Source organism: Anolis sagrei, chromosome 2, assembly GCF_037176765.1.
Source record: "Anolis sagrei isolate rAnoSag1 chromosome 2, rAnoSag1.mat, whole genome shotgun sequence".
In the NCBI taxonomy this organism is placed as follows: Eukaryota; Metazoa; Chordata; class Lepidosauria; order Squamata; family Dactyloidae; genus Anolis; species Anolis sagrei.
The window spans coordinates 281,124,341-281,196,429 of NC_090022.1; the positions used below are offsets into that span (position 1 = coordinate 281,124,341).

The 72,089-nt window shown below is 41.1% G+C and overlaps 2 protein-coding genes and 1 long non-coding RNA gene across 5 annotated transcripts in view; all 3 read left to right on the forward strand.

Annotated features, from left to right (window-relative positions):
• Positions 1-1,119: 1,119 nt before the first annotated feature.
• GOLPH3 (golgi phosphoprotein 3) lies at positions 1,120-31,167 on the forward strand. Of its 2 annotated transcripts, XM_060761349.2 has the most exons (4): positions 1,123-1,546; positions 18,430-18,561; positions 23,792-23,906; positions 29,109-31,167. In XM_060761349.2, the coding sequence occupies exons 1-4, from the start codon at positions 1,292-1,294 to the stop codon at positions 29,531-29,533; spliced, it is 927 nt and encodes a 308-aa protein (XP_060617332.2). In that variant the 5' UTR covers positions 1,123-1,291; the 3' UTR covers positions 29,534-31,167. The 2 variants fall into 2 exon arrangements, with proteins under 2 accessions (XP_060617333.2, XP_060617332.2); XM_060761350.2 differs by lacking the exon at positions 18,430-18,561 and having other exon boundaries at positions 1,120-1,546.
• Positions 31,168-37,470: 6,303 nt separating this feature from the next.
• Positions 37,471-42,816, forward strand: LOC137096440 (uncharacterized). Its single transcript, XR_010909477.1, has 3 exons — positions 37,471-38,079; positions 40,285-40,338; positions 42,451-42,816. It is a non-coding gene; the product is annotated as an uncharacterized lncRNA (long non-coding RNA).
• Positions 42,817-69,071: 26,255 nt separating this feature from the next.
• PDZD2 (PDZ domain containing 2) overlaps positions 69,072-72,089 on the forward strand; it is a 342,438-nt gene continuing 339,420 nt past the window's right edge. For both annotated transcript variants that reach the window (XM_060761354.2, XM_060761356.2), the window contains exon 1: positions 69,072-69,203. The gene's annotated coding sequence lies outside the window, so the exon portion shown is untranslated. The remainder of the gene's footprint in view (positions 69,204-72,089) is intronic.

Sequence of the window (72,089 nt, forward strand, 5' to 3'; positions counted from 1 at the left end):
TTGGGAATGACTGAATGAATGAACAATAACAAAACGCGTGTCAGTGGATGGCTAGTACATAGACAGATGTAGATATAGACCTTGAAGGAGCTGGGGGTGGTGACAGCCGAAAGGGAGCTCTGGCGTGGACTGGTCCAGGAGGTCATGAAGAGTCGGAGACGACTGAACGAATGAACAACAACAAGAAATAGACCTTGAAGGAGCGGGGGGTGGTGACGGCCGACAGGGAGCTCTGGCGTGGGATGGTCCATGAGGTCACAAAGAGTCGGGAACGACTGAACGGATGAACAATAACAAAACGTGTGGCAGGGGACGGCTAGTATATAGATAGATGTAGATATAGACCTTGAAGGAGCTGGGGGTGGTGGCGGCCGACAGGGATCTCTGGCGTGGGCTGGTCCATGAGGTCACGAAGAGTCTGGAACGAATGAACAATAACAAAACGCATGGTAAGGGATGGCTAGTATATAGATAGATGTAGATATAAACCTTGAAGGAGCTGGGGGTGGTGGCGGCCGACAGGGATCTCTGGCGTGGGCTGGTCCATGAGGTCACGAAGAGTCTGGAACGAATGAACAATAACAGAACGCATGGCAGGGGATGGCTAGTATATAGATAAATGGAGATACAGACCTTGAAGGAGCTGGGGGTGGTGACGGCCGACAGGGAGCTCTGGCGTGGGCTGGTCCATGAGGTCACGAAGAGTCGGAGACGACTGAATGAATGAACAATAACAAAACGTGTGGCAGGGGACGGCTAGTATATAGATAGATGTAGATATAGACCTTGAAGGAGTTGGGGGTGGTGACGGCCGACAGGGAGCTCTGTCGTGGAGAGTCGGGAACGAATGAACGAATGAACAACAACAAAAGATGTAGTCAAACACATACAGAGTTTGTGTGCATCTGTGTTTGTTTGTACTTCTTTAAATGCAACACCATCTTGCAGGAGGAAAGGGAAGGCGTCTAGCTTACCTCAGCTTGGCTTGGGCAGAACCTGAGGGGAAGACCTGGGGGCGTGTTGTGTTGTGGTTGCTGCCTGAGAGGCCTGTGAAGCCGGCCTTCCTCCTCCTCCTCCTCCTCCTCCTCCAGCTCCCCCTCCCTGCTGCCACATCCTCCTCCTCCTCCTCCTCCTCTTCTGGCGTCAGCGGAGGGAAGCCTGGTCCGCCATATTGGAAGAGAAGCCTTCGCTGCCGCCGCCGTCGCTTGGCTCCTGAGGAGAGCGCGGGCCGGGCCTCTGCCTCAGCCTCCCTCTCTCCTTCCTTCTTCTCCCCTTCCCTCTCCCCTCCGCCATGACTTCGCTGACCCAGCGCAACTCGGGCCTAGTCCAGCGCCGCACCGAGGCCTCCCGCAGCGCCGCCGACAAGGACCGGGTGGCCGGGGGAGGCCTGGGCGGAGGAGGAGGCGGCGGGGGGCCCGGCTCCGGAGGAGGCCCCGAGGAGGACGGGCGGAGGGACGACGCCGGCGACGAGGAGAAGGGCGACTCCAAGGAAACGCGGCTGACGCTCATGGAGGAGGTGCTGCTCCTGGGCCTCAAGGACCGAGAGGTGCGCCCACCAACACCACCACCACCACGACGCCGGGCTCGCCTGGACAAGCAGGCCGCATTGCGGGGGGGGGGGGGGGCTTGACTCCAGAGCAGGCCTGGGCCAACTTCGGCCCTCCCTACAGGGGGTTTGGACTCCAACTCCCACAATTCCTAGGAATTGTGGGAGTTGGAGTCCAAACCCCCTGGAGGGAAGGCCGAAGTTGGCCCAGGCCTGGATGCATTGACACCATACAATTAAGGCACTTTTCACATGTTATGGAATTATGGGAGTTGTAGTTTGGTGAGGCACTAGCACTCTTTGGCACAGCTTTTTTGGGGGGGGGGGACTCAAGAACAGGCCTGGGCCAACTTCGGCCCTCCCTCCAAGGGTTTTGGACTTCAACTCCCACAATTGTGGGAGTTGAAGTCCAAAACCCCTGGAGGGAGGGCTGAAGTTGGCCCAGACCTAGATGCATTGACAACATACAATGAAGGCACTGTATTGTCGAAGGCTTTCATGGCTGGAATCACTAGGTTCTTGTAGGTTTTTTCGGGCTATAGGGCCATGTTCTAGAGGCATTTCTCCTGACGTTTCGCCTGCATCTATGGCAAGCATCCTCAGAGGGAGTGAGGTCTCAGAGGCAGTGAGGACCTCACTGCCTCTGAGGATGCTTGCAATAGATGAAGGCGAAATGTCAGGAGAAATGCCTCTAGAACATGGCCCTATAGCCCGAAAAAACCTACAAGAACCTAATGAAGGCACTTTTGACATGACTTTAACTGTTACGGAATTCTGGGACTTGTAGTTTGGTGAGGCACCAGCACTCTTTGCAGATAAGGCCGCATTTGGAGGGCTTTTTGGGGGACAAGACTCCAGAGCAGGCCTGGGCCAACTTCGGCCCTCACTCTAGGTTTTGGACTTCAACTCCCACAATTCCTAACAGCCTATCGGCTGTTAGGAATTGTGGGAGTTGAAGTCCAAAACCCCTGGAGGGAGGGCCGAAGTTGGCCCAGACCTGGATGCATTGACACCATACAATTAAGGCACTGGGTTGTTGTAGGTTTTTTTGGGCTTTATGGCCATGGTCTAGAGGCATTCTCTCCTGATGTTTCGCCTGCATCTATGGCAAGCATCCTCAGAGGTGAGGTCTAATGTGTCATGCCATCTCATGATGCTTGCCATAGATGCAGGCGAAACGTCAGGAGAGAATGCCTCTAGACCATGGCCATATAGCCCAAAAAAACCTACAACAACCCAGTGATTCCGGCCATGAAGGCCTTCGACAATAAAGGCACTTTTGACATGACTTTAACTATTATGGAATTCTGGGAGTTGTAGTTTGGTGAGGCTGAGTTTTCCAGGTTGCATGGTTATGTGGCAGGAACATTCTGTCCTGATGTTTTGCCTACATCTGTGGCAAACATCCACAGAGGTGTGTTCAGGGGTCTGTGGGAATGAGGCAAGTGGAGTGTCTATCTATCTATAGATATAGATATGGGAGGGTCCTCAAGTGGTGCAGTGGGTTAAATTGCTGAGCTGCTGAACTTGCTAACTGAAAGGTCGATTGTTTGTTTATTTATTTATTTGCAGTATTTATATTCCACCCTTCTTCGCTTCTCTTCACTTCACTTTATTTCTTAATTAGTCGCTCTCCACCAAGGTGCTCTGAGCGACTTACAATCTAAAATAGCATTTACACAATATAAAAACATTCAACATAAAAACATTCCATAGTGACTATTTGGCAAATTAGGTCTGATTACTTAAATGCACAGCCAAACAGCCAAACAGCCTTCTCACCCTGCAGGGGACTCAGGGCGGATTACAATGTACATATGCATGGCAAACATTCAATGCCATAGACACACAACATATATAGACAGACACACAGAGACTACTTAACATTCCAGCTTTGATGAGAGTATTCTGGCCACCAGGGGAGCTGTCACTTCACCGTCCATTTGTGACACTGATGAAGTACTTTCTCATTCTTTGCATGCTTACTGAAGATTTTTATGGTGTCGTAAATTAGTTAAATTAACCTCCCTGCTTACATGGTACCTAAATTTCCTACTTGACCTATGCAACTGTCTTTCGGGCTGCAAAGGTCGACCGCAAGCCACACAAATTGGTCAGAAGCTCACTCCGACCTGGGCTAACTCTGAACTCATGACCTTTCGATCGGTAGTGATCTTAATGCAGCTGACTCCGCAGCCAGCTGCGCCACAGTACCAGTGCAAATCTGGAGAAGTGGGTGAGCTCCTATTGTTAGCCCCAGCTTCTGCCAACCTAGCAGTTCAAAAACATGCAAATGTGAGTAGATCAATAGGCACCGTTTCGGCGGGAAGGTAATGGTGCTCTATGCAGTCATACTGGCCACATAACCTAGGAGGTGTCTATGGACCATGCTGATTCTTCGGCTCAGAAATGGGAGATGAGCACCATCCCCCAGAGAAGGACATGACTAGATTTAATGTCCAGGGAAAACTTTTACCTGGACATTAAATTTATATTTGGGAGCGGACAATGTCCATGTTACGGCAGCTCCACTGGCTACCGGTTCGCTTCTGGGCTAAATACAAAGTCCTGGTTCTTACCTATAAAGCCCTAAATAGGTACCAGACTATTTAACAAACCTCATCCCTGCTTACAAACCCACCTGGATACTGCGAACTATGGAGGAGGCCCTCCTCTCAGTCCCACCCTGTCTCAAGTGCAGCTAGTGGGAAGGGGGGGGGGGCTTCTCCATGGTTACCCCTTCCCTCTGGAACTCTCTCCCTAAAGAAATCAGAAGAGCCTGTTCTCTCCTTTCCTTCAAGAAACAACTAAATAACTTACTTTTGTATGTTAGCTTACGGAGAGGAAGATTATTAGTTTTTACCTCCGATTCTAACGCATCTGACAATGTTGGCAAGATTTCTTAACTTATTGAAAAGCTATATATATATGTTATATTTTTATATTTTATACAGATTTTAACAGCTTCACTACTAATTGGGGTTATTGATGAGGCCTGAGTTATATGTTATATCTTCTAGCCAAGGTTTTTCAATTGTTTAATTTTTAATTGTTTGCTTTAAGTGTTTTAAATTTGTTATTAGCACATGGCATTAAATCCTCGCCAATTTTTGTTTTTGGAAGCCGCCCTGAATCCCTCCAAGAAAGCGACGAGTTAAAAATTAAGTTTATTATTATTGTATCTATAGAGTGTTTCAGGTGGGAGAAAGAACTCTTGTCTGTCTCATTCCTACAGACCTCTGAACAAATCTCACCCACCTGAAATACTCCACAGCAAGGCTCCTCAAACTTTTTAAACAGAGGGCCAGGTCACAGTCCTTCAAACTGTGGGAGGGCCGGATTATAATATGAAAAAAATGAACAAATTCCTATGAAGCCTGCACATATCTTATTTGTAGTGCAAAAAACACTTAAAACAATAGAATAATTAAAATGAAGAACAATTTTAACAAATATAAACTTATTAGTATTTCAATGGGAAGTGTGGGTCTGCTTTTACCTGATGAGATAAGATTGTTGTTGTTGTTGTGTGCTTTCAAGTAATTTCAAACTTAGTTTGACCCTGATCGACGTCCGGATCATTAACCTTGGAGGGCCATATCTGGCCCCCGGGCCTTAGTTTGAGGACCCCTGCTCCACACACACACACACACACACACACACACACACACACACACACACACTTTCCTCATTACCACAGACTTCTGAATGGAACTCTCCCACTTGAAAGATGTTCAGAGGTCTGTGGGAATGAGGCAAGTGGTGTATGAACAAACCTGTGAGGATGCATACCGTAGAATCAGGTGAAACATCAGGAGAGAATGCTCCTGAAACATGGCCATACAGCCTGGAAAACTCACAGCAACCCAGTGATTCCGGCCATGAAAGCCTTTGACAACACAAATGTAATGGTTCTATGAAACTACTGCTCCCAGGATTCTGTAACATTGAGCTATAGTAGTTAAAGTGCTGCCAGACTGTATTCATTTTACAGTGTAGATCAGGCATGGGCCAACTTTGGTCCTCCAGGTGTTTGGATTTCAACTCCCACAATTCTTAACAGCTGGTAAACTGAGGTACTGTGGGAGTTGAAGTCCAAAACACCTGGAGGTGGGCCAAAGTTGGTCCATGCCTGTAGATGCACCCTGTTGAGGTTTGTTTCCAGGAGTATCACTCCTGTCGTAGAAACCAAAACGTGTGGATGCATTATATACAATGATTTAATAAAATGGTGTTCCTTGTATCAAATGGTAAAATCAAAATTTTATTTTGTGGATTTTAAAAAGTATTTTAAAGTTGTGAGTAGTGGAATCTGTGGCTACAGAATCCATGGTTGTGGCGGGCCGACTGTAAGCTGTTTGAGGAGGCAAAATAGAGAGGTTGGAGGATGGGAGCAAGTCTGTGATGATGGTGGTGGTCATTTATTTGTTGTGAGTAGTGAAATCTATGGATATAGAATCCATAGATGTGGTGGGCCAACTGTAAGATGTTTGAGGAGGCAAAACAGTGAGACTGGATTATGGGGTAGCAAGGCAGTGATGGTTATGGTCATTTATTTACCTAGCACCATCAGTGTACATGCAACTCTACAAGTAAAACAGCCCAAAATAGCGAGTCTTGCCAAAGATGTACAATCTGAAATATTTATGTGTGTGCATACACCACAGAGCGACAAAAGAAACAAATCTATACAATCTAATTGTAAAACAGTTATCCAGAAAAATACAGTGCCATATAATATAAAGCAAACTTGCCAATGTATGCAATAAAAATATACAAGATTATAAAACAATGAAGGTGAGAGACAGCTACAAAGGAAGGCTGTTAAGAGGAAAGGTTGGAGCTGGGATGGAGAGTGCTATTCCACAAGTTTTTCCAATCACCCAGGAACTCTGCGAAATAATCGTGATAATCATACAGGTCATGTTCTTCTATTCCTGTTGCCCTTTGGCCTCAAAGTGCTCTTCTGTTCTGTTGCAGATTGGGGTCATAATCATAAAAGGATGAGATTGTTGATCTAGTGTAGGTTAGAAGTAGAGCAGCAGCAACAGTAACCATAGGTCATTACCGTTAAATCAGATACGAGAAAACAGAACAAAAATACTTACAGCATCCTAATCACTGTTTTGGGACGAGGAGAAAGATTTCATGATAATAGGAACTGAAGGTAGCTGGGATCTTCTCTCTGCAGAATCTTTACAAGCGTGAATTAAGAGATGTGTTTGAGTTTCCATCCTGAATGATGTTTACCTTAGAACTAGTAGGAACATAAAAATAGCCAAGCCGGATCTTCAGTCTTTCTGTCCAAAAACTTGCACAGAGGCTACTGGTTGCCCAAAGAAAGCCTCTGCCATGTTTCCTTCTCCAGCAACTGAAATATAGAAGCATTGTGGTGTAGTGTTTTTACAATTGGGTTATGATTCTGTAGAACAGGGTTCAGATTCCCACTCTGCCATTGAAACCATTGAGTTACCTTAGGCAAATCAAACACTCACAGCCACAGAGGAAGATAAAGGCAAATTCAGTGACTCCTACCAAGACAACCCCATGATATGGCCATAAACAATTTAAAACCACTCAGTAACAACCACCATTCTTGGATGCTAGAGGCAGTGCATAGTAACTATTTGAGGTCCTGAAGTGATCACATATCTTGTGACGATGAAATCTAGAATATTAGTGTGTGTTGTGTGAAGAAGTATTATCCAGTATCTCTAATGATTCCGTTTCATAGGGAGATGTGGATTCTAGCATGAGAAGGAAGGACAATCTTTTCTTTTGATTTCTTCATATCATGCATAATTTTAGACAATGTTTCCCCCCTTGTTTAACGAATATTATTTATGTTTATTCCTCACAGCACAATTACTTTGTCCTCTTGTCCATTTTGGTCCCCTTTTTGAGTTGAACATAAATATAGTTTACAGGTGTAGTGGTGGTGCAGTGGATTAAACTTCTGAGCTGCTGAACTTTCTGACTGAAAGATCGGTGGTTCTAATCCGGGGAGCGGAGTGAGCTCCTGCTGTTAGGCCCAGCTTCTGCCAAACTAGCAGTTCGAAAACATGCAAGTGTTTGTAGATCAATAGGTACCGCTTCTGCAGGAAGGTAACGGCACTCCATGCAGTCATGCTGGCCACATGATCTTGGAGGTGTCTATGGATAATGCCGGCTCTTCGACTTAGAAATGGAGATGAACATCACCTCCCAGAGTCAGACACGACTAGACTTAATGTCCAGGGGAAACCTTAACATTTACTTATAATAACTCTAAACAGTATTCCAGATGCGGTTGGACTATAAGGTAATATGGTATTGCCAGATTTACTTTCAATTATTTTTCCAGATTGTGCCCAATATGAAATTTCTCTCTTTTATGGCACTTGCATAGGGACGTAACTTTTTTTGTTGAGCTATCTGCCATAATCCTTTCCTGATCACTCATTGTCAGTTGATGTCCCATCTGTAGTAAAGTTGGGATTTTTTTTACCATATATATGCCTGCTTATATTGAATGTAAGTTGCCATTTGATTGCCCATTCTCCCAGGTCGTGTCTTGAAATATGTTTTCGTTCTCTCTTCCCTAAATAATTTCAGGTTGTCACTACTCCCTTCACTGCTCCCATCAACTCTCAATTGTTTACGAACATATTTGAAAGTTATCAGTTAAATATGTGTGAATCTGAGAAACACAATAATCTAAGGGTGTAGATTATTGTATTTCTTATTTGTAGAGAATAGGTGAGGGACAAAGCTTTTTGGCCTTGTAATAGAACTAGACATGAGAAGAGAAACAATGTTGCAGGAGTCTCCCTTTTGAGGATGGTTTAATTTAATGCTTCTTGAAAACGGATCTTTGCTGGTGTATTTTTGAAAGATGGCAGCCGGTTCTATATTGTGTAAATGCCAATTTAAGTTATGATCTGTTAGAATGTGCTAGCGTAGTTGCTACTTTGCTTTCTAAATTCTTAGATAAATATTTAAAATTCACGTTCCAGCTTTTATTTGTAGTAGTTACGGTGCAACAGTTACAGTACTGACACCATTACAGAGCTCCTATTTTCCCCCACCCCTCTACCTGTAGTGGTTTCCATATGGAGTAGAAGATTGCAGATTTAGTTGTGCTGTCCCAGCGTTACTGGAAAACCTCGCTAAAAACTTACAAACTAGGTGAAAGAACCTCTGGGCATATCTAGTGTTGGACTGGGATGGATGTTGCCCTTGGGTCACCAGCCAGTGAGGGCCAACATGACTGGCTGAATGACATTTGAGGATGAGCCAGGTAGCACTTACCTTTTATGCACTTACGTGTATTGTTTACCGCATAGTGCTTAAGCAGGTGGTGCAAGGCATTGGAAACAAGATGCAGTACATAAACATGTACATATATACACATACATATGCATATACATATATAGTTTCTTGTACATTTGAAAACTGGCTGATCCTTGATGTTGTACAGTTTGGGAAGCATTGCTGTAGTCAGTGGAATGTGACTGTATTCTCATTCACTGTAGTTGCCATGTATGATGTATATTAAGTGTGTTTGGGAGCAGTATCCCAGTACCTCTCTGGCTTCTTTTAGAATTGCAGGAAGCTTTATTTCAAAAACCTCCTGTGTCAGAGAACAGCAGTGTTGCAAAATTGCCCTAATGACACCTAGAGGGAATATAAGTGGTCTATAAGCTCAGTTTTTGTGAATGTGCATGTACTCAGCAGGGTTAACTTGTTGCTGCAAAAGCAATAGAGTCTATCTTATCATGGCACGCAACTTCATGGATTACAGCTCACTTCATTAAATAATGAAACTGAAATCCATGAAAAGATATGCTGTAATAAAATAAGTTAGTGTTCAAGGTATCACAAGACTACTACAAAACAGTTGTGCCATCTTCATCTCATATATTTCAGTGTTTTATTGATGATAGTGGAATTTTGGCTTAATAAGGCACAATATGAACAAGCAGTGTACTCTGTATACACAGCCTTGATGTCATAAAAATATCGGGAAGGGAAGGGATGTCTTTGTGAGATGTTCATTGGAAAGGGAAACTAGTGTGAACAGGCTGCTTCTACTACCATACAGCACATTCATATTTGGCTTACTGTGCCAAAATGTTTGGCAAAACAGTACATTCATATATTATTACTAGCATTTGGATCATCTGAACAATACAGGGTCTAATACGTGTGGCCTGATTTTGATCACCAAACATTCAATTCATATTTCTGGCAAAAATGACGAACCCGTCTGCTTGACAAAGAAAAGAGGAGGTGATGGCAAGCAGATGGTACGATAGATAGGAAGAGAAATGTGAATGCAGACTAACAGAGAATTAAACAACATAGTTTAAACATTTAAGATTAATGTTTAAAACATGTTGTAAATTATGAATTCTTAGCTGTTACCTAGACATATAAGTATAGTGAGCCTCATGAGATAAATGAGCAAATAATTAAAACGTAAGAAAAATCCTATCCACATTCTCTAAGGTGCTATCATCTTATTTGGTTTCTCCCAATCTAACAAAAAATGTTTTAAAACAAGTAATACAGGTTGGATAGAACTTAGCTCAAATGCTTGGAACCAGAAGTGTTTGGTGTCTTTTTTATAAAAAGAAATTGAGTACAGTACCTTTTTGAAATAGCCTTATGTCATATTTGTTCACAACCTGTATTGTGTATGGGACAAGAGATTGGAAAGAGACTGAGAATCTGTGAAATGGCAGGAAATTGAAAAAATTGTCTGCTGCCTTCAAGAGTGGCTACTGTGGTACTTCTGTTTATTTGTCTCTCATATCCCCAGTCCTTCTCCACTCTTGTGTCTCAGAAATAGTGACTGAATGAGATGGAAGGCTCAAGAGAGACTGAGAATTTGAGAGACAAGAGTGTCACTGCTGCTGCCCTGAAGCTGGAAACAGGTGGGGTTTTTTTGGAGGTCTTTAGATTTCATTGTAAGAGAAAAGTCATCTGTCTTAGATGTTAGAGTACAGACAGCCATGTCTACCATGTCTACCTACTAGATTTATGAAATAGATAGTAGAAATAACAATTTAATTTCAAGAAGAAAAAATATATCCTTTCCAGGGAAATAAGAACAGCTTATGGTGTTTACTCAACTGCGGTTTGAGCAAATGGACACAGTGATCCAACAAGGAAGATTCCAGGGCAGCCTAGTATTAAATAGACTCTTTATATGTGGTGCAGCTGAGGTGGAAGATCTGGCTTACACACTGAAATGCTAGTTGTATTACAATCTTGGATAAAATTATTTATCTGTTTTTAGGTATATGGAGAATTGAGAATACATTGAATTTTTTTCTGTAAGGCTGTAGTTAGTGATGCAGAAAACTGCACTATTTGAGTAAAGTATTGCAGAATTTCTCTCCTTTTCTTTCAAATGTTTTCCATTCTGTTTGCTTTTTTATTTTTCATATATGTTGACTCATTCAATAAATCTTTTATGTACATAACATAGGTCTTGGGGAAGAAAATTTTGTTGCACATAGTAGTGCATTTGTTGAGGGACAGAAGTACTTTGAAAAATATCCAGTAACTGGATTATTTTTATATCAAGCAAGATGGACAAAACTAAGCATCTAGTAGGCTAACCTGTTCCAAGCATTTGAATGTCAAACAACTGAAATTTATCCAGTAAAGTTGAGCAATAAGTAGTTCTGCTATAAACTGTCTTTCATAGACTCAAAATTGGAACAGATCCCAGTCTACAAAGGACATGAAAAACTTTTGCTTGTAAAAATTATTATAAATTGTGACAATTTTATACTTTTTGTTGCTTGAGTATATTCTGCAAGAGAAAGTGCAGACATTGATGTGAGAAAAAAGATAGATCGCTTTGTGGAGATTAGTGATTTGAAATAGTAATTCAGATTGTTTCGAATCCATATTAATTTGAATTCAGTGAAACTGCTTCAGTTTTCCTCCTTGCTACTCAGTATTTGCAATTTATAATAAACAGAGGGAAGCTTGAGTTTTAGCTAATTAGAGAAAGTACTTGGCAACTGTTGTAGAAATTGACTTGATTTAAGCCTTCTGTCTGGGGCTCTTGAAGGTCTGTGATAGGATAATTGCCAGAATTAGCAAGAATAGTAATGACACGGGTCATCTGGGAAACATCTGGATTCATTAGCCTCTGGGGCCACGAAGAGTTGGAAGCGACTGAATGAATAAACAACAAAAAACAACCAACTTTAATCAGCTGGTAGTTGATATATGACAAATAAATAGTGAAAGATTCCCATTGATAAATAGTGTAAGTCCCATTTTATTGTTACTTGCCGTCAAGTCAGTTTCCACTTGTGGTGTCTCTGTGAATGAAAGGGCTTAGTCATCAACATTGCTACCAAATGAGAAATAAACCGGGCAGCCTGCTACACAGCTAGGATACACATTCAGATAGATCCTTGGTTGCTATGGCAGCTGTGAATTCTCAGGTACATTTATTGAGGCAGGTTTGTTCTGAAAATTATAGGTATCTAGGACACTCTATGCCATGTCCAAACCACATCAGGTCAATCCTAGATATTGCTAAGTAGCATGTGGTCAGTTGAGCAAAAGAATCTATCCCAAATGCTAAATCTGAGTATATACATTAAAACTAATCTGTGCCTTAAACCGGGCTCCTTATAAGAGGGGCTTATTGTATACAACTTCATTTGTCCACCCACTTGTCCCTAAAATCCTGTACAGAGGGCTTAACCAGGAAAGCATGGCACCCTTCTTCATCAAGCCAGAGATCCCTAAAACACAGGAAATTAGCCTTTACCTACAGGATCGCCTCCTCCTGTTCAGTCTGCCCCAAACACTTAGGTCTTGTGGGGTGGCTAGTCCAGCCTGCCAGAACCAGACTAGCTACTGTCACCCAGAGAACCTTTTCATCAGCTGCCCCATGATTGTCGAATGACCTGCAAGAAGAGCTCTGACAGCTAAATTTGCTGTCGGATTTTAAAAACTACAGTATCTAAATTATCTGGGTCTTGGGCCCACCCAGCCAATTTTAATCACAAATTTTAAACTTGTGTCTTACGTTTAATCTTGGTTCTGTGCATTTCAATATGCATTTTGTAGAAATATGTTTTAATATGTGTATTTTGTAGAATGTTTTTAGATTATTGTGTGTTTTTAGCAATGTTGTTACTTGCCTTGAGCCATGAGGTCAGGCAGATAAGAAACCCAATTATTATTATTAAATTGATCATTAATTACTTTTTATAATTCTGAACACTTAGTTAATACCTGATCTGAAATGGATAACAAGCAATCAATTTGCAGAAAGCTGGTTGAGCTCCCCAAAAGCACAGAAATAGTAAAAAAAAAAAAACTAAACTAAAAAATCCCTAGCCAAACAAAAATCCTAAAAACTTTACCATCTCTTTTATTTCTTCCTTTTCTGTACAGAATTAATGGTTAATATAATTTATTTCCTAATAACATTGATTCCTTTAAACATGGTTTTTAGTCAGATATCAAGAATAAGACATCAGTGTATTTGACTGTTTTTTTCTGTTCAGATATTTTTGTTTTCAGATATTTTTTCCTAAAAATACAGAATTTGCAGAAGTTGCATAGTCTTCAGAAGGTGATAGTTTCATGTTTCTCGTGGTGAGAATTGTTGGCCATTGTAAGAGCAGTAATTGTCCTCAAATATAACAAATTAAAAAAAAAAACATGCAGACCTCTTATAAATTGTTTCATACTCTTAGATTGATAGCAAAGCAATCATAGCAATTAAGCAGCCTCCCAGATGTATCATATGTGGAATATAGCCAATGTATAGCTTTGAAATGTTCGGATAGTAGTATATTGGTGTCTTTATTTCATGCTATAACAAAAAAAAAACCCCTTAAGTTGCAGAAGTTACACCATATGTTACTGAGGGGCTGCATAGCTTTTGGGGGAAAACTTCATATAACACATCTAGAAAACGAAGTATGGTTTTATGTGTTATATTTCATTTTTAATAAGTGTTTCCCTGTTGTCTTCCTGAATGCTCAAAGCACTTATCGGATGCTATCAGTAGTATAAAACAGGATGGTGCTGTTAATACTTGTCAATTAGCATTTATTCATATACCACATCACTGCATAGTGCTTTACAATCCAATTGTCATGAGGGATGAATGGTAAAAATGGTGTGGCTGATATGAAGGCATAAAGACAATTTTACAAAGCTGTCCTTTAATTGGAAAACTGTTGAAGAGAGACTGAAGTATCATCTAGATCTACTGATTTCAGAGAAGTTAATTAACAACTGAATTATAATAATGTGTGTGGAGTGTGTATGTGAAGTCTTTGCAAAGGGGGAGATTGTGGTCATTGTGTTTCTAGAAGTTCTTGTCCTGACTTTAAAAAATGTAGAGCACCACTATTGTGCCTCACTGGGTGCCTGCACTACATTACATCCAATATTTATAGAAAAAACACGCTCTTGCAGTGTGATTGGGAAATGTATATAGTAGTATATTTTGAAAAAAATTAGAATACCCTTCAAATGAGAGATTAAAATGCTCTTGTTAAATTTAAAGTCAATGCATTACTTTGTTTTGTAAATCAATATGAACTCGCTCAAGCTGGATCTACACTGCCATATAATCCAGTATCAGAATGCATATTAACTGCATTGAGCTGAATTATATGAGTCTACACAGTGATATAATTCAGTTCAATACAGTTAATCTGTATTGTGAAACTGGATTATGTGGCAGTGTAGATGGGGCCTCAGATTTAACTCACAAATGTTCAGACTAATGGAACATTTTGGCAAAAGCTAAGTTTTTTTGCAATTGAAACTAGAGGTAAGGGGGTTGTGAAAAAAACAAACAAAACTATTTTGAAAGCTTGCTTGGAAAGGCCAGAGCAAGGTGGGGGGGGGAGCTTTTTTGACAAGGGAAAAGAGTGGTGGAAAGAAATTTGGAAAGAGATGACCAAACATTAAAGTAAGAAGGAGTGCTAATATTTTCCTGCAAAGAACCTTGTAAAATGAATTTTAAGAAGACTGCAATGTAAATTGATGGCTTGATAGACTCTTGAAGAGTTAGTTTTTAGCAGTTTTGTGGACTGTAAAATTGCTTTTTAAAAGAAAACAGTGTGAAACCTCGGGTAATGATGCAAGCAATTAATTCTGTAATTTAGTCATTGGAGTGTTTTGGATTTTTCTGAATAGATGCTTTAATCATTATTGTTTCTTAAATGAGAATTTATATAAAAGTAAATAGTTCTGAGTGTATGTTATAGTTTGTCCTATGCATTCAGTTGTGGCAAGGAAGGAAGCAAAGGATTGAAAGTATTGTTTGTTTGTGTGTTTATTGTGCCACAATGCATCTAAAGTTGTGTGTGGGTATTTTTTCATTACTTAAATATTTCCTAAGAGTTACAAGCCTGGCTTTCCAAAAGGATTTAGAAGAAGAAGGCAGCCTTTTCTGGCAGTCCTCCGTCAGATTAAGAAGTTAACTCTATACTGTTAGAGTGCATCATTATGCCTGCTTTGTTTTAAATGTCAACATAGAGATTATCATAATTTAAAGTCAGACATTATGCAAGTTCTTATTGGAGAAGTTGTAATTATGTATCTACATAAAATTTCACACGTTGTTGACATTAGAAATTATGCTGTGCTAGCTGTCTGGGAATGCTGTTAACGCAAGCAAAGCCATTTGTGCTCCTTCTGTTGTGAACTGAAAATCTCCTCGAAATATAAGAATGAATGTATAAGTAACAAAAAATACACACTTAACTGTAGCTCTTGGTGAGATCATTCTTTGAGCAACACTGGACAATCAAATTTACAACAGTAGTATATTTCAGGCCAGGGTTGTTGATTCTTTTGAGGGCTAAATCTGAGAAAAAGACTGAAAAAGTGGTGTGGGAAAGCATAATGCAGCCTTGAGACACATGTGGCTTCCAAATATGGTTTTTGTGTCCTTCAACCCTACCAGACTCCCAAAACCGTCCTTTTTCAGCTCTCCTACAAAAGTGAACTGCTTCAATTTGAAGTCCCCTGGGTTGATGTGGGAGGCTATCTTAGAAGCCTCTACAGTGGTTCTCAACCTGGGGTCCCCATATGTTTTTGACCTACAACTCCCAGAAATCCCAGCCAGTTTACTATCTGTTAGGATTTCTGGGAGTTGAAGACCAAAAACATCTGGGGACCCCAGGTTGAGAACCACTGCGTTACAGGGCAGATAATTGGCCCTCGTTGCTTTATACTTGCAGAATCATGAATTTCTGGTAGGTTTCGAGGCAAGGTTTCAACTGGGAATGTCCTGCGATAGTGTCAAAGTAAAATGAAGCCTTGTCTTGTTCCTCATTTGCTTTATAATTTTTATTTGTTGGTTAATTCATATATTTATTTTAATTCAGTTTTAAATAGTTTTAATTTTTAGACAATTTAACACTATTTTATTTTATCAATTTTTCTGTTTTACATATAATTCTTTTTATTTTGTAAACTGTCTTAAATTTCACTTTTCGGAGGGAAATCCAGTTAAATCGAAAATTACCTTTTGTATGTTCTTATACATATTTGTTTTCATTTGTAATGATTTTGATGGCTGCCTTTAGGCCTTTTTCTGGGGGAAAGGCAATAAACAAATAGTTCCTAGACATGCATGTTCATTTGTGAACTTCTTAGCAAATTAATCTTTGAGAGAGTGGTGTAGGCCAGCTGTGCTGTGGTGAACTACAATTTATTTTCAATAATACAGTAGAACATCTTGGCAGTTTTTGTGTAGTTAGCTATGCTTTTTGTTTGTTGTGATTTCAGATTCAAAATTCTGCTTGTAACTGGTTCTGTTTATGTGGCAGAACAACTCAGAATATTTGGTATGTCTTCCATTGCTGGTTGTAGTTTCTCTTTCTTTGCTTATGACTCTGTATTTCAAGGAGCTACAGACCACTTATTCAGTCTTTGATTAAAATACCATTTGTTGATGTGAAATATATTTAAAAGGTAAACAGGCAAAAACATGTATAACTTTGTGTGTTAATGAGAATGTATATTCCTGTGTGCAAGTTCTACTCTTGACATTCTGTTTTCAAGCCAGAAGTTGTATACTTAATTTGATTTTAAATTTCTTAAGTTTTATTAAAACTGAACAATTGTGCAAGGAAAAACAAAGCACAACAAAAGCAACATTATTTGTAGAAGTTTTTTACACTGGAATTCTTGGTTCCAACTCTCTTGGGAGACAAAAAAGCTTTTTTAAACTGTGTTTCCCAAGAGGATGACCTTGCAGCGTCAAACAGGTAGCAGACAATAATACATATAACCTTGAAAAGTTATAGCAAAATGCATATCCTCCAAGGACTAATGAGCAGTATGTGAGGAAGATGAGACGGAGGTATTGCCTCATTCTGATAAAAAAGTAAGCCAGAAACAACCTGACAAACCAGGAATGGAGAAGATTACTGGTGTCTTTTGTGTGATTACCTTGCCAATTCGCTCTTTCTGCCAGCATTGGAAGCTGTTCATGCTCTTTGTTCATACTCCTTAGTTGTGAACTTTAAAGACTAAACAAAAATGGCCATTCTTGATTTTTGCTTTCCTAAGAAACCACAATTGCACCCTAAGAACAAACCATCCCATTGTATGATTCAAAATGTTTAAAACATGCCTGGTGTATTTACATAGTCACACACAGAACATACAGAGTGAAAACATTCAGTGGACTTTATTTTAGGAGGAAAGAAGGGTTCTGCTGAAATCTTGGACACCATTTTAAGGACAGAGCTATATTGGTTTTGAGAAAGGTTGGGGGAAGTTTCATTCAATTCAAGTTTCATCCTATCAGGATAGTTTTCCAGCACAAAATTTTTAACAGTTCATATATACTTTGTAAGTCTTAATAAGGAAGGAATGACTTGTGTTCCAAAGTGTTTGGGTTTTTTTGTGTTGGTTCAGTTTGTTTGCTTTACCAGATCCATGTTTTTATCACTATCTAGCCAAATCATAGACTGTAACAAACCACAATGTATTTATTTATTTCGGAAATTTATATCCCGTCCTATCTTGACCTCCGCAGAGGGACTCGGAGCGGCTGACAGCAAAAACATAAATATACATCTTAGGTAAAAACAGTATAAAACATTATAAAAACATCATAAAAACAGTAAAACATTAGAACAATTGACAGAATTAAATTGTCGTCCTACACACAGTCCATTTGAGCCCATCAGTCCATTAAAGCATAGCTCTACCATCACATCTGTCTAGTCCACAAAGGCCTGATCCCACAGCCAGGATTCCACCTTTTTCCGGAAGGTCAGGAGGGAAGGAGTGGTGTATTACCACTCCTTCCCTCCTGTGTATTGCTCCCCCGCCTTTATCTTTTGATACAGTAAAATGTGTCTTTTCTCCTAGTCTCAAGAAGGATTGCTTTTGCAATTTGAATAAATGAAAAATGTTAAGACCTGTAATATTACATAATTCTTAAGTAAGCTCTTTTCACTGCTCTTTGGGAACTCACCAAATAAGATTATATTAATGTTTGCACTTAAATATTCATCAGTATTTTTAATGCCATAGCTGCTTTGGATCATGTGAAGGCATGGTTTTGAGAGTTGGCAAGAGGTGTGGTTGTAAGAGTCATTTATTTAGAGACAAGAAGGTTATCAGTGGTTATACTATATATAGCCATGATTCTATATATTATATGCCCAATGCCAGCAGGCGTCAGTTACTGGACAATATAAGCAGGAGGATAGTGTTTAGCTGACATCTTCCTTGTAGATTTCTCATAGGCATCTTGATGACCATTTTGAATATGATGCAGTACATTGATGATTGAGCTGATCCTGCATGGCTTATCTTTTAATTTTAATTTTATGTATATATTTACTTAAAATTTATTGACACATTTTGCTTATTAGGGTTACACGTCGTTTTGGAATGATTGCATTTCCTCTGGGCTCCGTGGATGTATGTTAATTGAATTGGCACTGAGAGGGCGTCTTCAGCTGGAGGCATTTGGAATGAGACGCAAAAGCCTGCTAACTAGAAAGGTAAGAAGCAGAAGGTAGAATAGCGTGTGTGTTGTTCACGCAGTGTGTGACACAGGATGTCTCTTATAATTTGGTGACTCATACCAACTATTATGATCTTTAATCTTATTGAAAAAAATGCAAAAAGAAAAATAATTTAGAATTATAAGATGTGAAGGGTGTATACATTTTTGGAGGATACCCTGCACAGGTTTAGCTCTTTCTAATACACTGTGTATACCCATTTTAGCATTTGTCAAGAGTTTAATAGAATGCTAGTATGAATAATTTAAGTTCCTTAAGTAAACATGTGGGCAATGTTGTAAAAGATTTCTGCTTTTGGTGTTTGTTAATCCAATGCCTAGCTGAGCAGTAACTCAATGGTTTTTGGGTTGTTTTTTGTTTTGTTTTGTTTTTTTTACTCTGTGGTTGATGGTGTTGGCATTATATCAAGGTAGCCTTTTTCTTAGAAGTTTTTGTGAGGGGAAAATACTTCATTTTCTATTCCAAATTTACTTGCATGGGCAGTTTTCCTTTGTCAATATTATCTTTTACTCACCTACTTAAAAAGAAAGTCTGAAAAGTTTCCATTCTCTGTTCAGAATTGAGTCTTTGTGTAAGCAGTTATTACTTTTGTACAGCTTGCTAGATTTAGTTATGAATACTTTGAAATAGATATCTTACCATGTTCAAAAAGCTTCCAAGATTTTTTTTTGTTTATTAGAAACATCTCCTGAAATACCCATGTTATAACTGCTTACGTTAGAATACTTTAGGTATTTTAAAGGTAAATATGGAATATGTGAATATGCAAAAAATTGCATATTTTATGAATTTGTAGTATATTTTAAAATAAGGCTCAAATTAAGTAGAATCTGGATGATGGGAAAATAATGTCTCCCACATTCTGGTTTTTGAGATATAATTTTTGTGGACACAGCCCACAAGTACTTTTAGAATTTACAGTTATTCTCCAGATTTTCAAAGGTTTATGATTCCATGGATTGAGTATACCCTGATAATATTTCACACCTTGTGTAAACACTGTCTGATTGATTTACAGCACAAGAGCAGGCACCCTGTAATCCTGCTGTTCCACTGAATCTAGGTTCCACCGGATCTCTTGATGGAGATATGTATGAGCTGTCTTTCCCCCTTAATTGTGATCATACTGAGTTATTTCAATACTAGCTCAGAGGTGAATATTTTCACCATTCTGCACTCTAGGTCATCAATTGAAATGACCAGAACAGTTAAACCATATTGTATAGTCTTGAAAAAGAACAGCTAAATTTTTGGAATGAATTATTTTTTCTTGCTCTCTCTTAAAGGGAGAGTCCTTATTGGGTAGAATCAAAGAAACAATGACAGCTTGGAGGGGATAGCATGAAGGGTCAAGGTGTGTAGTTAACAAATAAAACAATTTTTGTCAGCTGTGGAACTACTCCACATGACTCAAAGCCCTCTGCTACAGACCCGTCAATAAATAGGAGGTCCTGTAGTCTATATTTCAGAGGAAGGAACTGGCAATACTACTTCTGAGGATTCATTGCCTAAGAGAATCCTATGAAATTCATGGGGTTGCTATAATTCAACAGGCAATTTGAAAGGACACACACATAGCCACTGGCACCCAAGAAGGGTGACTAATTTAAATACTGTATTTTGCCATTTGTGTATTGTTTATGAACAGAAATTTCAGACATCCATCTACCCAGCAAGTATTAATACATGCACATACAATATGAATGCATTTTTAATTGAGCTGGCCAGCAAGAGGTCTAAATGCAAAAAGAGCAATTTCCTACATCTTGGACAGAATCACCTTAATATTAGAATTGCATTTACTTTTTATCCACTGTGGGGTTTGAAGGATTTCTGAAAACAATCACTAACATATCAGTATCCTTTTAATAAAAAGGGTCACTGTGAAACAAATAGAATTTTGTATTATTCTTTTTAAGAATTTCAGTGCCAGATTTGATGTTCTGTCAGTGAAAATACCTTTCTACAGGGCGAGGCAGCATAACTTCCTTTTTAAAAATACGCACCATTCAGTCGGTTGAAGACGTAGCAGAGTGCTAGTGGTGTCGTTCGAGAGGCGGGAGTATAAAGTTTTGTCCTGACACAGTTCAGTTGCCATCATGCGTTTGAACAGTGAAAGGTGTGCTTTTGTCATTGAGGCCTACTTTTCAAGCAGATTTAGAGTGGCTGGTCCACTTGCGATTTTTTCTATGGTTTTTTTTTTAAATCCCGTGTTTATGTGAACCGTCCAAGGACCCTACAAGATTTGAAGACCAACATTCAGGAAGAAATTGCCAACATAATGCCTGCTATGCTGGCAAGAGTCATGACAAATGCCAGAAATCGGTTTACTCAGTGTATGGAGAATAGAGAATGGGCGATGTCACCTACCTAATTTGATCTTCAAAACTACGTAAAACAAAACTTTACAAACATTATATATAAAAAAATTCTGATTCATACAATGGGTTTTATTAAGTTTTGAAAAAAGGAAGTTATGCTGCTTCACTCTGTATCTACAGAAAATTATTCCTCTGGCACAGGAGTGGGAATCAGGAAGCCCTCCAGGTCTTTGTTGGATTGCATCTCCCAGCATTCCCCACCATTGACTGTTGGCTAGTGTACCCAAAGACATCTGGAAGGCCATATGATTCTCATCCCCAATTCAAGAGAAATATCCCACCATGAGAAGGAAAAAGCAACTTTCATCCATTCTTTCTTCACCCTGCAATAACATGGGCCCTCCAAAAATCTGCTCCAGAACGATTTCATATTACATTGGTAAAATTCACCTTGTTCTGTAGGTAGGAATGATATTTGGACCTAGCTCATTGAATTTAATTTAATGACAAATAGTGAAGTTGTTAATATACTATGACAGCTTTGTCTACTGTAGTAGAAACGACAATTTGACCTACATGGTGTATACAACCAACCAGAAATATTTAATAACTCTTTAATATTGTTTGTCTTCCCCAATAATTTTAAGATTTGATAGCTTTCTTTTACTCGGGAATTGAAGTTTTGTCTCTTTTGTAGGAAGTCTATACTTTTTGTGCATTCTCTCATTTTGATGTAATGTTAGGATCTTAATAATTATAACATGTCTATTAAATTTAGTCCAGTGTTTGTTCCACATGTTCCTGCTTCTCTACAGTCATCATCTAGTTACAGAGTCTAGAAAAAGATAGAAAGCAGTGCTAATTTTCTTATTAGAGATATTTACGTTTTTTAAAAAATTCCTTGCCACATGAAATAGGATCGTGAATTGAATGTGAAATTTAACAGGCACACAGGAGATGCATCAAAACTGGTTTCTGCTAGTGAAATTCAGTGATATAATGGATGTTACAGTGTGCTATTTATTGTTGTGATTATTGTATTAGTTTTTGTTGCTGGCTTTCGAGATATTCCTCTTCTGAGGTCCATGGCCTACTTCCTTGATTTACCTATTCTTCTCTCCAGCCCAGGTGTGGGAGTCATTCAGCTATCCAGAAGTTGTTACAGTGTAACTTTTGCCATTCTTCGCCATAACAATGCTGATTAGAATTGGTGGGACATTCAGTCCAACAACATCCAAAAGCCTACAGGATTTCCACTCCTGCTCTAACTTTTCTTCATTAACTGCACTAACATCTTAACATTATTCTAATGGAGATGAGCAACCTCAGCAGATTAAAGCGTAGTTCACATTTCCAAACTTGAATTGGACAGCAAAAGTGTGGAAAACTCTTCAAAACAAAATGTCATTTCTGTGGTTGGCTACTTGAATTTGGAGATGCAGTATTGAGGTGATTGGGAGGCTTAAAAACAGTTACGGATGCTATGTGTTGCCAATTCTCATTCTAGTGACTTCAGTTTGTCCTTCTTGCACTGAATCTCATACCCATATTTCTAGCTTCTCTAATCATCCTTTCAGTTGGTTTTTGACCCTCTAGCAGTTCTTTCTGTATGTCCTGCTTTTTATTTTATGTCAAAGGCATTGCATAAATCAAAATGTTGCAAAGCAGTGCTTTTGGGTTGGAAAGATTAGCCGTTTACAAGAAACTTTGTCCAGAGGAGAGCCTTCTAGGAGGCTCTTTCCATGTTTCCCATGTCCTGCTGATATGTTACATCAAACAGAGAAAGCTGGAAGGCTCACTACACCCCACCCCAATCCATTTGTCACTACTGCAGATACTACTGTCTTCCTTCTAGCAAAGAGCACTGTGGCATTTCTATCTGGAATTAAGGGAAGGGATCATTCTGTATTCTCTTTCCACAGACGAGCAGTTGCCAATTTGTGGATACTCCCTTAGAAAGCTGTATATTCACTTATTCTCATCTAGCACCACCTCCTGCCATTTGTTTCCCTCTCTCCTAATTTTTATTATTGCTCACTTTTCCTCCTCTTTTCTTTCTGATGATTTATTAAATCACACAATATTTTTTTCCTGGTCATCCTTTTCCTATGTCTCTTCATTGATAGTATTGCTTTTCTGTGGCTACTTCAAATGCTAACATTTATATTCAAAAACATATTTACTCTGGACTGTATTTGGAATTAATGTGATTTATTGATTGCACTGAGAGCCAGTGTGGGGTTTGACTAAAACTCTGGTGATTATGCTTCAGTTCATGCTCAGCTGTGGAAACCCATTGGGTAACCTTGGAACATGTCTTACTTCTCAAACTCAGGAGAAGGCAAAGGCAAACAATCTATGAACAAATCTTGCCAAGAAAACCCCATGATAGATTTTCTTTGGAGTCCCCTGACTCAAAGACATACAACAGTAAGAAAAACAACAGGTTGCACTGGGAGTTGTAGTCTAAATAATAATAATAAATGTTCCCTTGATTGGTCATGCTGGCTCACGATGCAATTAGAAAAAGAACATGATTAATTCACAGCATTGTTTATCATGAACACACTTTTTTACCTTCATAGCTAAATAAATAAGGAGACAAATATGCAGGAGATAGATTGGAATATTTCTTTCTTAGCTTTCATGAATGAGGTAATGCACACGATCCCTTCATCTTTTTTGTTGTATATTTTCATTGTGTTAAGAGTCGAGGGACATTTTTTTACAATGTGGTGTAGAATTATGACAATGGCCCCAAAAGGGAAAATATTTCAACATTAAATTTTGAGGTTAAACATAGACACACTTTTAATATCCTTGGTATTTAAAAACGCAAACGCAAAATTTGATGTGCCGGAGTAAACTTCTGCAATTCCCTTCAGGTAATCTGCAAATCAGATGCTCCTACAGGAGATGTTCTACTTGATGAAGCTCTGAAGCACATTAAAGAAACACAACCTCCAGAAACAGTGCAGAACTGGATAGAACTGCTTAGTGGTAAGATAATTCTATAAAAAAATCAGTATCTTTCAGTTCTTAACAAACTGTTTTGAACTGTCATGTGTGTCTGTTTTTAAGGGTAATTTTTCTAGTTTAGAAAATGACATATCCTTACTTGTGTGATGCCATCTTTCCTTATGATATGAAATATCTTTAGATACTCTAAAGGTTGGTTTTAAAACTATTACTGTGATGGTAGGAAGTGGTTAACCACCAGTCTGAGATCCTGTGATATATGGCAGGATATCAATATTTAAATGGATGAATTGCACTCTCAAAAGTACACCCATCAATAACATGTATTACTTACAGTGGACGTGTATGGAGGTGGGTGGAGTTACTTTGGCTTGCTTCTGATGTTGTTCACCTGCAAAGGGCTCCTCAAATCCCTTCTGTTCATTCATGGAGGTATCCTTATGATGATTTGCCTGTACTTTTCATCTGTTCAAATTTTAGCTACTTTTTCAGTCTCTGCTCTTTCATGCATGCCAACTGACCCTTGAAGCAGTGACTTAACAAACCTAGTCTTTCCAAGTTTGAAAGAGTAACAAGCTAGAAGTAGAAGGGATTGATGACTAAATTTCCTCTCAAATTCTATGATGTTATGGAATTCAACAAAATGTATATTCATAGCTCACTTATGAGAACCAGGGTGGTACAAAGGAGTAAGTGTTCGATGAAGACTATGAGATTAGGGTTTGAATTGCTGTCCAGCCATGGAAACTTACTGAATTATCTTGGGCAAATCACACACTCTCAGCTCTAGGGCAATGGCATATCATCTCTGAATTGCCAAGGAAACACTTATGAGTTTCCATAAATCCGAATTTACTTGGAAGCCAGAGACCACTTGATGTAACAGCATTAGTTGACTTAATAGAGTTTGGATATTCAAATTACCAGTTGTTATGGTACTTTTCAAAAAGGCAAGATGATGTGTTATCAGTTGATACTTAAGAATATAGAGTCTGCTTATTGCAAAGCCAAGATCTGAAACAGTATCAGATTGCATCAATAACTCAACTTTGTCTTTCTTTCCTCTGGATAGCTATCAGAAATGTAGCATAAACAAGTAGGCTAGATATTGAAAATGTCAGAACTGTTTTCACCAACTGAAAAACTGAGTTATTACAGAAGAACAACTGGATAGAAATTCTTGTGGTAATAACATATTTTTGAAGTGCACATAGTATTGCTGACTTAAGACTTCCAGACCAGGACTGACTAGATATCCACATCTCTTGAAATATTATTCTTTTTATTTCTTTAGTTTTTGCTATTAAAAGATGTGTTTCTCAGCAGAGAAGGGACTAATTTCCTATGCATAGGGGGGAAAGATGTCGGGATGTTAGTCCCCTATAAATAAAAAGATATTAATTATAAACATGCCCAAGGAAATTCAATTTGATCTAAAAGTAATGTCCAATTTATCAATTTATACATTAATTTATTCTTATAATCAATAAAAACTAAAATAATTGTCCACATTACAGTTATCATTATTTGGCAGACTAGCACTCGTCAAAGCTCACATTTTTCCCAAATTTCTTTTAATTTTTCAAGCCACCCCTATGTCAATATGAAAGGCAAAATTTTCAAACTGGCAAAATTTCTTGGAGAATTTCATAGCTAGAGAGAAATTCTTAAGATTTATTATTACCGTATTTCATCCAAAATTAGTCTTACAGTAATTTTTGCTCTAAAAGACGCATTAGGGCTTATTTTCAGGGGTTGTCTTATTTTTTTTATGTACAATAATCTACATGAATTCCTGTACAATGATCAAAATCTATTCAATATAGTCATGTCGTCATCTTCTGGAACATCATCATAACGCTCCAACCCCCAAATACTGGCCTGAATTTCTTGTGACTCCATTTCTTGTAGAACAATTGGCCCCAATCTCTCATGACCAGCAACAGAGCTCTCCTTAAGGGAGAAGGGCCATCCTTCTTGACCTTGTTGCCTGCTTGTAGTGCATTGGCAATACAGCTGTCAGTGATTTTATCTCGTGAATTCTTCCCCCAAGTCATGATCTCTTGCAGGCTAGACTTCACAAAGTTTCCACACTGACTTCTCTCCATTGTATAATCATTGATTTCCATGCACAAATTGTACTTGAATGGCTTGTTTATTACAGTATCAAGAGTCTGGAGATAGGCAGTCATTATTCGATCTATTCTTCTTTCTGCAAGGAAGTTCTTTATGTCTTCAGTGCATTGAGTGCTGGCTGAATCCCAGACCAGCAGACATCTTTGACAACCTCACAAAGCAAGTGGTAGCATTAAATCAACCCATTTTCTGCTTACGTTTACCAGGCTTCTTTGGTTTCAAGAACACATTCAATCTTATATTTTTTGCCCTTAGTGATGATTAGAGGTAGTGCTTTCTTTCCATCCAGATAAATTGCCAAAATACAGGCAACACATGTACTTTTGTAATGTAGAGTGTAGAATGTAAATTGACAAGGTGCCACTCTGATCAATTGTAATTTGAGATCCTTGGCCCATAAACACTGGAGTTTCATCTATAGCAATCATTTTGGAGAGTTCAAATAAGTCAATTCTATCAATAAAGGACTTGAATGCAAGTGCACGTTTAATAATTCCAGTATCTTCCAGCTTGAACGGTGTTGTCCATCTTCTTAGAGACAGTCCATATCGCTGAAGGAAGCCATCCAGCCAGTGTTCTGGTGCTGTGAATTCTTCTGGGAACGTTTCTAACTGTGATGCCATTGCAAAGGGCAAATGCTTGACTATCAGCCCTGCACACAGTGAAGCTTTAACTTGCCAATCTGTTCACAGATGATGTATTCCAGCTCAGGAAATAATTATTCCTTTCTCGTACTCAATGGAATAGTTCTTTCTTTTTGCACTCATCTTGACAGGGGGTCAAAATATTATTCCCTTGAAATCTACCATTAAATCAAGTGTGAATTGAAGGCTTACAAGACAGGAGTGGCAATAAAATAAAATGGTGACAATTAAGAATGGTGGCCCACACAAAAGTGATTAAAAATTGCAGACAGCAAAATTTAAACAAACTTTTATTTATTTCACATGAATGCATTAAGTAAATGGAAAAATGTAAAATGGAAATATCCTGGTTCTCACTGAAGCAACAACTTTATATTCAGGCTGGAACATTTTAAACATTTTAAATAGGAGATCACATGCTTCTCCCATATTTCCTCTACATTGCCCCCCCCCCCTTTTTCCCCTCATATGAAACAATATCACAGGGGAAAGATTTATTTGCTGCCCCCTTTCCTGATATGCTAGTTTTCTCTGTGTAAGGATTTTTAAAATATATATATTGGTATAGAAGAAGATTAAGTTGTATGACCTAGTCTTAAGTGGCTCAGGCCTTTTATAAATTTGTCTCTTTTGTTTTGTGCTATGCTTCTTAGCATGCTGAATACACCAAGGATGGAAAATGCTGAAGATTATAGGCATCCCTTGCATATTTGTTGGGTTAGAGGCAAGAGAACTGTCAAAAAGTGAAAATGGTTGAAATGCAGAATATGCACACACACACACACATGAAATCCAGTCTTACGAATATTGTATACTGTAATTATTACCATATATGTAATTTATTTTCTATATTTTATTATTTTGCATTGTATTATATTACTGTTTGTAAACACAAATACTGTACAGTACTGTATAAGAGACGTACCACTTCCAATCTAACATACTTCAGGTTGAAGCAAAAAGATGGTGCTGAATCAACAGAGAGGGGGGAAAGCAGTGTATGTTTGCAAAATGAGCACGCAAATGATGTTGAAAGGGTGGACCATGCATCAAATATATGGATTCTGGGTATAATTCAGGACAGTTGAAAGAGTTAGTCATGAAAACTCAGGGGATGGCTGTATTTGCCTTTCAGATTTAATTTGCTGTCTGCCCTGGTCTTACTTTATGCCATTAATTTTGACATAGTTCAGGCTCAGATTGGGACTGATACTTGTAACTGCAATAGGGTAACAACCATATTCCTTTACAACAAATTGACACTTTTTCAGGAGTTTGGCTAATTGAAATCTATCTTAAAAACAAGCAGGATGACATTTGATAAAGTATACATTTTATGCCCCATTTTTGGCATCATAAGAAGGTGAGTCATGTGAATTTTTTATTCATATCCTGAGCTGACTCAAATTTCTGAAAATTGTATAACATATTCTGAACCACTTATTTTTAGAATTTCTTGTAGTTAGTAAGTTTGGACACAAGGTGTCACCATGCTACTGAAAAAAGACAACAGGGATACAAAATGTTCAATGAAGGAGCAAAGGTTTTCTCCCATTAGCTGCTCATTTCAGATAGCTTTTAAGAGCATAAATTATGTGGAAAGGCTGTCAATTTCTTTCCAACAACTGACATTTTTGTTGATTGGTAAATACGATTTTATTAACAGAACAACCTTTCGTACTTTTCTCCACCAACATTTACTATAAGAGTCCGCCAGTAAGTTTGGTGGGTTTTATAAATAGCAGCTGTTGATTTTTCATTCTAAAAGGTTACCACATTTTGCTCTGTCCATAGCTGCTGATAGATCCAGAATGATAATGTCATTTTTAGTATTGGGACTAGGACTTTAGAAGACAAAGCTTTAAATCCCCACTCAGCCATGGAAACCCATTGAGTATCATTGGGCACACATCTCAGCCTACGAGAAGAGCAATGGGAGACTCTTATGAAGAAATCTTGCCTATATTTACCAAAGGGTCTCCATAGGTCTGAGTTGACTTCAAGGTACATAAGAACAACAAATAGCCATTTATAGAGAAAGCAAGCGTGGGAAGCTATACAGATATTTTTCCTTGTTGTTAGAAGATGTGCAGGATTTCTCATTCTACTGAAATTATATTGAAAATTGCATTTCAACTTTACCTTTGGAATATTTTTGAAGTTTACTTGGAGAGATGTTCAGGGAATTACCATATTTTAAAGAAATCTGCCAGCATGGCACTCCCTGTCTAGAGTATTTTTGTGTAGATGGTCATTAAAGGACATCTTTCTTCTATATCAGAAGTGACAATGACTTCTATATCCTTACCATGCATTAATACAGCAGTGTGTTCATTCTATTGCTGTATTAATGCATGGTATTCTGTTTCATTTTCCCCTTGTAATTATCAAAATATCAGCCATTCTGGGGACTTTTTTATTGTTTTGTCTTTTTCTTTTTTAGGTGAGACGTGGAATCCCTTAAAATTGCACTACCAGCTAAGAAATGTACGTGAACGGTTAGCTAAAAACCTAGTGGAAAAAGGGGTTTTGACTACAGAGAAACAGAACTTTCTCCTCTTTGACATGACCACGCACCCTCTCACCAACAACAACATTAAGCAGCGCCTCATCAAGAAAGTTCAAGAAGCCGTTCTTGACAGATGGGTGAATGACCCCCACCGCATGGACAAGCGCTTGCTGGCTCTCATTTATTTAGCCCATGCCTCCGATGTCCTTGAGAACGCTTTTGCCCCCCTTTTGGATGAGCAGTATGACCTAGCCACAAAGAGGGTACGGCAGCTCCTGGATTTAGATCCTGAGGTCGAATGTATGAAGGCCAATACAAACGAGGTCCTGTGGGCTGTGGTAGCAGCCTTCACAAAATAACTGCAATCAAATTGCTCAAGTGTTCTTTTCTCCCATTTCATGTAAATCAGTTTATCTTCAATTGACGATCCATGTTTTTGTCATCTGTACCTCTTCTCATATGATGAAAATCTGCTCTTGTTCATGGGAATGGTAGGTGATGTGTTCTGTTTTTTCGTGTATGTGTGTCTGCTGAAGGATTTGGCTGGTATAAGAGAGTTTCCTGTTCTTAAACATGCTCAACTGTCCCATTGGCACTCTGTTTCTTATCATGTTTAAGTTACTTTATCTGAAATTGTATTGTACTCCTCTTTCTTCCACCAGAATAGTTTCATGCAGAAAGCATCTCCTAGGAGAGAAGAAGCACCTGGTTTCTAGTTGATCCAGCTGTGTGATCTGCCTCAGCACTGTGTGGCAGCACAATTGGGGCCCAAATCATGAAAGCATCTTTAAATCATCAAAAGTAGTTCTGGAGAAGCCTCAAAGAACAGTTTGACAGGCTCTGTTAAATCACCAAGCATTTGAAGCAGAAAGTTATTAAAATGGAGCAGAGAGTAGCACAATAGCAGCACCTGGTAGGCCGTGCTCTTTCTTTCTAGATATTGGTTTGGAAGTACTTAAACATAAAAAAAAATAGAAATAACACCCGATTCATTTAAAAAATACTTTTGTCATTTCATGCATTGTGCTAGTTGTGTTAAATCCTTGCTGTCTATTTGTTTTCATTTTTTTAAAAGAAATAGCTCTGAATCCTAAGGTCCAGTTGTTTCACAAAGTTGTTTCAGGATGGGATACATTCCAGTGTAGTTGTACATGGTAAGATTTGTGTAATCAGCGTACAAATACATCTCACTAATTTTAGTAAATTTCCAAATTTGAACTAATTGTACACCTAGTGGCCCATTATTTACTTCCGGCCACTTTCTCTTAGTGGTAAGATGGGCCTCCTATAAAATAAGTGTGTAAGTGTGTGTGCGTGACACCTCTCTTATCTTGTGTCTCTGGGGTGCGCCTTTCAGGTGCAATCTGCCCATGCATTGCCTTTATAAAATGTGTTGTATGATGAGACCATTTTATCATTGCTCCTTTATTTTCCTTTGGAAGAGTACAGTTCTTGTACCAGTACAATTCTTGGGTGCAGTTTTCAATTTTTGTATACAAGTTATTATTGTGTCTCATGTCATTAATCTACCTAACACTTCAGAAAACAACAGGAGTTGTCCACCTTAGCAAGTGTTGCATGTAAATTGTTGGCAGGTGATGACTACAGTTCAGCCAATTAAGACTTCTGTAGTAGGAAGCTCTACTATGTTTTAATTTTTATATACAATTATGCTGATTAGCACATTATTGTAAAATATATAAACCAGCTTTTTAAAGATTATTACCTCTTTTACCATTGCTTGTTCTGGCTTCATTCACAATGTAAATATTATGTATCGAACAAATTAAAGACTGCCTTTTTTCTCTTTTTTGTTTTCAAATAACAGAACACACTAATAGTGGGGCCGGTGTCTAGAAATGTTGGGTTAACACTGAAAGCGGAAAATGCTAAATGACATATATAACTGTAGCTGAAAGTTAAAGGGATCCCCAACCTGTATACTAGCTTTTTACCTACAGTAAATAAACTATGATCTTGAAAGTGCCTGAAACAGAGCAAGCATGTGCTTTTGTGCTTTGTGTTCCTCACTCTAAAGACCACCATCATATATGAATGAGAGAACAGCAAATTCTGATCAGTGTACTTGAGAAATGATTCTCTCATAACTGGGATAACATAATGTTGTGAATAGTATGATACTTGCTTATATTTGGAACAGTCTCTTCTTTGTGAAGAGAGGGGAGGAAACAAAATATTTGCTCTTGATCTGACTTGTTGAGCCCTCTCTGATTTTGTTGTGCGAAGGAGAGAATTTAAAGGGATGGCATGGGCTAATTTAACCAGTTGGAACATGAGTTCTCATGCTTTCATACATACTGGAGCATAGAAAGTTAGACTGTATGGGCCTTCCTTTTAGGGAATGAATACATCAGTCCTATCTAGAATGTTTTCTTCTCTTCTATATTCAATCTTGTTTGGAGAGTGTGTTTGGAAGACTCTGACAAAAAGATGAAGGATATGTGAATCCTCCAGGTATTTTTAAAATATTAAGCTTTTGGCTGCGCTGGTTAGGGCTAATGGGAATTGTCGTTTCAGAACTTGGAAGGAGCCACTTTTTCTAACATCTTGTACTCTTGATTTAAGAAAATGTATGTTTGATTCAGCTTCACCTAGTTTTAGATGTACAGTTTTGTTTGGCTATTGGTTTATTTAAAGTATTTATATCCTGCTTTTCAGTTCTAAAGGATATCAGGAATGCTTAAAAATAGTTAATTTGACAGTTCCCTGCTCTCAGATTTCATGAGATACACACATGAGGAAAAGGGAATGGCAGCAGAGGAAAGTACTTCTCCCTCTTTGATGCTGTAACAGTAACAGTTGAGATGGAGGGAAGGTATTCTTCTGCTGCCAGAATTCTGCCACAGCTGTGGCAGTCAGGATGGATTTTAAGCTCTCATTCTTGAGCTCTCACTTTGGACAAAATATTGTTTCAGACAGAATGCCAGGCTGGTGATAATAAGCATGTTAATGGCTCTTTTAAAAAATATTACATGTATTCTAGACTTACTAGTACAACATTACATATTTTGTACACTTCTCATTTCAACCACTCGTTTACTATACAGTCGCTAGATCAGAACTTTCCAAACTTGTCATGTTGGTCACACGTTTTTTAGACATACATTCTTTCGTGACACAGTCATTCAGTTTTTTTTGGCAAACCAGAGGTTAAACCAACCTCTTATAAGAGTTTCACACTGTATATAAGTTTCATGTAATCTTTACTATATAAATGAGATTTAGATTTTTTTTCCTTTACACTTCTTACGTACTACAGCTGATTCTTCTGTAGTTTCTTCCAGAGCCGTTTCATGTGGTTCATCACAAACATCATTGTGAACAGATTTTCTTTTCTTAATTAGAAATGTATCCATTTACTGGAACTCAGTTATAAACGTTTAATAGTACCTACACTTGAAAAACATTAATAATCAACTTCTGTAGTGATTTAACCTCTATGGAGGTTTTTAAACAGAGGCTGGATGGCCATCTGAGAGTTCTTTATATTCCTGCCTGGCTGGTTGTACTAGATGCTCTTTGGGGGTTTCTTCCAACCCTAGTGAAGTTTAGACTGCCTGGGAGTCCAGTAGAGTCTCTGCTGGAGGTTTTTGAACTGAGGCTAGATGGCTGTCTGTTGAGGGGGCTTTGACTGTGTCTTCCTAAAGGGGTTAGGCTGGGTGGGTACCCCTTTGAGGGTCTCTTCTTCCACCTCACTCTCCTCCTCCTGGTGTGGCTGCTGCCACTGTTTGGACGGCCTTCATTAGGGGTGAGGCAGAGAGCTGAGGATGACGAGAAGTAGGATCGTGGGGCTTTGGACTTGGCGTGGCTAACACCCTCCCTCATCAGGCAGCCTTTGTTTATGAGGGCAGGAGCAGGGGTGGGCAGCATTTTCTATGCGACACACCTGCGGAATACAAGCAACACTTTAATGTATTGCGACACACAGTTTAGAAAACTCTGCTCCAGGTGTTTCTCCAAATAATAGCCCCGATCAACATAATATGCCATGGGTTTTTAGGATGCAATGCTAAGCCATAGCTTTTCCAACTATATTTTCAGATCCTGTTTGTAAGTCATACATTATAATTTGTTAATTACTGTTTATTTAGACATTATAACAAACCATTGTTTTGCATTACGTATGAAGAACCATGTTAAAGCTATGTGAACTATTTGTGCCAAAGGAATGCTATCATGGAGTGGAAAATGTGTTTCATGACAAGTTACCCACACTGATATCTGAAAGCTCTTCTGGCTTCTTCTAATCTTGCAGCAATTAGCATACATGATGTTCATGTGTTAATGGTAATCTGTGAAACCATGAAGGAAAAAGTCTTATCCTTCCTTAAAATAGCAAATATCTGAGAAAAGTGCTGCGTTTTACATTAAGACACCAACTTTTATCATTACTAATGTCATAGCAGCCATGTACCTTGTTCTGGTAAGATAACTGAAGGATTTATTTGGAAAACATTTTTCAGAGAGAAATGAAAGCTACGAAATAGATACAGGAGTCATTGCTTCTAGTTGTTTTTCATACTGTGGACAAGACTTGGAGGAAAGTTTGGAAGTGTGTTATAATACCCTAAAGTAATAATACATTACTTCCAAGCTCTACGAATGCAACATAAAATGCATAGCTGCAAGTATCAGGTACATGAGACACCATCATTCCATTATTGATGTAACTAAAAAATGGAAACCATGATTTCACAGTGTCAGTAGTTTTTAAAACCATGATTGCAGCAAGGAGGAAATACTTTTGAGAAGAAGATTGGTATTTTTTCTCCTTAGTAGAACCTTTCTTTTACCATGACCACCTCCCTTTCATTGAATAGATTGTTTAGATGCCTTCTTAGATATTTTAAAACTGTAGCATTGATGCTTCATTTAAATCCTTTTACCTACTCATTGGTCATTGTTTCTTCCCTTAACTTTTTCTGAACTTTTGGTTACAAGCAGATGTTTAAAGGCATTGGCATTATTAAAAATGAATGGTTGTACATATATTACCCACCTTTTTCAATGGGACAGCCAACAATTCTTTTGGAGGTTGTAAGCTGAATAATAGCCATCCCAATATCCTAAAACCACTAGGTTCTATCTCAGTGGTTCTCAAACTGTCGGTCCCCAGGTGTTTTGGCCTACAACTCCCAGGAATCCCAGTCAGTTTACCAGCTGTTAGGATTTCTGGGAGTTCTATCCAAAAACATCTGGAGACCCCAGATTGAGAACCATTGTTCTACCTGATCTTGAAAACTAAACAGAGTTGGCCCTGGCTAGTACTTGGATGTGAGACCATCAGTGAATATCAGGTGCTATATTTGAGAGGAAGGAACTGGCAAAACTATCTCTTGAGTGTTCCTTTCCTAAGAAAACCATGTGGAATTTATGAGGTCTTGTGGCACAGTGTGTTAAACCACTGAGCTGCTGAACTTGCTGACTGAAAGGTCGGCGGTTTGAATCTGGAGAATGGGATGAGTTCCCCTGTTAGCCCCAGCTTTTGCCAACCTAGCCATTCGAAAACATGTAAATGTGAGTAGATCAATAGGTACCGCTTCAGCGGGAAGGTAACAATGTTCCATGCAGTCATGCTGCCCACATGACCTTGGAGACGTTTATGGACAATGCCGGCTCTTCAGCTTAGATAAGAAGATGAGCACCTCCCCCCAGAGTCGGACATGACTAGACTTAATGTAAAGGGAAAACCTTTACCTTTACTTGTAAGTCTACAGGTGACTTGAAAACATAAAGGCACGCACCTCACGGATTCTTCATTTATTTCATTTGTTCTTGGCATCCTTCACTCCCATTTTCTCTCCCTCTCTTCCTGCCAAACTTTGTGAAACAACCACTTGTAGATTTTTAAAAGATATGCAAAGGTGTGATGGCAGGGAAAAGTCCTGGCAGTAGGTGTTGACAATATTATCTTCATAAAGACTCCCTGCAAGTTGTTTCCCACATAGTCCTGTGAAATGCCATGCACCAGAAAGCCCTGGCCTTTGTCACAGTTGCTCAGATAAACATCATTTTTTGCATTCATCACATGCCAATTGGTAAAGTAGGTTCAAATACAGCTTGGGGGGGGGGGGGTTGCACATTTATGTTAATGGAGAAAATGGGGGAGTTACACTCTGCAGTGTTATTTTCCAGTGGTCTCTAAGCTCTGCTGTTTGAAAAATGAGTGTGAAGGAGAAGATTAAAACTAAAATGAACTTTGCACCTATCCAGCACGATCCCTTGCCCTTCAGCAAAAGTTCTGCATACTAACAACCCCTCCAGTTTGTGCCAGAAGTAAAAAGTAGGTACATCACAAAAGGTGCTTGCTTAGCACTTCTACATTATCCTGCCAGTGCTATAGCAAGAAGGCATTAGCTCAGCAGTTATAAGGATTACACCCAGACAATTCATGTGAAGTCTCAGAACACTTGAAAGTGTTACACAAATGTTGAGTTTTGCTTTCGCCAGCTATGGGTCAGAGCATAGTCATGTGTTGCAAGAGAATTACTAGTATGCCATATGGCATTACTTTAAAGAACTGTGAGTGCAAAGTTTGCACATACCAAGCGGTGTTTGCTGTGTCTTTGTGTGATTTGTTACATTGGCTGTGACTTTTTCCAGTCTGCTGCTGCTGGGCATGATTGAATTTCCTCATTAGGTATCATTTTGTATCTGCCCAAAGACTGAGGTCTATTGGAGAGAACCCATTCTACTGTGATGCCTACATCCCCTGAGATACACAATAGATGCTAGCACCAAGTAAAAGCATGAACTGAGGCCCCACATTGTGGCTGTAATGCAGACTTTTATGGTAACAGAATTACCATATATACTCATCAATAAATTGACCTCATGTGTAAGTCAAGGATAGTTTGGAGGGGGGGGGGTAATGAATTTTGATATGATCCCTGGATATGTCAGGAGTCAATCATTCTGCAGAGAAACTAAAACACCAGCATCAACTCTAGAAGCCAACTGCCCTTAGTCATCACCATATCCCAACCTAGGCATTCAAAAAAGCCAGAACAAATGTCTTGGCAGGGAGAGGGGGGTCGGTGCTAAGCTCTTGCTTTTCATCACTTGGAGAAAGGGATGGTTCCTTTTTTGACAAGAGTAAAAGTACTTTACTTGCATTGACAAATGGATAAGTTGACCCAGTTTTTGGGGGGTTGAGTTTTGACCAAAATTTCTAGACTTATACATGGGTATTTAAGTTACATCATGCTCTTGGTGGTGCGGTGGGTTAAACCGCTGAGCTGCTGAGCTTGTTCACCAAAAGGTCGCAGGTTCAAATCCGGGGAGCGGCATGAACCTCCGCTGTCAGCCCCAGCTTCTGCCAACCTAGCAGTTTGAAAACATGCAAATGTGATTAGATCAATAGGTACCACTCTGGTGGGAAGGTAATTGTACTCCATGCAGTCATGCTGGCCAGGTGACCTTGGAGATATCTGTGCACAACTCCGACTCTTTGGCTTAGAAATGGAGATGCACGCCACATCCCAGAGTCGGATACAATTGGACTTAATGTCAGGGGAAAACCCTTACCTTTTCTCTGGACACATTATATGATCATGTTAGAGAATTGTGAGACTGTATAATGGGGCATCACACAAAATGTCCCATTGTGCAACAGTGGCTCCGTGCTGCAGGGTAGGGCCAGGCATGGGGTACCCATAACCTTCCATTGCTCTCCATTCTGGATGAGCAGAGCTGTGCAGCTCTTTTCGCTCTCTTTCTTTGTAGTGTCATTGTACAAGGATGGTCCTTTCTGCAGAGTGCCATATTGTTGCATATCATGAGCATTGCACAACTGCCATGCTGCTTATTGTGCAGTGGTCCCACCCACGATAATGCTCCCCGCTTGGAAATATGACTTGTGCAATGGCACAATTCTAATGACATTGTTGGTTTATGGCGGCATAAATTTCCACCAGGATTCTAGCCATGGTTGTGAACCAATTGTCAGTCGTATTAATAGGGTTCTCCCTTTGTGAAGTTAAAGGGTATTTATGTAGTCTTGTTTTATAAAAGTCCCAGTTCATGAATTGAAATGGGGGATGGATACCAAAATCCCTAGATGCTCAAGTCTCATACAATGCCATAGTAAAATTATGTCCTTTATCTAAAATGGCAAAATCAAGGTTTGCTTTTGGAAATATTTTAAAAATGTTTTCAAGCTGTGGAGGCAGAATCCACAGATTCAGATGCCCTACAATACCTTCTTAATTCATAAAAAAAATATCAAATGAGAAATGTGCAACTAGGTTTTATTCCATTTGCAACAGTATGAAGATCAGCCCCAAGTGATTGTTCGGGCCCTGGATGGCTCCTAATCATAATGGCTACAAATCGTATTCACTGTTGCCTCTGCTGTGTCACTTGCTAGGCAATACATTTGGAAAGGTGCTATTGCAAATGCTTATGCATATGCAAATTACAGGCCACAATATGAACAACACGTTGGGCTAGTTAAAGTTTTTAGCCTGATCCATTATGGGCAGATTGCTGGGAGGTGATCACCGATTCAAAAATTAATCCACTGCTTGGGTGGCCTTGCCCACCCAGGTCTGCTTATCATTTCTAGGAATGACCTAATTCACGGAAATCTCGTGACAGTCACTGAGTTTTAAAAACCTGTTGTATCGTATGTTAAGCCTCATATTCTGCCAAAACTGGATTTTGGATATCATTTTGCATGCAAGTTCGTAGCATTAGAGCTTTAATGCCTGATTAACATTCATCATCCCCCCATTCCATAGACACTTGCGCACTGAATAGATTAAAGCTCAGAAGCCCACGATAATGTAGGTCACTGAATAACAGATTACCCACATTCTTTCCTATGAGGCTAGAACAAACCTAGAGGTCTCTAGATGCAACAATGGTCTGTTTCCTGCAAGAGGTGATCTGAAAAGCATGTATTCTTAGTGTTTCCATAAACTTAGCTTGTATATATGTGTGTGTGTTTATGTGCCTTCATGTCACTTGTCAATTTACTGTGACCCCATGTATTTCATAGACTTTTCTTAAGCAAGGAATATTCAAAGTGTACTTAGAGTGTATATGTTATTTGAGTGTGAATTCCTAAGCAGCCATAATAGCATTTTCTCTGTCCATTAGGGAAGTACCAGTAAGCCTGGGATAATTCTACTATCTCTCCCCTGCTTGGTGCTCTAAAGGTGTGTTGTCCTTTAATCACCCCTGTAAGCATGGCTAGTTGCTGCATTCAGTGGGGAAAGTGGGTGTTTTCATCAGACACATCTGGAGGGCACTAGGCTTAGGAAAATAAACATCTTCAAGGAAAACAAATACTCAAAATGACCAAGGAGTTTGTTTGGTGGACCTGCAATAGGCTGATGATAACAACAACTGCACTTGAAGAGAACATTAGATATGCTTGAGGGAAAATACAACTGGTTGGATGAAATTCTGAACTAAAACTTTCAACTCAGCAACATCTCGTTACATGTTTCACCTAATATAATAAACATTTTTATGGTGCTTTTATGCATATCACATGGAACCTTGTAATACTGTAATTCCTAAAAAGACCTGTGAGTTGATACTCGTCTCATGATACTCCATACATCTCATGCAACGGATTGTAACCCTTTTGCAGATTATGATATAGTTAATTTTTGTCTTTTAATGAACCAAAAGGCTCAAAATATTTGATTATATTCTAATTTCATTTTTAAAAGATGTTGTGTGAAATCTTGTTGACTAATCCCAACTAGAGTAGGCCAATTCAATAAGTTATTGAATGATGTGTCCAAACAGGGAAATCCAGATGTGTTACTGGCTCTACTCAGGACTAACAGTAGGATTTAGGCTGTTGTTTTTATTGTGTCCTGCACTGATGAACTCTATTGCTAGAGAGTAATCATTATTGTATGTAAATAAGCAATAAGTATTAGAGCAGACACTGAGGGTCAGAGAACATGAAGTTTCTGTTGCACGTAATGACTTTCTGCTTCAATTATTCCCATTTTTATTTAGATGGTTTTCTATCCCAAAGTTAAGTTAATAGAATAATAGAAAATGCATCACTAAAGGAGACAGTGTGGTGCAGTGGTTCGAGTGTTGGGCTGTGACACTGAAGACCAGATTTCAGATCCCTAGTTGGTTGTGGAAACCTACTGGTTGACCTTAGGCAAGTCATACTCTCTCAGCCTCAGAGAAAGGCTAAAGCGACCCCCCTCTGAATAGATTGTGCCAAAAAAACATTATGATAAGTTCTCCATCAGTCGCTATAAGTCAAAAGCAACTTGAAGGTACACAACACCAAAATATTTTAAACAGAGAACTACATAAAACAATTCTAAATACACCAACAACAGTCCAGAATGAACCAAACAGCCTATCATCTGCCTGAAGGAAAAACTTCCAAAAATGTAAGCTATATCAGGTGGTGATAGAAAAGCAACACATGAATGTATGGATCTGTGCTCAATAATATGGATGTCACCAATAAGAAATGCTGCTGTGTTTCTATCCTAAGGTAGCATAGGGAAGAATAGCTCACAAATAATGATTTTTGTTGATTTAAATACAAAGAGAGGAAAATAATGGAAGGTGCTCCCTACACTGTGAGACTGTAGGCATCTTGTAATCAAGAGCATTGTTAGGCATGGTCTCAGTGTGTTCTGAATCATGTTTGGTCTCTAGCAAAGGCAATCCCTATTTTAAAGCCTTTTTTTACCTAAAAGGAAAAAAAAATCCAGTTTCAAATCCTTCTGGGAGTGGAAAAATATTGAAAACGTTTGGCATTTCTTGGTGGTGCATGAGAAATCCAAGACGACTGGCTCACGGTTAGTGGAAACAAAATAATGTACTTACGGTGGGGGTTTTCAAACATTATAATACAAAAGGAATGTAAAAAGTAGGTCACAATCTGTGCCATGGCTAAGTGAAATACCAAAGAGCAAATCAGCAAGGGAAATTGCTAACTTTTAAAAAAATGGATAAATCTTCTTGTGAGTCTTTATTCATGTATGGATTGTACCCCTATAAAAAATTCAGGAGCCTGGGCACTTAGCGGAGGATGGCATTATAAGCAACGGTGGCTTACATACGTGTAAAATAATATCTGTATTGGATTAAACAGGTGCATCAATTCATCAGAAGACACTGGAGCTGTGGGATGAATACAATTCTAAGGGTACGTTATGAAAATGAGATCCTGAATATTAAAACTAAAACTTACTTTATGGGGAAAACAAAAGGGGAAATCTCCATTAAAGGGACAGAGTAGGAAAACGACTGAACTGTAGCTGACAGTGCAAATGGCATGTAGATCAGGCCAATGAATTTCTATTTCTATTTGTTATGTTACATTTACATCCTGTTGATTCTCCCATTAGGGCAAAGCTGTGCACATGGTTTTCTTCCACACTATAATACCCTGAAAATAACTCTGTGAAGTAAGTCAGTCTGAGAATCTGGCCCAAGATTCTTGGGCCAGATTCTCAAGTGAACTAAAACTGGATTTTCCAAGTTCTAGGCCTGTACACCAACCATTTATAGTATACTGTGAATCAGCCTAATGCACAGGTATCAAACACAAGTTTCGGTGCCGAACTCAGCCCTCATGTCATTCTGTGTGGCCCTCCAAATGCTGGACTACAAATCCTGTATCCCTTATCATTAGATATTGTAGGGGCAATGGCTCACTGGCCCTCCTCCAGTTCTCTGCACATTGCCAGGAGTCCCCTGGGCTCAAGAGGGCAATGTAATGGAAGACACACCACAAGTTGAATCCCAATTGCAGAAGCTGTTTATTGCGGGCCAAAACAATGACAGAATGCATGGAGCATAAATAGGTCTGTCACACCCCTAAATGGGGCTGCAAGGCTTTTATCACTTTGACAGAGAATTAAAGACACATTCTCATTGGTGTACAGCAATCAGTCATTTAATTGGTTTAAGCTGGCTATACAGATGTTTATTGGCTTTCCATAACTAATAGGATTTTAACAATACAATCTATATAAATAAAAATGTAATGTTCGTTTGTGGGATTAACATAACTCAAAAACCACTTGGCCAATTGACACCAAATTTGGTCACAATACAATTCTCAGGCCAACAAGTGACGATCACTTATAAAAACACTGTAAAACACAGCAGAAGAGACTTAAAAAGCCCAAAAAACAAAAATACATTACAACGCATGCGCAAAACCACATATACAGATATACTCAAATATATACACACACATATACACACAAAAAACACATACATAGACTGGGCCACAGCAACATGTGACGGGATGGCTAGTATATAATAATAATAATAATAATAATAATAATAATAATAATAATAATTTATTTATATTCTGCTCTATCTCCCCAAAGGGCACATACAACTTAACAGCCGTAAAATAGCAAACACAGATACATAAACCAGTTTTATACAAAGTAATTGCGAAGTACATTTACATTGCAATGTTATAACCAGGGACCTGTATTTTATTATTCATTCCCATTCCTTCCCACTTTCACTGTGCTGAGTCATTTTGGCAGTCTGTCATATGAACCATAGCTCTTTCCTTTTTAATTCAATGAACTGCCATTAGAAAATTGGCCACATCAAATAACACTCTATGAGACCGGCATGTCAATAAACACTCCAAATTAATATAATGTTTCAAATCTAGCATTTCTCTCTTTTCTCAAAGTCACAGAGCATGCTTACCTTTACTTCTTTACCATGCATATGAATAAGAATAATGTTTACCTGCTTCTAAAGTTTCAGCTTGCTAAGATATGGGTTGCTTCTGCAAATGTTGATCCAACCGAAGTCAGTCCATTAGAATACATTCATTTCTCCTAAATTATTTCCTAAATGGGAAAGTTATTGCACACATACAATTTATTTAGTTGGTCTGCTTTTGTTGGGACTAGCAGTTGCATTTAAGACTATGTTGCGAATGTGAGAGCATGCAAGCAATCAGTGAGTGAGTGAGTGTGTGTCAGCTGCAAAATAAAGTGCATGAAGCTGATTGGTTGGGCAATGCACGAGGTGATGTCTGAGCCTGGAACTTTTGGATGCTGTTGCAATTTTGTTCAGGCTCAAGCTATGAAGGTGCAGAGAGTTAGAAGAGAGAGACAGATTGATTTGCTTCTTGGCTGCTGAAAAAAAGATCTCTCATATGGACAAAGAAATACCATTTTAAATCTCTCTGAAAGGACATTTAGTGAGTTGATGCAAGTGATCATATTGTGCATATGTTGTTCTGAATTTAAAAGTGTAAATTTCTTGTTCTTTACAGTTCACCTGCGTGGCATATTTTCTTTACCTGGCAAGGCAGAGTGTGGGCTAATCAACATGAACTACACGTGGTTTATTTTACATTCCACCACAACATACAGGTTGTAAAGATTTGCAACTCAAGCTTATTTCAAATTCCATTTCATTTTGAAGACATTTTATGAGAATCAGGCTTTTCTGCTGCGACCCAAGTAATCCAAAACGTCTTCAGCATATAGGTTTGTACAGCTTCATCTCTGCTGACTTTTCAAAAGCAACCCAATATTTTTCCAAGGACTCATTTGAATGGGCTGATTTACGTCAATATGAGTTCATATCAAGCCACTTGGATTATTTTGATGAAATGGAACACTATGGATTTTTCAAATAAAAAAAGCAGTGTATAGTTTTAAAAGTACATTCAACTAACATAATATACTTGAAGCATTTAATTCATATATGAATGCAAGGACCCATGTCTGCTTTTCGCTGCTTTGATTTCAATACCTGTTAATAGCTGGGTTTCCTGCTGGATGATTAGCCATTTAAAGATGGGAGTTTGTGTGCATGTTTTTGTATGCTTTCAAAAATATTTTTCACAGGATAAACACCAAAACACAAATTGTATTTCACCAGCCTTCCCTAAACGATCCCTTTCAAGATATAATAGATTGGCTTACCCATCACCCCCCTCCAGTATTTTCCCCCAAATTTTACAGCACACTTCAGGTTGGGTTGCTGTAAGCTTTCTGGGCTGTATGGCCATGTTCCAGAAGCATTCTCTCCTGATGTTTCGTCCGCATCTATGGCAGGCATCCTCAGAAGTTGAGGGGCCTGTTGGAAACTAGGCAAGTGAGGTTTATATATTTGTGGAATGTCCAGGTTGGGAGAAAGAACTCTTGTCTGCTTGAAGCAAGTGCGAATTTTGCAATTGGCCACCTTGATTAGCATTTAATGGCCTGGCTGCTTCCTGGTTGGGGAAATCCTTTGTTGGGAGGTGTTAGCTGGCCCTGATTGCTTCATGTCAGGAATCAGGGCTAGATAACACCTCCCAACAAAGGATTACTCCCAGCAGGAATCGGCCAGGCTGCAAGGCCATTCAATGCTAATCAAGGTGGCCAATTGCAACATTCACATTTGCCTCAAGCAGACAAGAGTTCCTTCTCCCACCCTGGATATTATTCCACAGATATATAAACCTCACTTGTCTAGTTTCCAATAGACCTCACAACTGGGTTGTTGTGAGTTTTCCGGGATGTGTGGCCATGTTTGAGAAGACCTCACAACTTCTAAGGATGCCTGTCATAGATGTGGGCAAAACATCAGGAGAGAAAGATTCTGGAACATAGCCATACAAGCCAGAAAACTCACAGCAAACAAGTGATCCTGGCCATGAAAGCCTTCAACAACATACTTCAGGCTGTTTCTGCCTTCCATACGGTAGGAAATCATGCTGGGATTGCATCCTTGACTTTTAAATCCTGTTCATTTCTCTTCACTCAGGGATGGGATACCACTATTTGATGTGGAAATTCCTAGACAATATTGCATCTTTTGGGAACAACGGAAAAAACATATTTTCCATTTGTTGAATATAGGTTGAGATTCTCAAACATGGCCATATTGAGACTAGTGTTACTAAACTTTTCAATTGTGGGTCATATTGGGGGTTTTTGACATCACAAAATGTTTAGGATTGTTGAAATATGCATAAATTGTTGTTAATTTTTTAAAAATAATATTTGACAAAATTTTACCTGCTGGATATATATGCACAGAGTCTTTCTGACTAAGATTATGGAAGTAGTAATAATAGATGGCAGCCGCCTGGTTGTGCAGCAGGTTAAATCGCTGAGCTGCTGAACTTGCTGATTGAAAAGTTGGTGGTTTGAATCCGGGGAGTGGGGTGAGTTCCTGCTGTTAGCCCAGCTCCTGGCAACCTAGCAGTTCAAAAACATTCAAATGTCTGCGGGAAGGTAACGGCACTCCATGTAGTGATGACAGCCACATGACCTTGGAGATGTCTATGGACAATGCCAGCTCTTCGACTCAGAAATAGAGATGAGCACCACCACCCCGAGTTGGACATGACTAGACTTAATGTCAAGGGAAACCTTTACCTTTTTAATAATAGATGGCAGTTTAGATCCTAATAGGTTTTAATTAAATGTCACACAGACTTTGTCAAACAGGAATTTCCTCCCCTCTTCCCCCACAGTTGTAATGGTATAACTCGTCTAAATAATGTGGAATTGCGTGAAATGAAATGAGTAGGTAGCAGGAAATGAATGATGTAAGATGGTTTACATTTTGTAGGTCAGTTTCGTGTTCTGCAACTGCCTGGTCCTCCTCTGATTGATGCGATTCGTCAGTCCTTTGAATTTTTCATGCTTCCTGTGACATACAGGACCTGTGCCTCCTCCTTTCAGGCAGAAGGAACATATTCCCATTTTTATAACTTCAGGTCTTCACTCTTCACAATCACAACACTGCATTCATTGCTTGCTAATACTTCATTGATATGAGATGACAGTGTTTGTAGTAATATTCCTTTTTTTCTATTAGTTTCCTTTTTCAATTGATTGTACCAGAAAGATATCTGTCTGTATCGCTTTTGTTCCTACGTAGGATATATTTTACTTAGGTGATCCCTCATTGTCTGAGCAGGATTGTCTTCCAAGATTGGTGTACTGGCGGTGGGTCCATAGGTAACTGTGGAGCCCTATTCTTTATCTGCATCTTCTCCTGCATTGAGGGCATTGGTTTCCAGGTGGAAGGCGGTCCCGGTTGGGGTTGGCTTGATGTGCCTTCCTCTTGGCACGTTTCTCCCTTTCACCCTTCATTCATGCCTTTTCAAATTCTACAACACTGCTGGTCACGGCTGACATCCAGCTGGAGCACTCACAGGCCAGGGTTTCCCAGTTCTCAGTGTTTATGCCAGAGTTTTTAAGGTTGGTTTTGAGCCCATCTTTAAAACTCTTTTCCTGCCCACCAACATTCTGTTTTCCGTTCTTTACTTCGGAGTAGAGCAACTGCTTTGGGAGACAGTGGTTGGACATCTGGACAATGTGGCCGGTCCAGTGGAGTTGATGGTGGACCATCGCTTCAGTGCTGGTGGTCTTTGCTTCTTCCAGCACGCTGATGTTTGTCTGCTTGTCTTCCCAAGAGATTTGCAGGATTTTTTGGAGGCAACACTGATCGTTTTAGGAGTTGCATGTGCCATCTGTAGATAGTCCACATCTCACAGGCGTATAGCAGGGTTGGGAGGACAATAGCTTTATAAACAAACACCTTGGTATCCCTACAAATGTCCCGGTCCTCAAACACTCTCTGCTTCTCACTACCTCTGAGGATGCTTGCCATAGATGCAGGTGAAACATCAGGAGAGAATGCCTCTAGAACATGGCCATATAGCTCAAAAAAACCTACAACAACTCTCTGCTTCATTTGGAAAAAAGCTGCACTCGAAGTGCTCAGGTGGTGTTGTGTTTCAGTGTCAGTGTTGACTTTGGTAGAGAGGTGGCTGCCAAGGTAGTGGAAATGATCAACATTTTCTAACGTTACACCATTAAGCTGTATTTCTGGCATTAGAGAGGGATGTAGGATATAGCTCACACATTGATGCCTCTCGAAATGGATCGTTGCAAAGTTTCCTCTGTTGTTTCCACTTGGGTTTTTTTCACCTCTGGATGGCTTTCAGTTGTATTAAATGTGCATAGTACTGTATAGAAAAAAAGGATTACAAAAGGAAGCAATTTCTCAAAACGGTCCTCTGGGAAGTGTAATACATGTATGGAAACAATGGGTTGTGCTTTCCAGACATGTATGGAAACAATGGGATGCAATTTACCCAATGTGCATAAAAGTAGTCTTTAAAGATAATTGTTCAGTAGAATCTAATGTGTTTGCAATAGTTTCTAGTAGAAATTATTTCTGTGTCATTCAGAGGTTTGGCATTTCCTCTTTTCAAGTTGCAATCAATCCAAGATGCAGGGCACAATTCAACCAACAATGGTTGCAGCTCAGTCAAATTGCAATCAATGGGCTATAGATTAGACCCAACTAATCACCCTCTAGTATTATCTTTAATGAGATTTAGTTTTATTGACATTACTAACATTTGCAGGATTGGGCTGATAAACAAAGCCACCTCAAAACCTTTAGCTCAGGAATTTTATTTATTTATTTATTTATTTATTTATTTATTTATTTACAGTATTTATATTCCACCCTTCTTATCCCAAAGGGGATTCAGGGCAGATCACAGTGCAAACATATGCATACACGGCAAACATTCAATCCTGTTTTCTAGATATACAGATAGACAGACAGATAGAGGCATTTTTGGCATTTCCACTTCGGTGCCTGGAGGTTATGCTCGATTCCGGCCACAGGGGGGAGCTGTCGCTTCATCCACTATGATGCCAAGCCATTTTGATTGTATTTCCTGCTTGTTCTTTCACCACTGGCATTTTTATGTTTTCGTAAAATACCTCCCTGCTTCAAGTGGTCCCTAATTTCTCAGGCAAAGAGGCAAAGATTATGTGCATTGGCCACATAATGAGAAGACAGAAAAGCTTGGAGAAGATAATGATGTTGGGGGAAATGGAAGGAAAAAGGAAGAGGGGCCGACCAAGGGCAAGAGGGATGGATGGTCTCCTTGAAGTGACTGGCTTGACTTTGAAGGAGCTGGGGGTGGCCATGGCCGACAGGGAGCACCGGCATGCGCTGGTCCATGAGGTCACAAAGAATTAAAAAATCAAATAAATACATAAATAAATAAAGTGGCTCTGTAATTGGTTAAGCAAACAAACCTAGAGGGTGCTCACCAATTTTTCCTCTTCATCCTGGAAAGAAGTGGGGGTGGCCACGACCGATAGGGAGCTGTGGTGTGGGCTGGTCCACAAGATCACGAAGAGTTGGAAGTGACTAAATGAATAAACAACAATTTCTCTACTCACAGTTCAGCTGTTTTCTAACTACTTAGGTGGACAGTAAGCTAGGCTTAACAGTCGGGTGCTCAATCCGACTTGGGCTTCGAACCTGTCATCTGGAAATGAACTACTGCAGCTGGTGATTAACCAGCTGTGCTACAGCCTGGCCCTGGGCAAACTTAGGCTCTCGAGATATTTTGGACTTCAACTCTCACAATTCCTAACAACCTAATTGTGGTAGTTAAAGTCCAAAACACCTCAAGGGTTGAAGTTTGCCCATGCCTGCTTTAGCTGTTTGAAGTGACAGGATTCTCTCTTCTCCATTCCCATGTATTTCTCCGTGCACAGAAGAACCGCATTGGAAGTCGTGTCATACTTCACTACATCCCATGCTGACCTTCTCTATATTAGAGGGCAGATGCTCCATTTAGGGGATCCCAAGTAGGCTAAAATGGGTCCTAAAATCATTTTACAACACCTTACTGGCATTTTTTGCCCTCCAGAACCTACCTTGTGAGATGGCTGCTTTACTGTAGGACTCACCTTGCAAACCATCCTTAGCTAGTCTCCGGTTTGGATCATATAATTAAAATGGGATTCATTATATTAACCACAGGTAGTGAAGAGCACAGATTTCTCAAAAAGGTCGGTGAACTGTTAAGTAAGTGCGTGCCTGACTGCACGTGTTCTTCTCATCTACACAGGCAAAGCATGTACGCTAAATGCAATATTGATAAAGCATGATGACAACGTGACCTGTCAGCTTAGGTTATATGCATTGTAAAGACCTGCACATTAATTTAGGAGTAAGATTACTTAAAAACCCAGAGTGTGCCTTTAAAAGCACATGATATATATTGCAAAGAAAGCATGCATTTATCTATAGGGCCAGTTCTGTGAATTGACAGTTCTTGACAAACTTATTTATATCCCTGCTAGAGCAGAAAAGCAACTAAGCCACACAATTGCTGTGATCTCAAATATACTGGTACCTGCTAAATAACATCCACATATTCTCATATTCTGTTGTTATACATGTCAAAATATAGATGCCTGTGTGTGCAAGATAGTGCTAAAACTGATGTTTTGGCTGGGCAGGAGCAGTCAAGAAGGATTTGGACTTTCCTTTAACCCAAACTCAGGAACTATGGTATTTGACTGTATATATGTGTGTCTTCTGAGGGTCAACATGGTTGACTTTGGAGACTAGTGTTCAAATCTTTGTTTGGTCATGGAAATCCACAGAGTGGCCTTGGGCAAGTCACACTTTCTCTTCCTGAGAGGAAGGCAAAGATTTGGACAGATTTTAGCAAGGAAACCCCATGAGAGGGTTGCCTTAGGGTCACCATACGTTGAAAAGGACTTGAAGGCACACAACAGTAACAACACTGCATTGGATACTGCATGCTGTTATTGTAGCTCTAAAATCCACAATCCAAGAGCAAAAGACTCACTGTCCATTGTTGTATGTTTACTCCATAGAAACTAACTCCCAAGGAAAATGCATTGTTTACGTTTACTCAACTTAGATGAATGCATGGGCCTCCTGATAGTGCAGTGGGTTAAACCGCTGAGCTGCTGAACTTGCTGACTGAAAGGTTGGTGGTTTGAATCTGGAGAGCGAGGTGAGCTCCTGCTGTTAGGCCCAGTTTATGCCAACCTAGCAGTTTGAAAACATGGAAAGTTTGCAGATGTCACCAAATTGGGAGGGATAGCCAATACTCCAGAGGACAGGAGCAGGATTCAAAATGATCTTGACAGATTAGAGAGATGAGCCAAAACTAACAAAATGAAGTTCAGCAGGGACAAATGCAAGATACTCCACTTAGGTAGAAAAAACAAAATGCAAAGACACAGAATGGGGGACAATGCCTGGCTCGAGAGCAGTACGTGTGAAAAAGATCTTGGAGTCCTCGTGGACAACAAGTTAAACATAAGCCAACTATGTGATGTGGCGGCAAAAAAAGCCAATGGGATTTTGGCCTGCATCAATAGGAGCATAGTGTCTAGATCTAGAGAAGTAATGCTACCCCTCTATTCTGTCTTGGTTAGACCACACCTGGAATATTGTGTCCAGTTCTGGGCACCACAATTCAAGAGAGATATTGACAAGCTGGAATGTGTCCAGAGGAGGGCGACTAAAATGATCAAGGGTCTGGAGAACAAGCCCTATGAGGAGCAGCTTAAGGAGCTGGGCATGTTTAGACTGAAGAAGGCTGAGAGGAGATATGATAGCCATGTATAAATATGAGAGAGGAAGCCACAGGGAGGAGGGAGCAAGCTTGTTTTCTGCTTTCCTGGAGACTAGGACGCGGAACAATGGCTTCAAACTACAAGAGAGGAGATTCCATCTGAACATGAGGAAGAACTTCCTGACTGTGAGAGCCGTTCAACAGTGGAACGCTCTGCCCCGGAGTATGGTGGAGGCTCCTTCTTTGGAAGCTTTTAAACAGAGGCTGGATGGCCATATGTCGGGGGTGATTTGAATGCAATATTCCTGCTTCTTGGCAGAGGGTTGGACTGGATGGCCCACAAGGTCTCTTCCAACTCTAGGATTCTAAATGTGAGTAGATCAATAGATACCTTCCTTGGTGGGAAGGTAACGGTGCTCCAGGCAGTCATGCTGGCCACATGACCTTGTAGGTGTCTATGGAGAACGGCAGCTCTTCGGTTTAGAAATGGAGATGAGCACCCCCCCCCCCACTTTACCTTTTATATGAATGCATAGCCTGGTCTACAATTGCACCAAATGCATTTCTCGCCCTCTTTCATTTCCTCCTTCTCCTTTTTATATTTTATAAAAGTTATAAAATTTATGTAAAAAGTTATGTGAAAAGTCTTTTTCTCATAACTAGTTCATTTGTTTATTTATTGTAACAGAAGCAAACCGAGGTTACATTTGTAATGTATTTAAAAAAGACAAAGTTTAAGAACTTGGCATTATACTAAATGTCCTTTGACCAGTAGCTGGCCACTTGGAGTGCCTCTAGTATTGCTATAAGATGGTCTTCCATTGTGCATGTGGCAGGGCTCTGACTGCATTCTAGTAAGTGGTCTGTGGTTTGCAATTCTCCACACTCGCATGTCATGGACCCCACTTTGTGGCCTAATTTCTTAAGGTTAGCTCTGCAGCTTGTGGTGCCAGAGTGCAGCCTGTTCAGCACCTTCCAAGTTGCCCAGTCTTCTTGTGCCCAGGAGGGAGTCCCTCATTCGGTATCAGCCATTGATTGAGGTTCCGGGTTTTAGCCTGCCACTTTTGGACTCTCGCTTGGTGACGTTTTCCTGTGAGTTTCTCTGTAGAGCTTAGAAAACTATTTCTTGATTTCATTAATTTGAGTAACGAACTTTTAAACAAGTTCATTAATTTGATTAATGAACTTTTAAAGTAATCCAGATGAATGTCATTCCAGCATTTTTGTTCGATATTCAATATGTAAACACTGAATTTCCACTGAATCTTAACCCAATTGGCATTATGATATAATCTAGTTTTAGTATTATTCATTTGAGAGTGGTAGCTGTATTCAGGAGCACCTAATGAGAAAATGTGTAAGAGGAATTCAATGTGAAATGCTGAAATTATGGAGTGTAGGTTGGCTAACACAAAATGGTTTTGGATTTTCTACTGCATGTAGCAGACCGCTCATAATTTGGAAGTAAATATATAAGTGATGAACTCTACTGAAGACATTACTAATATTCACAGGATTGTGCTAAGAATCAAAGCCACCTCAAAACCTTTAGCTGTTTGAAGTGTCCATCACATTTACTATTCTATGCACTGAAGGAACAGTAGTAAAAAATAATATTCCAGAACCATGTATCTTTTAACTTCAAAAGTTTTAGGTCTTTATGATAACAGCCTGATGGTTCTCTTTGTGTCTGTACCAGAGGCTTCATCAGTCATCAGTGATTCATGTTCATTTAGACTAAGACGTCCTTAATGGTTAGCCACACTGGTGTTCCATCATACATCTTCTAATCTCAAGGGACTTCTAATCCTATTATGGTCTGAAAGGTGTCAGCTAAGATGGCATATGTAAAGAACCTCCTTATTCTGTTAGGTTGATAAATTTGCTTCTTTCCCCTGGAGCAGAATGAAGAACTTGTGGCTTTCCAGATGTTGTTTGACTCCTACTACCTTCAGCCCCATCTGGCACAATTATGAGTCTTGTAGACTATTGTTGTCTGGGCACATACCTAACACATGTCACCTACCCCCATTTTACAGAAATGCTATTCAAACTTAGTTCCAGGGGACCACTGGGTTTGTCAGAAGCCTATCTGAACTACATTACTAAGACAGTCAGTAAGGGAAAAGAAGTGTTATGATGGCACACCCGAGCCTTTGGGAAAACTATATTGTCTGGCTTTACTTGGGGGCCATCTGATATCTTCTGTTAAGATTAAGACCCTTAGCAGACAGAGGCACTTTAGGCAAGGTGAAAAGATAACCAAATGAGTTTACTGAAACAACTCTGCCCAGGACTATCATAGGATAACTTAAACAATACATTACAAAAGGAGAACTTGCTGGTTGCAGGCATCTTTCTGGGGTCTTTGAAAGTCTCCTTTGTTTCTGGTGCAAAGCGATGGTTATATACTGCCTTAATCTTCTTTCCCGTGAAGCTTAGGCTGTGCAAAAGCTTCTGTTGTCCTTTGGACTGCTGGTATAAAATACTGCTAATACAGCAGCAGCAGCAGAAGATGCTAAGAATGCCTGTTTGGATTGCTAGGCCTAGGATTCCAGACAATATCCAGACCTCTAAGGCTCTGTAGCAGAAAGAGGGAGGAGTCCAGCAAAGAGCTCTGTGCAGGGAAAAGGAATAGACCAACTAAGACTGGGCTCTGAAGGTGTTTTAAGCTCCAACCAAAAACCAGTACAAAAGGAAGATCTCTACACTATTGGGAAGGCCTATAAACAGGGAGAACGGAAGTAAAGGAGAGGAAGGCAGAACCAAAACTTCACAAGTGTGATCCTTCCAACAATACTTTAGAGATAAATTAGGCCAAAGGACAGGCTGGACCAAGGTTAAGGTAAGCATGTCTGAATTTTCTTAATTTGTCTCTTCTCAGTTCAATTCCAGGATTTCAGTAACAATACATGTTTATCTTGTATGCAAGTCACCTAGACACATTGCAATTCATTTTCAGAGTAGTACACTAAATTGAGACTGCTATGGTCAGCTTCATGGTGACCACTGAATACAGACAGGGAACTCTGAATAAAACAGTACCCTCCATATCCAGCTCCATTATGAGATTGGGAATATTGGTTTCCTGGAGTATCACCTGATGATATATAGAAAACTTCATGACAGATTTGCTTAGGGCCACCATAAACCAGATAAGACTTGAAGGCACGCAAGTGCTAAGTGAAATGAAGTCAATACTTTCCTTTGGCATTTAAGTGGAACACAGACTTGTTAATAGCTACTTTTTGACAGTCTACTGTGCGCGTCACGCATATTGATTGTACCTTATTGCTATTTTGAAAACCTGTGAACACTGTACACAGTACAGACTTCCTTCGTCAGATTGTCACTCTTTGTGAGAAGAAAGCTGTAATGGAGGGGTGGGATCGTACGCTCCCTTCTCTGCATATTGATTTTAATGTATGTTTTGAATGTCTAAATAGCAAAATAAGTCCGATAATAACAAAGTGAGGGAAGGAGGGAGCAGGGGGCCACTTTTAAACAATGGCTCCTTATATAACAAAATCCCTGCAAACAAAAAACCCACATAGCATACCACAGGCTGAGCTAATCTCACTGATGGACCGGATTTATACTTCCAATTATTCTTTATTTAAACGTGGTAGCATTAAACAGTAATATTTCCTACTTATAATTAGTGATATAGTCTGCTTGGCTGCTTCATTTGTGTATTATGTTGCTACGTGGGCAGATAGTCTGATGCAACCTGATGCCTTCCAATTAGACCGGACTGCCAATACTGTTATCCAAAGGCAGCAGGGCCATTAAAGCCCCTTTTTATAGTAGGAGTTGTAGTCCAATATATATAAGATGGGACAGACTGTTTTTCTCTGCTGCAAGAATTCCCAATAAATTCCAAAGCAGATGTCATTGGGTCCCTTGGCTAAGAAGGCAAAATGCCTGGAAACTGGATGTGGCATTTCTGCGATCCCCAAATTTATTTGGGTAAATTTGCCTTATTTGTTTTGCACAGTACTCACTGCGTTATGGGCAACCAATTCAGATCTTCTATTCGGAGATGAACTGTGACCCAGGAAGGAATAATATACCATATGTACTCAAGTATAATCTGACTGTTATGGGCAACCAATTCAGATCTTCTATTCAGAGATAAACTGTGACCCAGGAAGGAATAATATGCCATATATACTCAAGTATAATCTGACCCAAATATAAGCCAAGGTACCTAATTTTGCCACAAAATACTGGGAAAACTTATTTACTTGAATATAAGCGTAGGATGGGTAATGCAGCAGCTATTGGTAAATTTCAAAATAAAAATAGATACCAATAAAATTACATTAAAAGAGACATCAGTAGGTTAAATGTTTTTGAATATTTACATAAAACTTCAATTTAAGATAAGCCTGCCCAACTCTGATGAAATCATTATTCTAATCTTCTTCAATGTAACTGTGCATTCATATCCTTCCAATAATAATCATAGTTTATTTTAATTATGCGTTTTGGGGGAAATGTTGTGTGTGAATAAGGAAAAGTGGGAAAGACTGGCGCTGAGATAGGAGGAGAGGAAGGCATGTGCTGCACCAAGAGAAGAAGAGAAGAAGGCGCTTGCTGTGCTGAGAGAGGAGAGGGAGGCATGCGCAGCATCAAGAGTGGAGAGGAAGGTGTGTGCTGTGTGTGAGAGAAGAAGAAGTTGCATGCTGTATGAGAGAGGAGAGGAAGGTGCATGCTGCACCAAGAGAGAGGGAAAGGAAGGCTCATGCTGCGCCAAGAGAGGAGGAGAGGAAGGCACATACTGTGCTAAGAGAGGAGGAGAGGAAGGTGTGTGCTGTGTCAAGAGAGGAGGAGAAGAAGGCGCACACTGTGCCAAGAGAGGAGGAGGGGAAGGTGTGTGCTGTGTCAAGAGAGGAGGAGAGGAAGGCACACGCTGCACCAAGAGAGGAGGAGGGGAAGGTGTGTGCTGTGTGAGAGAGGAGGAGAGGAGGGAGAGCTGGGTTGCTGTGCGAAGAGGTGAGGGCCCTGCCAGGAAAGCATGGGCTGAAAGAAGCCCTTCTTTCAGTCTAACACCTTCCCCCTAGGACCCTCACCTGAGTATAAGCTGAGGGCCGAAAAACTAGGCTTATACTCGAGTATATACAGTATGTGGAATTAGCCTTTCTTTGTGGGTACCAGTTCAGAGTAGGGACTCATTTGCACAGAAAGGATTTTACATGAATGTCTGTATTGTGGCAAAAGGCATCTGGTGTAGACCCCACTTTTTCATAATGGAGTTGCCCCTTTGTATCCATAGATTCTGCATCCATGGATTCAGTATCCAAAGGTCTCCTGGAACCAAACCATAGCTGATACTGTATTGTAGATGAGCACATTATAAGCTTTTTCACCTGCAAAATATGCATCCTGAAATCTTCATACAAAAAGTGGATTTTTTTTTTAAAAAAGAGTAAATGTTCTGAATTAAAAACAGATCCTTTCATAGGATCAAGTATTTGTAACATGCAGCTGCATCTATTCTGTGATTTCTGTTTGCCCTGGAGTCTTTTGCGATATTTTGTTCTTAACCAGGAGCTTTTGTCACGGATTGTTTGGAAGCTTTTGGCCTGATCTGAAGGCGTTCCAAGAACGCAAAACAATGCCCTTGTCTTTGTCATTGACCGGAGAGGGAGAGAGAGCAATCGATGTTAAATGATAAGGTATTATAAACCAGCTTCTCTTCTCACACCAGTTCCACAGCTGTCACGGGGTGTTTTCACACCTCCCACTTGGCAAGGTGCAAAATATAACAAGCAAATCAAGTTCTGTCATCAAGCTGCTACTTTTGCAAGCCACAATCCAATGAAAGCCCAAGCCAGCAGCTCGTGTTTGGTCAACAACCTACACACACCAAATGTTTATCCCCAGACCTATTTTTCCAAGCTTCCTGCCTTCAGCTATTTCAACTTTTATTATTATTATTATTATTATTATTATTATTATTATTATTAACTTTATTTGTACCCCGCGAGCATCTCCCGAAGGACTCGATGCGGCTTACACAGGCCGAAGCCATAAAACACAATACAATACAGAACATAACAAATAATAATAACAAAGCAAATCAAAATTAAAAGCAAATCAAAATCAGAAATTAGCAAGACAGCAATAACAATACATCAAGACATATTAAAACTGGTTCGGCCGGCGAGAGGGGCACAAGGTAAAAGTGCTGATATGATAGGAGGGGCGTAGGAATTAAAGTACGGTGTGCAGCAAATGTTAATTGTGCTAAAGTGCTATTAGGACTTGGGATGGGGATTCCTAATCCGGGAAGGCACAACGGAACAACCAAGTTTTCAGATTCCTTCTGAAAACTGCTAGTGTGGGGGCCTGTCGGAGATCTTTTGGAAGGGCGTTCCAGAGTCGGGGGGCCGCCACGGAGAAGGCCCTGTCTCGTGTCCCCACCAAGCGCGCTTGCGACGTGGGTGGGATCACGAGCAGGGCCTCCCCAGATGATCGAAGCGAGCGTGTGGGTTCGTAGATGGAGATACGGTCACGCAGGTAGGGTGGTCCCAAACCGTTTAGGGCTTTATAGGTGAGCACCTGCACCTTGAATTGGGCTCGGAAGATGAATGGCAGCCAGTGGAGCTCCTTAAACAGAGGGGTAGACCTCTCTTGATAATGAGCTCCAGTTAGCATCCTGGCTGCTGCACGCTGAACCAGTTGCAGTTTCCGAGCCGTCTTCAAGGGTAGCCCCACGTAGAGCGCATTGCAGTAATCCATTCTAGAGGTGACCAAGGTGTGGACCACCCCGGCCAGGTCAGCCTTCACGAGGTATGGTCGCAGTTGGCGCACGAGTCTCAGTTGCGCAAAAGCCCTCCCGGATACCGCCGACACCTGAGCCTCAAGTGTGAGCGAAGAATCCAAGAGGACACCCAAACTGCGGACCTGAGGCTTCAGGGGGAGTGTAACCCCGTCCAACACAGGTGACCACCCTATACCCCGATCCGGCTTACGATCGACCAGGAGGACCTCTGTCTTATCGGGATTGATCTTCAGCTTGTTCCTCCTCATCCAGATCGACACAGCGGCCAGGCACTCGTCTAGCACCTGAGAGGCCTCCTTGGAGTTAGGTGGAAAGGAGTAGTAGAGTTGTGTGTCATCTGCGTAGAGATGGCACCCAACTCCAAAACTCCGGATGACCTCTCCCAGCGGTTTCATGTAGATGTTAAAAAGCATGGGAGACAAAATAGAGCCTTGCGGGACCCCACAGGACAAAGGCCAGGGGTCAGAGCAGGCGTCTCCCAGCTTCACCATCTGAGTTCGTCCCCCCAGGAAGGACTGGAGCCACGACAGAACCGTGCCCCCAAGGCCCATCCTGGAGAGACGACCCAGAAGGATACCATGGTCGATGGTATCGAAAGCCGCTGAGATGTCCAAGAGAACCAGCAGGGTCACACTCCCCCTGTCCAGCTCTCTGCGGAGGTCATCCACCAAGGCGACCAAGGCTGTCTCGGTGCCATGACCAGGCCTGAAACCAGACTGTGACTGATCTAGGTAGTTGGTGTCGTCCAGGAAACCCTGGAGCTGGGAGGCGACCACCCTCTCCAGCACCTTACCCAAAAAGGGGAGGTTGGAGATCGGCCTGTAGTTATTCAGCACCGTGGAGTCAAGGGAAGCTTTTTTGATGAGTGGGCGAATCACAGCCTGCTTCAAATTAGATGGAAAAATTCCTTGCTCCAACGATGCATTGATAATCGGTACAAACCAGTCAAGCAACCCCCCTCTGGCTGATTTAATAAGCCAAGATGGGCATGGGTCCAGAGATGAGGTGGTCGCTCTCACAGCCCCAAGGATCTCCTCTACGGTTTCAGGAAGAACAAGCCTAAAAGAATCCCACAAAATTGGACAAGCAGGTGCCTCCGTCACCTCTTCTGGCACTGCGATGGGATTGGAGTCGAGCTCAAGACGTATCTGGGCAACTTTATCTGCAAAATGGTGTGCGAAATCGCGACACCGAGCTGCAGGGTCGTCAGGGGTCTCCTCCACCGCAGGTGGGTGGAGGAGCTCTCCCACGACCCGAAACAGCTCCGATGATCTATTTGCTGCAGATGCTATACGAGCGGTCGTGAATGATTTCCTGGCCTCCCGTATAGCCACGGAGTATGCCTTAAGAGAGGCTTTAGCCCGTGCTCGATCAGACACATCTCGAGATTTCCTCCATTTGCGCTCTAGCCCCCTTCTCGTCTGCTTCATCACAGCCAGCTCCTCGGTGAACCAAGGAGATGGCCTGTCACGACGCAACGAGATGGGGCGTTCAGGTGCGATCGTATCTAACGCCCTGGCCATCTCCCCGTTATAGAGAGTTACCAAGGCGTCGATAGAATCGCCAGGCTCCAAGGCAGGAAGAACCCTAAGATTCCTCAGGAAACCGTCTGGATCCATCAGTCTCCTAGGGCGGACCATCTTAATTTGTCCTCCACCCCTGCGGAGGTTTAGGGTCGCAGCAAGTCTAAAAGTGATCAGATGATGGTCAGACCATGACACTGGAAGAATGTTTTGATCTTCCACTCTGATCATTTCGTTGTCCGCTACAAAGACAAGGTCAAGAGTATGTCCAGCTTGATGAGTGGGGCCAGATATTATCTGTGACAGTCCTATGGTCGTCATGGTGGCCATAAAGTCCTGAGCTGCGCCAGATAAAGTGGTCTCAGCATGAATGTTAAAGTCTCCCAGCACCACCAGGCGCTGGGAGACCAAGGCCGAATTAGAGACCACCTCCGCTAGCTCAGACAGGGAAGCTGCTGGATCTCGGGGTGGGCGATACACCAGCAGGAACCCCACACTGTCACGGCTCCCCACCTTCAAGTGGACACATTCAAACCCAGAAGCCTGCGGGACAACGCATCTGGTCACGGCGATGGATTGCCGGAAGACCACTGCGACCCCTCCTCCCCGCCCCCCTTGTCTGGCCTGTTGATGCACTCCAAAACCTGGTGGGCACAGCTGGGAAAGGTTTACACCCCCGCCTCGTCCAACCAGGTCTCGGTAATGCATGCCAGATCCGCCCTCTCATCCAGGATCAAGTCCTGGATGGCCGCGGTCTTGCCATTAACGGATCTGGCATTGATCAAGAGGACCTTGAGACCAAGGGGGCTGCCAAGGAGCCTACCACTACCCACCTTTTCCAGGGTCGCAAACTTTTATCTTGCTGCAGCTACTATTGAAGGAGGAACCTTGCATTCCCAACTTTAGCACAATTTCAAAGTGCATTTTGTTGTCAAGCTACAATTAATGTAGCTGGACAGACATAAGTGGGCCTTTTGTAGAGGTGGAAGTGAGCTCTTTTGTTATCATATAGTCATCCTATATCAATGGATAGGAACTCCAGTGGTGCTATGGTTTAAGCCCTTGTGCCGGCAGAACTGCTGACCAATAGGTCAGTGATTCAAATCCAGGGAGAGTGGGTTGAACTCCAATTATCAGCTCCAGCTTCCCAAGCAGAGACATGAGAGAAGCCTCCACAAGGATGGTAAAACATCAAACATCTGGGTAATGTCCTTGCAGATGGCCAATTCTTTCACACCAGAGGCAACTTGCAGTTTCTAAAGTCACTCCTGACACACACACACACACACAGCCAAATCCATGGATTCAAACATTTATGGCTTGAATATATTACTCTCCCATCCTTAAGACCTCAAAAGAGAACATTGTTTTTGCAATATCGGAGACACCATGTATCCATTATACCTTGTATTGCTTACTCCTGATATAGAAGCCTAGACTCCTAGAGCTGGAAGAGACCCCCAAGGGCCATCCAGTCCAACCCTCTGCCACGCAAGAAGGCACAATCAAAGCATTCTCAATAGACCAGAGAAGGAGACTCCACCACACCCCCAGGCAGCCAATGCCACTCTCTAACAGCTCTTATTCTCAGAAAGTTCTTCCTAATCTTTTCAGTTGAATCTCTTTCCCTGCCATTTGAATCCATTGCTCCCTTGTGTCCTGGTCTCTAGAGCAGCAGAAAGTCAGTTTTTCCCCTCCCTCCTCCTCAATGGGACACCCTTTCAAATCTTGAAACCTGGTTCTCATGTTCCCTCTCTACCTTCTCTTCTCCCAGCTAAACATTCCCCAGGAGGAAAAGAAGAAGTAAAAAGACAATCAAAGAAGGAAACAAGAAAGGGAGGAAGAGAAGGATGGAAGGGTAGAAAGGAATGGAGGGAGGAATGCAAGAAGGAAGGAAGAAAAGGCAAAAGGGAAGGAAGGAAATAAGGAAGGAAGGAAGGAAGGAAGGAAGGAAGGAAGGAAGGAAAGAAGGAAGGAAGGAGAGAGGAAGGGAGGGCAGGAGAAAGGGAAGGGAGGAAGGAAGGAAGGAGAGAGAGAGGGAGGGAGGGAAGGAGGGAGGGAGAGAGAGAGGAAGGGAAGGAGAAAGAGAAGGAAGGAAGGAAGGAAGGAGGGAGGAAGGACGGCTAGGATGGTGAGAGAGAGGAGGTCCTGAGAACAGAGCTCAAGGGGCTGTATCCAACCCCCGGGCCTGGGTTTGCCCATACCTCCTCTAGATGTTGGGCTGATAGGAACTATAGTTCAGCAACATTTTTGCATGCAGGATAGAGGTTCTCTACACCTTTATGAAAACAGCGGGAAGTGAATTAGTCTGACACAAACTAGGAATGGCCCAAATTCCTTCCTTCCAACCCCTTTCTGAGCAAATCTTGCCAAGAAAATCACATTATTAGTTTGCCTTAGGATTGCCATAAGTCTGAAACAACTTGAAGGAATACAACAGCATTTGGGTTCTTTTTCCCACCCTAAACATTCCACAGGTATAAATACACTTCATTTTCTTCACTTCCAACAGAGTCTCTGAGGATGCTTATCGCAGAGGCAGGCAAAATGTTAAGAGAGAATACTACTGGAACATGGCCATACAGCCTGAAAAACTCATAACAACCCAAAATTTTTTCAGGGCTGCAGAATTCTCCTTTTTGTTGATCTATTGACAGACTTCGAGAACCTTTCTTATAGGACAAAAACCTCCTGGAAACCTTTCCTAGCCAGTGCCAAACCCCTTCTCTGGTCACTTTGCAGGCTGTTTAATTTCAGTTGCCATCTTGCAGGTCCCTGCGACCCTGATGGACCCTTGCAAAAATTAAATGTTCATAATTAAATCACATTAATCTGGAAGATGAGAGGAGAGGGAGAGAGAGATCTTGGCTTGACATAACCAAATAACTAGAGAAAGGTTGTGCTTCCTTGACATCTGTGTGACTCAAATCCATTACTCATGCAGAATGTGTCAGGTTCAATGTGTTCTTTGTGGATAGATTTGAAAATTACTGACTTTTAAACGACTGCAGGAAAATGACGGTGGACTGAAGCTGTGTATTGCATTCTGTTCAGCACTATATAACCAGATTTTGTTCCTCTGAAAGACAGTGGCAAAACTTCCAGATGAAAACAACTATAATCTGCTACACAAGCATTTCTAGAAATTAACTGGAAGTCATTACTATTATTTTTGTTGTTTATTTATTTATTTATTAGCTTGGGGACTTGGCGCTGCCTGGGTTATTTGAGAAAGGAATTGTGTATAAAGGTTGGTCTTTATCAGTTATTTATATGGCTTGCGGTGGTCTCGGGAAGTTAGTGAAGGTACTGTGAGTCCCATCATCTGTGGTCCATCCTCCTCCAAACTGCTTCAGGATGGAGAGTGGGTAAAGGGGGCTCTGCGTGCCAAGTTTGGTCTTGATTGATCATTAGATGAGTGTTGCAGAAGTCTTGGGAAGTGAGTGGAGGTACTTGAAGTCCCATCATCCATACTCTGTTCTCCCCCAAACCTCACCAGAATATTGAGTTGGCCATAGGGACTCTCTGTGCCAAGTTTGGTCTTGATGAGTGTCACTGTGATTTCAGGAAGTGTGTGAAGGTACTGCAAGTCCCATCATCCATCGTACATCCTCCTTCAAACAGCACAGGGATGTAGGGTGGGTCAAGGGGGCTCTGTGTGCCAAGTTTGGTTTTGATTGGTCATTAGATGAGGGTTGCAGCAGTATTGGGAAGGGAGTGGAGGTACTTGGAGTCCCATCATCCATGGTTTGTCCTCCTTGAAAGTGCACCAGGATGTAGAGTGGGTCATGGGGGCTTTGTGTACCAAGTTTGGTCTTGATCAGTCATTGGCGAGGGTCTCAGTGGTCTCAGGAAGTGGGTGAAGTTACTGCAAGTGCCACCATCCATCGCCAAATTCTTCCAAACCGCACCAGGATGTAGAGTGGGTCATGTGGGCTGTCAGCAAGTTCCGGTCAGTGATTTAACCTGTTGCACTATCGGGGGCTCCTGGTGTTGGAGAGTGGTCCCTGGTTAAGTGGTTCCTGGTCAAAAAAGGTTGGGAACCGCTAATTCTGGAGATTCCTTAAAGAGACCGTATAAGTATGTAAGTGAATGTAAGAATCAGACCCAAGCATGCTGTAAGTAATGACAATCAACCCACCTGGTTAATCTTATGTAATTTGCAGCCAGGGTGGAGTAGTTGTAAAAGTACTAAAGGAGTACAAAGCTTCTACATTGTTTGAGGGTTGATGTTGGAGGAGTGTGTTTAAGAGAAAGCTGAAAAGTTCCTGAAGAAGAAGGAGAAAGATTTTGCAAGCAAGAAGACTGCTTGGGAGTTGCTGGCAGAAAGCCTTGAGAAGAGTTTGTGTATTGTAAATATTCTTTTGTATAAAGTCCTTTTTCTGCTACAAGGACAATTGGTGTTTGTCTGCTTCTTAAACCGGAGAGGGAGAACTTCTGCTGAGATGGGGTTGCTGCATGTAGAACCTTTCAATTATGACGCGACATAATCAAATCCAAAAAATTAGAACCCTTAAATATGGAGGGCAGCGGTACTTTTTGTGTTACACAGAGACCTTAGTAACAGGGCCAGCACTAAGGAGTCAAGGGACATATTGACTGCAAAAGTGGTTGGACATGTTTGCCTAATGCACAGTGTTCACATTCAGTCCAAAGCAAACTTCCAAATGCTGTTGTGGTAACATGCTTATATCTATTCTTTGTATCTGTCTTCTCTGCTGATGTAAATAATAGTACTCCTTTGCTGTACTATCATTCCATTGTGCATTTATCTGCATGTTGAATTGCACAAGACTTGAATTAAGATACTGGGTTGCATCACACAATCAACTTGTGGTCCTGCCTGTAAAACAGTGTTTCACAACCTGGGGGTTGGGACCCCTGGGGGGCGGGGTTGCAAGTGGGTGTCAGAGGGATCGCCAGAGACCATCAGAAAACAGTATTTTCTGTTGATCATGGGGGTTCTGTGTGGGAAGTTTGGCCCAATTCTATCATTGGTGGGTGTGCTGTCGCACGCTGGGCCTGTGCATCAGACTGTAGACAGGACATAAATTCTGTGTGCCCAACGGGACGCCGGGGCTGCCTCAGATTAAAGGCCCTTGGATTCCCCCAAACAGAGTCTTTAGATTGCTTAAAGGTTCAACAAAGTTCTTTATTAATGAAAACAAACAGGCACTTTAAGGCTTTCTTAGCAGTCTATTGGCTCTCTCTCAAGCTTGTCCACAGGGAACAGGCACTATCTTCTTAACTGTAACTAATGGGGAAATCTTTAACTTCTAATCTGGGCAGTCTGTCTTTGCCTCTGTTGGCGTGGAGCCCCTGCACCCGGTACCAACTACTTCTGGCTTCCGCGAGTGACCCTTACCAAGCAGAGCTTTGTAGACTTCCAGGGGAAAAGGAGTTCAGGTTTCGGTGATGGCTGGCTGAAGTCCCTTAGCAAAGAAGCTGTAGGGCTGTATAACCCCGGCCAAGCTGTGGGTCGTTCGAGTTCTGTGTGCCAAGTTTGGTTCAATTCCATCGCTGGTGGAGTTCAAAATGCTCTTTGATTGTAGGTGAACTATAAATCCCAACAACTACAACTCCAATTGACAAAATCAATCCCTTCCCCCAACCTCACGAGTATTCAAATTTGGGTGTATCGGGTATTTTTACCAAATTTGGTCCAGTGAATGAAAATACATCCTGCATATCAGATATTTACATTACAATTCATAACAGTAGCAAAATTACAGTTCTGAAAAAGCAACGAAATAATTTTATGGTTGGAGGTCACCACAACATGAGGAACTGTATTAAGGGGTCATGGCATTAGAAAGATTGTGAAACACTTCTGTAAAGATTTATGCTACACGATGTAAATGTCAAAGACATCTTCCTATAATGGCAAGTGGCATGTATCTTCTGCTCTTCTAAATTCTGTAATGACTGTTCGGTGAGAGTTTTAAAGGACTAAATAAATATATTGGTGATTGGCTAAAATAAGAAATCTTCAACCTATATAGATTTCATCATGGTGAGAGTGGAACCATGCAATAGGATGCATGTTAATTTCCATGCTGAATGTCTGCAGTGCCAAAAACTAGCCTGAGAACCATATATTGCTGGAGGCACAGTTTCATTTTCTACTTATTAGCATCCAGAATTAGTACCTGGCATGGAAAATGCATTATTGCATGATGCAACTGTTTTAGGTTACGATCGTCCTCCATCTGCTCTTTCAACATTTAACATCTCAATGCACTTGAATGCAGTTCAGTTGATGCCACTGTTCCTATTGCTCAAGGAGACCACTGGCTAATGAGCGCATCATCAATATCTGCTAAACTAAAGGGAACTTGTGATGCCTGACAGGGCTATATGGAGGGATGTGGGAGGAACCCCAAGAAGATTATTTATAGTGGAGAAAGAACACTTTATTTAAGGCTGTTCTAGATAGAACTGTGGCCACGCAAAGTGGCAACGAAGGAGCACTGCTTAGGAAGGTTTCCAAGCATATGTGCTCATTAAAGCACATTGCATCATCATGATCTTCACTGTCTACTTCTGATCGAAGATATCTTGCTGCTAGTTAGACTCATGGAAGAGACCCCAGGGGCCCTCCAGTACAGTTCCATTATGCCAGGCAGGAAAACACACAATTAGAGCACTCCTGACAGATGGCCATCCAGCCTTTGCTTAAAAACCTCCAGGGAAGGAGACTCTACCACATTCCCAGTCAGCATAGTCCACTGTCAAACAGCAATAACTGTCAGAAAATTATTCCTAGAATTCAGGTGGAATGCCTGTTCCTACAAGTTGAATCCATTGCTCCGTGTCCTAGTCTCTAAAATAGCAGAAAACAAGCTTCCTCAGTGTAACATCCTTTCAAATACTTAAATCTAGCTACCACGACCGCTTTCAACCAGATTGAAACAGATAAGAAATCCATTCCCCTTCATACATTAAAGCAGCATGTTTTTGTGTGTGTCAGGAGCGACTTGAGAAACTGCAAGTTGCTTCTGGTGTGAGAGAATTGGCCGTCTGCAAGAATGTTGCCCGGATGTTTTGATGTTTTTACTATCCTTGTGGGAGGCTTCTCTCATGTCCCCACATGGAGAGCTGGAGCTAACAGAGGGAGCTCATCTGCACTATCCTTGGATTCGAACTTGCAACCTGCCGGTACAAGGGTTTAACCCATTGCACCACCGGGGGGGGGGGGGGCTCCAGCAGTGTGTTAATAAGCCAAGTTGCATCATTCAGATATCAATTCTCACCCTCATTTATTCCTTCTGCCCTTCTCAGTACATCAATGGTGCCAGTTGATGCAGTTTGTCTCACTGTATTGCACAGCTTTGGTGAGGCAATTGAATATCTACCCTTTGAGCTATATGATGTCAGAAAGACCTGCGAAGGCAGAATTTTATGCAATCGTTCAATAAAAAACATTCAAATTAGCACATGCAATCAGACAATAGACAAGGAATAGTTTTTATTTTTCACTTCTTTTCAAATTAAAGTCCATTTCACTAACATTTACTGACAACAAAACACTTTAAAACACCGTTTCTCAACCTGGGGGTCTGGATCCCTGAGGGGGTCATAAGGGGTGTCAGAGGGGTCACCAAAGACCATCAAAAAAGACAGTATTTTCTGTTGGCCATGGGAGTTTGGCCCAATTCTATTGTTGGGTGGGGTTCAGAATGCTCTTTGATTGTAGGTTAACTATAAATCCCAGCAACTACAACTCCCAAATATCAAGGTCTATTTTCCCCAAACTCCACCAGTGGTCACATTTGGGCATATTGAGTATTCGTGCCAAGTTTGGTCCAGATCTATCATTGTTTGAGTCCACAATGCTCTCTTGATGTAGGTGAACTACAACTCCAAAACTGAAGGTCAATGCCCACCAACCCTTCCAGAATTTTCTGTTGGTCGTGGGGGTTCTGTGTAGGAAGTTTGGCCCAATTCTATCGTTGATAGGGTTCAGAATGCTCTTTAATTGTAGGTGAACTATAAATCCCAGCAACTAGAACTCCCAAATGTCAAGGTTTATTTCTCCCAAACTCCACCAATGTTCACATGTGGGCATATTGAATATCTGTGCCAAGTTTGGTCCAGATCCATCATGGTATGAGTTCACAGTACTCTCTGGATGTAGGGGAATTGTAACTCCAAAACCCAAGGTCAATGCCCACCAAATCCTTCTAGTGTTTTCTGTTTGTCATGGGAGTCCTGTGTGCCAAGTTTGGTTCAATTCCATCATTGGTGGAGTTCAGAATGCTCTTTGGTTGTAGGTGAATTATAAATCCCAGGAACTACAACTCCCAAATGCCAAGGTCTATTTTCCCCAAACTCCACTAGTGTTCACATTTGGGCATATTGAGTATTTGTGCCAAGTTTGGTCCAGAGCCATCACTGTTTGAGTCCACAGTGCTCTCTGGATATAGCTGAACTACAACTCCAAAATCAAGGTCAATCCAATGGGAGAAGCATGCATATGAATGTGTGGAAAGAACCCCTCACTCTAATCCCATCTAGTCTACCTACTCATTGAGGACTGGAGACTTGTGCAGTCAGGGATGAAACCCAACACTTCACCTCACTTCTTGATACATGGCCTGAATCATGTTTTCTCTCAGCCTGCTCTTCTGCAAGCTAAACCTGCCCAGCTCTTTAAGACACTCCTCATAGGGTTTGTTCTCCAGACCCTTGGCCATTTTAGTCACCCCGTGATCTAATCACAATGATGCTTTGAATCCCGTGGTTCCACTTGCAAGTATGACCTATACATAGTGTTGCTTTCATGTTCTATGTTTGCTGATTTGTTCATTACACTCAGTGGTACAGGGAAATTTCAATTTATGAGCAACATTGGTACAAAAAGAATTACAAAGGAGCCCCCCCCCCCCCCCCCACAAATGACACCAAGTAGTTGCACTAGGAGACACCAACCCTAGTGGAGAAATTGCTTTTGGTATTCCTTGTCTAGTGAAACCCTATGAAATTCATAAGGTTGCTATAAGTCGACAGGTGCCTGTAAGGTATATACACACGCCAGGGAACATTCAGGACCAGGCATGGGCAAACTTGGGCCCTCTGGGTGTTTTGGACTTCAACTCCCACAATTCCTAACAGCCTACCGGCTGTTAGGAATTGTGGGAGTTGAAGTCCAAACACCTGGAGGGCCGAAGTTAGCCCAATCCTGTTCAAGACTCTTCTATGTACTGAATAAAGCAGAACAAGCTCTGGCCAAGTTAGTATTGGGTTGCTGTGAGTTTTTTGGGCTGTATGGACATGTTCCAGTAGCATTCTCTCCTGATGTTTTGCCTACATCTGTAGCTAATGGCACCTTCAAATTCCACAGATATATGGAGGTGCCTCATCAGTGTATACACATTTCACTTGCTTCACTTCCAACGGAACCTATGAAGATGCCAGCCACAGATGCAGGCAAAACGTCAGGAGAGAATGCTACTGAGACTTGGCCATACAGCCCAAAAAAATCACAGCAACTCAGTGATTCTGAGCACGAAAGCCTTTGACAACAAGTTAGGGCACTAGCCAACCTGAGGCCTACAAAGGAGGATCCGGTGCCCATCTCCAAGGGCTTGCGATCCCTGCGGTTCGCCCTGCGGATTTAATCATACCTGCGCCACGAGGCAATTTTTCAAACGAGGTGAGTGTCATCATCTATTCCGCCCTGAATGCTAAACAGTAAAATTAAATCCTTAAGCCGTTCCTAGCTCGCTCCCGCTGTGCTTGTATATTCTGGTAATGATTATTAAAAGAGGAGAAGGAAAGAAAGGCCGCGCTTCTTCACAGTTTTTTCTGGCCTTGCTTTGGTGCTGCTGAGTTTGTGGATTGAATTGTGCATTCCTGAATGGCACAATCTGAAAAACTCCAAAATCCAAGTATTTTCAGATAACGGATGCTTAACCTGGATCTACACCTGGATTAATTCTGCATCTACACTGCATTTGCATATATGTACATATATGCAAATACACAATCTGAAAAACTCCAAAATCTAAGTCTTTTAAGATAATGGATACTTAACTTGGATCTAAACCTGGATTAATTCTGCATCTGCACTTCATTTGCATATTTGTACATATATGCAAATACGCAATCTGAAAAACTAAAAAATCTAAGTCTTTTCCGATAACAGATGCTTAACTTGGATCTAAACCTGGATTGATTCTGCATCTACACTGCATTTGCATATATGTACATATATGCAAATACGCAATCTGAGAAACTCCAAAATTCAAGTTTTTTCAGATAATGGATACTTAACCTGGATTAATTCTGCATCTACACTGCATTTACATATATGTACATATATGCAAATACACAATCTGAAAAACTCCAAAATCCAAGTCTCCTCAGATAGCGGATACTTAACTTGGATCTACACCTGGATTAATTCTGCATCTACACTGCATTTGCATATATGTACATTTATGTCAGCAGCAACAACATATATGCAAATACACAATCTGAAAAACTCCAAAATCCAAGTATTTTTAGATAACGGATACTTAACCTGGATCTACACCTGGATTAATTCTGCATCTACACTACATTTGCATATATGTGCATATATGTGCATATATGCAAATACGCAATCTGAAAGACTCCATAATCCAAGTCTTTTCAGATAACGGATACTTAACTTGGATCTAAACCTGGATTAATTCTGCATCTACACTGCAGAATTAATGCAGTTTGACAACACTTCAAACTGTCATGGTTTAATGCTATGGAATCCTGGGAGTTGTAGTTTTACAAGGTCTTTAGCCTTCACTGCAGGTGCCTCATTAAAGCACAGATCCCATAGCACTGAACCTTGGCAGCTCAAGTGGTGTCAAAAGTGCTTTAATCCTACAGTGTAGATGCTAGAGCTTGATTCCATTCATTCATTCATTCATTCATTCAGCACTTGGGGAATCCCCTCCCTGACCTGTCACTCAAAGAGAATATCCCCGCCCACTGATGGGAACCCCTTCTGCCACGCCCACCTTCGAAGCAGCGAGGCCACGCCCTCTATTCAAATGAGGGGGCGGGGCTGCCTCCTTTTGAATGAACAGCGGAGAAGCGCCAAGCGGGATTCGCCCGCGTCTTCTCCAAAAAGCCGAGGCGAGGGGAGTGGGCGGGGCCTGCCTGGGGACGGGGCGGGAGAAAAGAACTTCGGGCGGCCAATCAGAGCTCTCCTCCCGCCCCCTTCCACTCCCAGCTCTCCCAATCGTGGCGAGCGACGGAGCTAAATTGAGAACAACAGTATCAGGAGGACCCGCGCCTCTCCCCCTGGCATCCTGGTTTTGGACTGCTCCGAGGTCTGGCTCCGGCTGCACCAGGTAAGGAGGAAGGGGCAGGCGATTATTGCTGCGGGGGGAGGTCAGGGAGGAAGGAAAGCCAGCCTCGTTCCAGTCTCTTGGAGCAAGGCTGGGCTCGGAATGTAGACTGGCATCACAACCGGTTTAGAAGTGCTCCGTACGCGAAAGCAGATGCTTCTCAAACAGAGTGGTGGACGATGGGATCTAGAATGAATTGGGGAGAGCCGGGTGAGGAGCTGAGCCCCCTCCCCAAGCCTTGGAAGAGGCCTCTCCCTTCTGTTTTGGGGTGGGCGTGAGGGAGCCCCTCTAAAGTTGGGCTTTGGAAGGAGAAGGGGAGGATGGACCCTTGCTTCCATTAAGAGGGGTGTGTTTGCCCCCAAAATCCGGACCCCAGGAGGGCTTGGACGTAGACACAGCTTCCTCCACCTCCTCTTCCTCCTTTTCTTTCTCTCCTCCTCTTCTTTCCCCTCTTCTTCTTCTCTTCCTCGTCGTCTCTTCCTTTCTTCCTCCTTTCCCCTGTTTTCTTCCTCTTCTCTTTTCCTTCTCTTCCTCCTCCCCTTCTCTTCCTCTCTGCCTCCTCTTCTTCCATCTCTTCTTCTCCTCTTCCTCTTTGCTTCCTTTTCATTCATTCTTTCTTTTCCTCCTCTTCCCCTTTTCCTCTTCTCATCCACCTCCTCTTCTTCTCTTTTTCTCCTCCTCCTCCTCTTCCTCTCTGCCTCCTCTTCTTCTATTTTCTCTTCTTCTCCTTTTCCTCTATACTTCCTTTTCTTTCTTTCTCTCCTCTTCCTTTTTTCTTCCTCCTCTTCCCTTTCACCCCCTTTCTTCTTCCTCTTCTTCTCTTTCTCCTTCTCTTCTTCATCTTCTCTTTCTCTCTGCTTCTTCTTCCCTCTTCTTCTCATTTTCCTCTCTGCTTCTTTCTTTCTCTCCTCTTAATATTTTCCTGTTCTCATCTCCTTCTCCTCTCTACCTCTTCTTCCTTTTCTTCTCTTTTTCCTCTTTGCTTCCCTTTCTTTCTTTCTTTCCCTCTGCTCCTCTTTTCGTCTTCTCATTCTGCTCATCTTCTTTTTTCTCTCCTCTTCTTCCTCTCCTTCTCTTCTTCCTTCTCTTCTTCTTTTCTTCTTTGCTTCCTTTTCTTTCTTTTCCCCTTTTCTTCTCATCCTCCTTCTCTTTTTCTACTCTTTTTCCTCTCCTCTTCCTTTCTGCCTCCTCTTCTTCTTCCTCCTCTTCTCCTTTTTCTCTTTGCTTCAATTTCTTTCTTTGCCCCCTTTTCCTCTTCTCTTTTTCTACTTTTTCCTCTCCTCTTCATTTCTGTCTCCTCTTCTTCTTCCTTCTCTTCTCCTTTTTCTCTTTGCTTCCTTTTCTTCCTCTCCTCCTCTTCCCCTTCTTTTTCCTCCTCTTCCCTTCCTCCTCTTTTCTTCCTCTTCCTCCTCTTCTCTTTTTGTCCTTCTCTTTCTCTCTTCCTCCTCCACTTTCTGCCTCATCTTCTTTTCTTCCTCTTCTGTCTGTCCTCCTTTCTCAGGATGCCTCTCAACACTGCAGAATGAATGCAGCTTGACCCCACTTTTAACTGCCATGGCTCAATGCTATGCAATCATGAGACTTGTAGTTTGGTGAGGCCCCTTTGGCAGAGAATGCATTTTAAACTGCTATGGCTAAATGCTATGCAATCATGAGATTCATAGTTTGGTGAGGCCCCATCATTCTTTGGCAGAGAAGGCTAAAGAGCTTGTAAAACCACAGCTCACAGATTCCATAGCAAGGAGCCATGGCTGTTCAAGTGGTGTCCAAACACATTCATTCTGCAGTATTAATGGGAAGGAAGGCCTTCCAAGCAAGCTTGTTTTCTTCTGTCCTGGAGACTAGGACGTGGAACAATAACTTCAAATTACAGGAAAGGGGATTCCACCTGAACATTTGGAAGAACTTCCTAACTGTGAGAGCTGTTCAGCAGTGGAACTCTCTGCTCCAGAGTGTGGTGGAGGCTCCTTCTTTGGAGGCTTTTGAACAGAGGCTGGATGGCCATCTGTCAGGGGTGCTTTGAATGCAATTTTCCTGCTTATTAGCAGGGGGTTGGACTGGATGGTTCATGAGATGTTGTCAAACTCTCTTTGCCAGGCCAACCTAGATCCAAGAATGCTTCTACACCAGGCATGGGCAAACTTGGGCCCTCCGGGTGTTTTGGACTTCAACTCCCACAATTCCTAACAGCCGGTAGGCTGTTAGGAATTGTGGGAGTTGAAGTCCAAAACACCCGGAGAGCCCAAGTTTGCCCATTCTTGGTGTAGAAGCATTCTTGGATCCAGGTGGGCCTGGCAAAGAGAGGGGCCTCTGGGTGGGTCTTGGAACAGATAGGAGTGAAGCCAGCCACCACCATCCCTCACGGCTCCTTTCCTAGCTCCTTTGGCTTTTGGCTTATTTGCATATATTATTATTTCGCGTTTAAAATTAGCTCGGATGAGACAACCACATCTGCTTGCTTAATGCAAAAAAAAAAAGAAACAAGCAAGCAAACCTCAGATGATTAATCTTCACTCTTGCAGTTGTTGGAAGTAGCTTACCACCAATGATGCAAAATACCTCTCCTCCCCAGTTTGGTCCCTCTTTGATGCATCTATACTAGTGCAGAATGAATGCAGTTTTACCCCACTTTAACTACTCAATATTATGGAATCATGGGAGATGCAATTAGGTGAGGCAGCAGCACTCTTTGGCACAGAATCATAGACTCATAGAGTTGGACCATCCAGTCCAACTCTATTCTGCCAAGAAGCAGGAAAATTGCATTCAAAGCACCCCTGACAGATGACCATCCAGCCTCTGCTTAAAAGCCTACAAAGAAGGAGCCTCCACCACACTCCAGGGCAGAGAGTTCCACTGCTGAACAGCTCTCACAGTCAGGAAGTTCTT

Coding starts and splice junctions, on each gene's coding strand:
- GOLPH3 (XM_060761349.2), top strand. CDS start 1,292: ATGACTTCGCTGACCCAGCGCAACTCGGGCCTAGTCCAGCGCCGCACC. Junction 18,562..23,791: donor AAAGCCTGCTAACTAGAAAG/GTAAGAAGCAGA, acceptor AATTCCCTTCAG/GTAATCTGCAAATCAGATGC. Junction 23,907..29,108: donor CTGGATAGAACTGCTTAGTG/GTAAGATAATTC, acceptor TTTCTTTTTTAG/GTGAGACGTGGAATCCCTTA.